Source organism: Chenopodium quinoa, unplaced genomic scaffold, assembly GCF_001683475.1.
Source record: "Chenopodium quinoa cultivar QQ74 unplaced genomic scaffold, ASM168347v1, whole genome shotgun sequence".
Lineage (NCBI taxonomy): Eukaryota > Viridiplantae > Streptophyta > Magnoliopsida > Caryophyllales > Amaranthaceae > Chenopodium > Chenopodium quinoa.
In genome coordinates, this window is record NW_018744633.1 from 3,205,092 (window position 1) to 3,271,204 (window position 66,113).

The following is a 66,113-nucleotide window of genomic DNA, read 5'->3' on the forward strand; positions in this document are numbered from 1 at the left end:
ACTTGATTTTCACTTTGCATTTGACTTTGTACTAATTCATTTGAACTTAGTATCTCTTAAATGAACTATTCTGAACTTATTGTACTTGCTAATCAAATCGTATAACCCTTATTTTTATAAAATTCAATTTATTAAACTTTCTTTTTCTAAAGCTAAAAAAAATATATAAGTCTAGTAAAAATTAATTTCTATTCGATGATATTAGTTTAGTTAAGTTAAGTAAAAATAATTTAAGCTATGTGAATTAAGTTTTAATAACTAAAATTCAAATTTTAAATAACAAAGTATAACATATAATCGGTAATAATAAGTTTAGCTTTAAATGATGTTTTAAACCTAATTATTTTTATAATTAATCTAGTTTGAAGTATAGGTCTCGTTCACTTCACCTTATTTTTATTGAACTGAAATTAATTTTATTGAACTTAAATTATTTTTACTGAACTTAAATTTTATTTACCGAACTTATTTTTTTTACTAAACTGAAATTATTTTTAATTTGTTGAACTGAAATTATTTTTACTGATTCTCTATTATATTTTTTCTTTAACGTTACTGGATTTTATTGAACTAAACTTATTTTTTATTGAATTGAAATTAATTTTACTGAACTGAACTTACTTTTATCGAACTGAACTTACTTTGATTGAACTGAATTTACTTTTACTTATGACTTTACGTGTAACTGAAATTATTTTTACTTAATACCAATATACTAAACACGGTCTTTAGTATGTGACAAAAAAATATTCCGTAGTAATAACAAGTTTTAAGTTAAGCAAATTAAAGGTTATATTCAATTAGTTCAATTAAATTTAAAGAAGTTTCCGCCACAAGTGAAAATAAGGTGAAGATAGCAAATTAAAACCAACTTTTAAAATAAACATCCAAATGAACTTAATAATAATCTGTTACAACGGCAGCCGGCCTTTTCGGTTTCTTGCAATTTGAACCTCCTTTAGTCCTTACTCCGATCCAAGCTTTTCCTGTTCTTTGAAAACGTTAATCAGCAATTTACACAATGCAATTATTTGTTGGAAATTTGGAATACTTACCTTTTTTATTTTTAGGTGCCACTTGCAAGATTTTACACCTGTATTATTTTATTTTCCTTATTTTAGGGTTCAAATAAGATTATGGTTTTAATTTCGTATCAAAGATAAGATTTTGATTGGAGAATTTTATTTAATTCCTAATATTTTAGATACTAGTAATAATTTTTTGATTTATTTCCTAAAATACAAATTTCTTGTGACTTTGCATTAAATTGAGAGTAATTAGCAAAATTAATGGAAAAGGAAACATCTTCTTGTGTTTGAATTACTCATCAATTACTATTGACTTACTCCGTATGTCTTTATCCAGCACTCCTTATCTCATATTCTCATGTCTCATGGGATGTATAGTTACTTGAAAGTTGAATTGAAATTATGCCCTTTAGGCTTTAGACCCCTCTAAATTTTATTTGTTACTCAATTTAGTTCATAATAATATCCATACTCAAAATTTATTAGGATAAAGTACTTTTTTTTTTGAGAAAAATTAGGATAAAGTACTTAGTATAACAAGTTAATAGTTATAATTTTTTTTTATCACGCCGTCGTAGACTTGTGGTTATGCAAATAATATACGAAGTATTAGTTGTATCTTATTACTAACTTTCTCTGTTATTTATTAATTGCAACGATCAAGAGAGTTTCACATTTGTTATAATTGCTAATGCACATTTTATATCATTAATATCTCTAATAAAATTAAACATTATTTCAATTACTTAACGTATAAATCACAAAATACGATAAAAGAAATATGCATAAATTCTACTCATAAATAGTGTAACATTTTAAAAATTGCAATAAAAAAGAAAAGGGAATAAACATATGTTTTGCACTTTTGCATTGCGTCCTACTCCCTCCCTTCCCTTAATTTAGATTCCCACTTCTCTCTATTATATGAGGAATAAATGCTACAAGTAAGAATCTAATTAAGGGCCAAAGGGAGTAATATATTTGATCGATTGGTTGTTCAATCGACTAATATAATACTACGCATAAACTATGTACAACAATATTAAATTTAAATAGGCCCTACTCTGTCACTTAAATTATTTCATGAAAAAAAAGTTCAATTTGAAATTTAGAATACACCACTAATTAATCAGTTCTCCCATTTCTTTTTGTTTTAGCTAACTTAGGATAATTATATGTACAGTGATAGGATAAAATTCATCAATAACTAAACCATATTTATCTCCCACTCTAACCCTTTTTATACGGTAGAGTCCAATTTTATTAACCAATTAAATCTTTTAAATTTACGAAGAAAGAATTATCAAAAAATAAGTAGAAAATCACTTGCATTTTTTTTTTCTTCCCATTTTTTAAAAATGAGCTCTTTGTTAATTGACTTATATTATTGTAACAAACAGTCCAATTTTAAGAATAAGGGGTTAAAATGCAACTTATACAACGTTGCGAGTCTTGGATTTACGTGGTCCACTAGCAAGACATTAGCTACTTCAACTAATAGTTTAACATGGAAATATGTCATCCGATGATAATGACAGATTGACAATCACTCAAAGCATGATCCAAATATATATGATCACATAAAGTATATTGAAAATTTGAACTAGGGCAGTAGAAAAAATTCAAGGCAATATTGATAACATGATTTTGGAAGCGCAATCAATCGTACTTGGAGAAAGGGTAATAGACATCAAAAGGAAGATCACCTGCTAATTTCTTATACTTAGTACACTTTGTACAACTACTAGGAAGTCTAGGATCGATCATCATCCAGGTTTGTGCGTTGGCCTGGTCGATATCAACTGCTCGTACTTGGTATGTTGCACACGAAACAACCATCATTCTTTCATTGATTGGCGTGAAGTTAAGTAACTTTACATTTATAGCTCAAATCACCGACCTTTTGATACATAAAATTAATTGTTACCTTAATGTAAAGGACACATTTATAGGTCTTTTCCTTATGTTATAAACATTTTTTTTCCTATACATAGGCCATGAGAATACTCTAGTAGTCAAAGTTACCAATAGCATACCAGTGCAACAAACAATGAAACGACAAGCCAGTGAAGCTACTTGCAGAAGGGATATCTCACACGGTCACGCCCATGATCATTGTGCACAACAATGAATTTAGTGTGCACCGTGTACGTATGAAATTTGTCGTCGTTTGATCTACTCCGTAATGTTTTGACTTTTAGTGTGCACCGTGTACACATGAAATTTTCCTTTTTACCTATTATTTTGACGTATAGTGTGCACCGTGTACTCATGAAATTTGCCTTTTTATCTATGTTTTGACTTAATCCTTCCCTATTATAGCAAGGTCATAACCTTAGTTTTTTTGTTTGCGCTGGGAGGTGGGTATTTTTAGCAGCAGCATCATATTCTCCAATTTTTGTTCTTCTCTGTTAATAGTAATAGAACTTGTTTTGACCTAAATGCCTGATTACTAAATTCACTATAATAAGCATAATACCAAAAGAAGATTATCGAGCACAGAAAGATAAATTTTTTACACAACAATTACTAGCAAACTAGCACAGAAAGATATAGTTTACATAAAATTTACAGAAGATTGAATGCCATTTGACATAAATTTCAAGACCTCATGATAATGCTTGCATGCAACCCTTAATGATTCTCACACTCTAACAGTTTTATCAAGAGATGATCGGAGACGACGAAAACAGTTATCGAAACCAAAAAAAACAAGCGGTACTCGTCATCTACAACGGTACCACTAGTTTTTAAATTTTCTTCTTTTCACAACAAAAACTGGTCTTCCAAAAACCAAGATTCTTACATCAACAACATACAAAGCATGAGCTAAGTATCATCACAGTGAACTTGTTTTTCCAACGAAATACAGCCAATCAAATCCAAATATTAACACAAGAAATTCAAGGTCTGAAATGAATGCGTCAAAGCACGCACAATCAATTGTTCTTTGAGAACGGGTAGACTCCACAGATGGTATCCCATGTAGAAGTACCCAGCCCAGAACTTTGATTTGATTCATCACAAGGCAGAGCACTGCCTTGTTTGTGTTCATAATTGAAATCATCACCCAGAAGTGCCCCAAAATCTCCTGTGATTGATTCGTCTTTGCTGCGCCCAATGCGATGGCTAAACCAATATGAGTCCAGCAACGCATCAGGCCTTAAATACTCTAGCGGACATGAAATGTCCTTCTTCCCATCTAATTCTGCTGATATCCAGTCAAATTTGCCTGCATGAACAGTAAGAATTAGATTAATTTTTTAGATGTAAGACATCAAAGATATAGACTACCCTATATATCCAGTCAAATTTGCCTGCATGAACAGTAAGAATTAGATTAATTTTTTAGATGTAAGAAATCAAAGATATAGACTACCCTATATTAAGGATAGACTACTAGAATTACATAGCACTAGAAAGAACAGAATTAAATGGCTAAAAGTACAACAAAGAACAGTAGAGATTAGATTAAGTTGTCTTGAGGGTTAATCTACTCTAATTCAAGCAGTTTTTTTTTATATCTAAAAAAAATAAAAATTGATGATCTTGGTTGGGATCAAAATGAAAGAACTAGCTTCCCTACACCCCTCTTCGGAATTAATTAGTCCTGTGTCCAATTATTAAGCAGAAAACTATCCATCTTTATTTCTCAACTAATAACAATTTCCCTATGTCCCTCGAGTCAAGCTTTGTCCTGTGACTCTGTGAGACCACAAAGACAAATTTACTCAATGGCTATAACAGGTATTTGGAAGATTGAATACCATTGATTAAAATTGCACATGTAACATGATAAAATTTTAACAACTGAGGTTAATGCAAGAAACAAATTACTAACCTGGTATAGTCTCAGGCTCAGCTGACTGGGGTTCATCTGATGAGCTTCCACCACTAACAGGAGTGAACTCGACAAAAACAGAAGCAGCAGAATGACTAAGTGGTGATATTGGATCACCACAAGCATCCCATTTTGGTTCACATACATTTCGTGATGAAGATTCAACGACATCACCAGCCATGACAGAAGTGTCTAAACCCTGCTGGTGAGAATTATAATTTGAGCACTTCAAAGACTGTGATTCATACACAATTGCCTCCAACAGGCCACTGCTGCGTGGCGAAGGGCAATTTGATTGAGTGTGCTCACTCAAGGGGGATTGGATTAAAGTATCAACAGACTCAAGGGAAGGCAGCGGGGAAGATGGAGTAGCCCAGCTACCTACTTGAGATGCTGAGTATTGGAGTGAAGGGAGCTCCAGCTTCATGGCCTCGGAAACAGGCTCAGAAGAAGAGGAATTGCCATTAATAGGGGCATGGCTGCCAAGAACATCAATCGCGGAGGTTCCATTGATATTCAAATCCGGATCATATATAGGAGGTGACCAAAGAGGCTGTACAGGGACAAGCCTTCCAAAAGGATCATCTTCATGCTGTTCAAATTTAGGAAAAGTAATGCTGGTACTTGGGACAGTAACATGGAACTGGCTATCCACCTCTCGAAGGCGTTTCTGAGGATTCAATGATGAAAACATGAAACCATAACTATTAGATGAGCTCACACCTTTTGGGAGGAGACTTGCAGGAGCAAGATCAAGTAAAGCAGGATCAAGCCCAAAATTCTTGAACTCTACTTCAGGAATCTGAAAACTATTTGTATCTGAGGATTCGGAATGGTGCATGTCTCCACTCTGGCATGTCATCATCTCCTCACTTTGTTGACTATCATTCCTTGCTTGCCTACTAACACTAGGAGGATATATGGGTAAGCCAGCTCGTAGCAGCCTCTTAATTCTTGTATTCCAGTAGTTCTTTATCTCATTATCTGTACGCCCAGGCAACTGGAAGGAAGAAGGAAGTAAATAAGCATTAACATATTGGAAGCTAGGACAAATATAGGGCGACTGGGATATGGGGAAAGAGAGGAACCAGAGAATAAGGTAAAAAGAAACGGAAATAAAAAAAGAAGAATTGCTGGATATATGTGATGAAAGTCTAGCAGAAGACATCACATGATATGCATGAACAGCTAGAAATGAGCTACAGACAGGACACAGGATGCAATTAAAGTATTATTCAAAACTAAATAAAAATTGAAAGCAAGATAAACAGGAAGTTGAAAGTGCACAGAAAAATAAACCGAACCACATTTCACTCTGCGAAAAGTGAGATATTATTCCCACTAGAGAACTGAGTCCAACAGATGACATAGCAACATCAGAGCAATTTAGCCAGACATTAAATTTTACCTATAGCACACAAAAGGCCTTACAAGCAACCGTCATATTTTTCCTTTGATGCAATCAGAAACTTACATACCAGGATAATAATAAACAAGTTAAGACTCTAAGTTCTGTTTTCAAATGTAATAGCCTAATGCAACCCCTTCCCCCCCCCCCCCCCCTCTTCCCCCAAGAGACCAGGGTTGAATGATCGACCAGTGTCATGACATGAGAAGCAACCTAAACAAATAATAAATGCCTTTAGCTTAGTCTGGGAAAAAAAAAAACAAAAGGCACACATCGGGTACAGAAAATTTCTACCAAGTGTCTATTACAGACTGATAAAATGATTCATTTCCAAAAGGGAGTAAAAACAAACATTGATTTTTGACTTTCAGATGCAGGAAAATATCCAGCGCAATGTGAGAACTGTTGAAAATGACACAATTTCAATGTTTACATGTGATTAAAATATGTAGTCAACGAATTGATATTAAGAACAGCTAATAAAAAAGCTTAAGGGAACCCATAAGTTCAAAGCAACAAGCATGACAAATTTTTAAAGAGAGATGCTAAAAATGTACCTCTGCAGCCATACGAGCCCACTTATTACCCATCTTAGCATGGAGTTCTATGATACGATTTTCTTCTTCAGGGGTAAATGATCCTTTTTTCAAATCAGGTCTCAAGTGATTTGCCCATCTCAAACGACAGCTTTTTCCACATCGTGAAAGTCCTGAATGTTTTTGGACTGCATTCCAATTTCCCTCTCCATGCTTTGTGACATATTCCACCAATATTGCGTCCTCAGCTGAGGTCCACGGACCTTTCTTTAGACAGCTTCCCCCAGAAGAGTTCCCACCACTCGAAACCTCTTCAGCACCAGGGGAATTTTTACGACATCTTGCAGCCTTCCTTTTGTCACTGTCGCTTGTCATTTCAATCATTTCAACAGATTGCCTAAAGTTGTCAGCAATCCATCAGAATGTTGAAACAATGATGTAGCTTAGCAACTAGATCATCCTAAAGACAAAAAACAAGCAATACAAAAAACTATGCAAATAGATTTAGCAACATTGTTGTCATGGCAAAGCAACAATAAGGTGCATTTGCATTTCAAAAGCAGGAAAAAAAATGAGTGCATATGCCAAAAAAAAATCAATGCTTAAACAAGTTTCACAAAGGGGGCCAAAAACAGAACAAGCTCCACTTGAAAGATGCCGAATAAGGCTTAATTTTTTGCAATTAATAGTACACTCTAGCATTCATTCTATGAACCTCATGATAAACCTCTTCGAGTCCTCGTTTAACAAGACAGACAAGGCACAACAATCAAACATCTCTATAGAGTAACCAAATGTCATTCTACAATGCAAACTCAACCAAAACAGAAAACCATGGATAAAAGAGCCATAAAATCTCACATTTGCGCGCTCTTAAGGATCATTGGAGCGGCTCGAAAAGGTCAATTGGAAACTTAAAACAGCATCAACAGACACCAATAACAATGAAAACAGATGAAATACCGATACGACGATACCTCATCATAACAATGTCATGAAACAGATTGGATTTCATCATTCTCAATTTCATAAATCATACTTAAGTGGACATAGAATATATGCTACTTTCTGCTCAAAATTCCATAGTTTCAAATGGTGATCCAATCACAACTAACATCAATTGAAACAAATCACAGTAAAATCTGAATCATTTCTGCATTTTCATGAATAAACTAGTTTTCAACAACAATATAATTGAACTAATTTAATAAACAGAGGAAAAAATAAACACTTTACCTGTTGAACTGCAATGGTGATCAATCTTCAACAACCACCCAGATAACTACCACAATCTGATGCCCTAATTCAGACCAATTGGAGCCTAATTAAGCTTATCAACTGAATTTTTTTATGAAAAAAAAAATATGAAAAATTGGTACCAAAAAATTTTAGGAATTACAATGCTTTTGATCGGATAGAAGAAAAAATCAGCCTTGACTGAAACTTAATTCACAGAATTCAGATCAAAAACAAAATCCCAAAATTCCCAAAAAAATATTAGGGAAAAATACACTTAAAAATTCACGATTTTTCAGATCAAATCAGAGTACAAATTTTTAAAAAAAAATCTAAAAAAAATACCCAAAAAAATTCAACTCATAATTCGAAAAATCAGCGCAAACCCATAACGACCCTCATCAATTTCAGAAAACCCACAACACCAGAAACCCAATCAGATCCAGAAAAAATTCAAAAAATAAAATAAAATTGAAAAACAGAAGAAATGAGGAGAAAACCACAATTAAAAAAAGAGAAAATCTGGAATTCAAACTAGCCGTAATCGAAGAAAGAAGACGACATAAAGAGAGATCAAAAGGAATTGAGTTGATTGAGTACAGAAGAAGAGAAAATAAGGAGAGAAAGTAGAGTGAGAAACGCAAGTGTACTTTTTTTTTTAGAGAGGGAAAGGTAAAGTTTTAGAGAGAGAGTAAAAATGGCGAAATTGGAGTAAAAGTCGGGGAGAAAGCTTAGGGCGAGAGTACACACAGCTTTGCTACTTCTCCCAAGTGTTGTTGCTTTTCTTCTTCTTCCTCATTCCCCCTCTTTCTCTCTCTTCAAATTATTTTTTCTGCGTTTTTTATAGAAAAAAAAATAAAATTAGACCTATATTTTATTATTGGGTCAAAATATTAAAATATGTTTGACATTATAATAGGCCCAATATTATAAGTACAGTGTTACTTTAATTAATTGAATAATAATCACATGAAATTAAGAGAATAATTAAAGCATAATTAATGAGTATGATATTATTGTATAATGTAATGTTTTGACTTAATTATTTCCTTTTTGACATAATGATTTTCCTATTATAGAAGGAGAAGTTTGCCTTTATTAGAAGGGATCTTTTTATTGTTTAATAATGGTAGTGAGTAGTACTAGTTATCTAATGTATGATAAAGTTTTTGTACTTTGTTAGACTCGTGTGTTTTTTTTTATTTAAAAAATAAATTTAAAAATTGATGTAGATATTTATGGGATTGAATTTAGAATGAGTCAAATAGATTTAGATCTCAATTTTGTAATTTAAATTTTGAAATTTATCCTATTTTGTTTTTTAAAAAACTCATTTGAAATTGTGTGTATTTATCTATGTTTAATATGTTGTCTAAATATAATGGTATATTTTGATACTAAAATTTAGCCATAATGATGTCAAACAAGCCCTAAAATTAACGGTTTTTGGAAAATACAAATGGGGTGAACATTTTAGTACTAAAATTTAACCATAAGGGACTATTAATAAGAGACGAAGGGAGTAAAACTTATTACTTTGTTTATTCCCAAATTAAAGGCCCGGTTTGGTGAAACCAATAGTAGCGGATAGCTTTTAGTGGTCGAGAATTGGATATCTGTTAGAATAAAATACAATAAAAGTCATACACTCCACTTTACATTTCAACTGCTAAAAATTTTAACATTTGAGAAAAGCACCTCAACTACCAATCATTATATGAAACGCTATCTTACCAAACACTCGTATCAAAACGATAACTGATACATAAAAATAAGATAATGAATTTTTGGTGGTTCAAAATAAATTAAATAGAAAACATTTGATTATTGATTAATGAAATTTTATTTAGTTAGATGAAAAGAGAGACAAAAATAGTGTGTTGTGATTTAATTTTTAAATGATTACTATATACTCCATCCGTCCTTCAAAATTATTACACTTTAACCGCCAGTGTTAAGTAATTAAATTGACTATGATTCAAAATTATACTAAACTGGAATTACGGCAATTTAAACCAATTTCAAAGATAAATCATGCTGATACATCTCATAGCTGCAAGTCCATGCATATAATTGCACTTTTTAGGGTTGGTGAATGTACATCGGAAGTGAAGATGTGTTTGACTGAAATGTATAAATTGAAATGATCATTAGCAAGATAACACTTTTATTCCACTATTTGAAAATAGCAGAGTAAAAGTATCTGGGTTTAAATTACAATATAACTCTCTCTATATTGTACAGGTTTATATTACAATATAACTCTCTCTATATTGTACAAGGTGTAGTATATAGGAAAACTTGTGTATGGTATGACTTCTTTGTTGTGTTGTATTATTGAATGCCCATGACCGTGTAGATGGAGCTTGATTGGAAGATATGGCAAGAATATTCTAGAAATTCTTTCATCATTCTTGTATCCATAATGTTCTAGAAAATTCACGAACCATTGAGCAAGTACTGATCTTCCTTGATAATTCCGAAAGCATTTAGAATATGCACAATACTCCACCAAAATTATGGGCTTATAAAAATTGGGTCATACCCAACACAAAGGAAGCCAAATTTCAGGCTTTGGGCTCATTGATCCATATTTTACGTTGTCCACATTACAGCACAATTAAGTTACATTTTGACATGAAGAGTAAACGTTGGAACAACCCAGCATCAGGCACACAACAGAAAGGTGAACAATAAATAACAAATGGCCAATTAATTTACGAGACAGGTTAGATGATAAAGAAGTTACCAGGAATTTCATCAAGCAAAAAATTAACGTGCTAGATTTTCATCGTATGCTCAACCAAACAATCACTTACATAATAATATCAACTCGGGCAAATAAAATATATTCTCCTATGAGCAGAACATTCTTGCAAACAGGTAGCTATGGCAGCCCTGCACAACATCGATCAAGGGTGCAGTTTGGCATGCATTCTCAACATCACAATTTTTCCATTTCATCAAAATCTTCTCGGCAGTACAAGCCACCCTGTGCTGCAGAACGGCACCACCCTGAGGCCCAATCAAATTCAGCCTTGTTGCAGCGGAGATTACGTCTCTTAGAGTGACAAACAAGTAAGCCCGTTGAGAAATATCAGGAGAAATTCCAAGAAGCCCACAAACAAGTCCAAATATGGGAGCATGGTGGAAGGAAATAGCCTTAGCACCCAATGATTGTTCTCTCATGATTTTCAAAGAAGGTACTTCTGTAAACATGGCTGCAGCAATCCTCAGAAGAGCTGAACCTTGAGTAGTTGATGCTTTACGAGCTACCTCATTGGTTAGCATTGCATCCAACATCTTGTCAAGTTTATGCCAAGTTTCTATGTCATGTGATATAGAAGTAGCATGTACAAAAGGGAGTAGTAAGCTCCCGGTATTTTGCAAAATTTGGATCACAAAAGTCTGGAGATCCTCAGGATTATTGACTAAACGAGATTGTATGGCAGCCTCGAGGCCAAATGAATGTGCAAAACCACCTGTTGGTAAAATGGAATCAAGAAGCTGCCATAGGCTCCATTCCAAGGAGTTGCTAGATGGATAAACGTCACATTCTTTATTTTCTTCCATCACGCCCTCCATTTAAAAGGGCATAGCCACACAAATGTAGACAATCTAGCATAACAATGAAAATTTGCATAAGGACTTGAGCAGGCAATGTCAGACATTTCAAGGGTAATATCTCAGCGACTTAGAGAGTCAAGAGTCTCAGGTCAATACAGGATCAGTATAAGTTGTTCAGTTCAAAGGTAAAATGCTATTGGCAAGACCTCAAATAAATAGCAGAATTCAATATCACATTACAAAATCAAGCAGAGAGACGCTGCTGAACTAAAATCTCTGCTATACGACCAACAGAAGAAACATTACAGATTTACAGCTACCAATCCTAACATCCATATCGTGAATTCAATCAGTGGCTCTAATGGGGCTCTTTACGCCTTAGAAGAACCAAAAATGAAAGAAAAACTATGGCAGATTTCCAAGGTTTAATGCTTATGCTAAGGTTCAAAGTTAATACACAAAACACAAACACGTTAATGCAATGTCATGTATACTCCATGGTAGACCTCAATATGTTCGGTTTCTTATGAGAAGTTTCACTTACCTAAGGGGAATCGAACTAAGTAAGCAACATCCTCGATTAAACATTTTTGTCAACCTCAATCAAATACCCTCATTGTTTTCAGATGTTTACACTATTTTACTTCAATTTACAACCAGAATAGCGCGCATTACTTTAGCCATTAGAGTAACATGATCACACCAAATGTTTATTGAACATTTTAATCTCTAAATGATTATCAAAATGTAAAATTCCTTGCAAACATCAATGTAAAATTATAGCTATGATTCAGATTGGAAACAAAATGGCATAAATAACATATCTAAATCATAAATCAACAAAACTAAATCATCAACAATATATTTCAAATATATTCAACAACTCAAACAACAAGTGAAAAGAATCAATAAAATTAACCACATTAATCCCGGTAATTAACCACAAAATTTCCACATTCTAACTAACTCTACAAAATTATTACACAAATCGAAATAATTATCTGTAAATTGCAATATTACAAAATTTAAAAAAATGAGATAGAGCAGAAATTACCAAGAAATTGTTGCTGAATTGATTTGCAGAAAAATGTGGATAATCGAAGTTTGAAGTTCTTAAGTTCCTACCAAATCAAATGAATTGGAATTTGTAAGTACAGCAAAATGGGATAGAGTATCAGACTAGTAAAATTGAAATTCTTCTTTTCTCTGAAAATAGGAAGAATAAATAAATTGGGTGGATGTAATAAGAGGCCGGAGGAGTAAGTTCTGTTCAACATATTTGGAACTACTTGACTTTATTACTCGATACGATCTAAAGAGCTTCCGAGCTGGACTCAAATCCGAGAATAGTCCAATTGTCACTTGATTTTTAGGAAGTAATTTTTTAACCCGTTTAAACAATGACTCTGACATGTTATTTATTTATTTATTTTTGAGAAAACTCTCCATTTTTTTTTAGTTTATAGAGATAGAAAAAAAAACTCATGTGATATGAGAGAGAGAGAAAAAAATAATAATGTATTGATTATAAATAGTGACCCGATGGTCTCGAGTAAGATGTATAAGTTGTGTTCTTTTCACTTGATTTTTCACTTATCTAAATTTATCTTATCTAGTTATCTAAACTTATCATAACTTGCCTGCTTTTTTTTTTAGAACTTAATATACCTTATTCCGAAATATAACTTATTTTAGTTGTAATTTATACTTGAATGACCCTTATTCGAACTTTTTCTTCTTCTTAAATTTAACTTGTTTGAACTTAAATAAAATCATTATTGCATCTGTGAAAACAATTTAAACAAAACAAGCCTTAAGAAGCCTTCAAACTCTCAATGTTCTTTTCTCGACGTATCATCAATCATTTGAATGAATTAATGCAATGTGGAACGAAGGTAATAATTCAAATGGTGAATTTGTGTTGTGCACATGAAACAGCTTAAATGCTCTTAAGTCTTTACTTTAGTTAAATACTCTTCTCTTAATTGATATATTACTCCGTATATTTTAAATTTAAAGCATGCATCGCGTGTATATAAATATAGTGGATCCACATTGCAACTATAGTATAACACTCTTCTTCAAAACAACCTTACATATCTATAGAGCAAATCATCAATGATCCAATGTTCTTAGGAGCAGAAGCCATCAAGGTTTTAACATTAGAAGGAGAACTTTAATTATTCCTCATTCACTTAAATACGTAATTTCTATGATATTGTATGAATCACATACAGGTCCATTATAATTTTATTTCTTTTGATAAGAAAAAAGTACAATAGATCCGAATCCTGCCATGAATCAAACTTGAATGTACATTCTATAAGACCAATAATAATAATAATAAAGGATTATTTTGGGAGTTGCCCAATATATTTCTTTCAAATACGTCAAATTTTCATTTCATTGTCAACAAAATACCCATTTGAATAACATTGCACAAGAGGCTATATGGTACTCCCTGTTGAATGATTTATACTTAAAGACATTAAGCGTTGAAATATGGTTTTTCTTCTTTTAAATGTAGTCATGTTTATAGAGTGGGTAATACCTTAACACACATCTTGTACCTATATATAATTACAGTGAGTTGATGTTTGTATGATTTGACAATTTTCCCCAGCCCAAAGCTTCTCAACTTTGGCGGAACTCAATTGATTTAATAATATTTATATTACTTGCCTAATGTTCCTTAAAAAAAAAAATTTTTAAGAAAAAAAAATTCCAGTTATTCCACCGCCAATGTAACTTTTCCTTTTTTTTTTTTTTTTTTTTTTTTTTTGGTGCAATAAAATGTCACACCATTGCGCATATTCTAAGACAAATTCACCACTGAAAAAGCACCGAAAAGACAAGCAAAATCCAGTGTAATAAAAAATGGAAAAATTGAGTGAGGAAGATGTTCTTCCCAAACTCAATGAAATCCCAGAAAATATTTTAGGGTTTATCAATAATCTAGGATTTAACCCTTCAAACTTTGAAGATCTAACAATTGAACTCAATACAAATTCTACCCATCTTCAAACTCATCTCCAAAAGCTGCACAATACTCTCGGTAAATTGTTAATTTCATGGGGTTCTCGTTCAATTCGCGCCAAATCTTCTCTACAAGATTTCACCATTAATTTGGAAAATCTCAGCATTAAATCTTCCTACTGTAAGTTATACTTTCAAATTCACAAATTCCCTTTTAATTAATTTTTTGTTGTAATAATTTGAACTTATCAATTTTCAGATTTAACCCAGATTTTAATTTTGTTTGATAGGTGGAAATAGGGCTGAAAGTAGGAGGATTGAGAAGATTGTAGGCAAGGATTTGCAATACATTGCGAGAGAGTTGCGGCGGATTGATAGCATACGTGATTACGCAGGTGGGTTTTGGTAATTTCTTTGTCTTTTTGTTTTTTAATAGATATTTTTGATTTTGAAAGGTGAGATTTTTTTTAGAATTGTGAACATGATTTCTTAATTTCTCTGATTTCCTGTTTTTCTACATTTGATGATATGGTTTCTTTAGATGATGTGAGTGCCTGTTTATTTGTGGTTAAGTTCTATCTTATAACATTGGAAATTGCTCAGAGATCATATTTTTTTTCTATTTTGGTGTGTTTCAATTTGTCCCTTTTCGCAATATTGACATATTACTGGCTTAATCCTGCTTGTTATCGTCTGTGAAACGTTATATACGACTGTAAACGTGTAATGTATCGGATTTGGCAATAGCTTGTGAAGTTTTATTAGTTATTGGAATCCTGTGTTTTGGGCTTTGCTACTTGCTAGTACGTATTTTCTGCTCATTTTGTGATAGTAATTTGTCTCGTTGGACATTTCATGTGTATTTTCGATGTGTAGTGTTATTTGGCTTGTCTTTGGATGATAGTATGTTTGGTCATTGGGGGTTATGTATCGGGTAAAGTAACCTGGACTTAGATTAACCCTCTTTTGTGGTGTTTCTTTTTCTTATAATGAAATTAGGAGCCTTGGCTGTTGAACAGTTTTGGAGAGTTTGCAGTCACATTTGACATCTCAATTTTTGAAATCAAGTGATCCATTGTGTCAGTGGTAGAATCATTAGTGTACGATTCATGTATATTTGATGTTAGACAAGAACTCCTCATGTGGTCTGTCTAATGTTTGTTTATATTGTATTTGACACGATGAACTTATCTTTTTTTTATTTATTGTCAAAATGTAATATATTGGTGCAAGTGTGCAATGTCATACTTAGTTTTGCAATATATGCCCCACATGCTTTATCAAGGACATTTCAGAAATATCTAAGGTCAAAGTAATGCTTGTATTCTCTCTCTATTTTTGCTTTGTTATCTTTTCTGCATGTTTAACTATATGACTTGCTCTGATAAGATGCACCCCAGCAATTGAGATTTTGTTACTTTCTCACTAAGGGATAATTAGACAATTTGTTAGTTGCATGCCTGCTGAAGTTGTTGCTAATTACGACTAAATGTAGGGGTTGCACTAAAGTTAGAAACACTGGTTGGTGATCTTGAGGATGCTGTATCTGCTTTGAATCGTCGCACTGGATATACTTTCTCAAAACTTGATCCAAGTCCATCAATCCCAGGAGTAATGATCGACTTTGCTCTGTACTCTCTACCTTTCATGTATGTGCATGTAGACTTGGAATGATAAGCATTATATTTTACAATATAAGATGGAAAAATGAAGAAAAGAGGCACTGGGGCAGCTGCAAATTAATGTCCTTCTGTTTATGAAATTGCAGTATTTTCACACAAAGTTAGACAATGTTCAGAGGGCTGTGAAGGCCATCAGCAATATTGAGGAACTTCTGTTGGGTTTACTGAAAGATCATCCTCAGTGGTGCAACCTCTTGAAGGCTGTTGATACCAGAGTGGATAAGACTTTGGGCGTGCTGAGGCCTCAGGTAATTGCTGATCATCGGAATCTTCTCGCTTCTCTAGGATGGCCTCCCAAATTTTTGGCATCAAACACACAATATGGGGAGGCTACAGGCATCCCAAATCCTTTAGTACTCATGGAAGGAGAAAAGAAACAGAGTTATTCTCAAAGTTTTCTAGCACTTTGTGCATTGCAGCATGTGCAGTTGCAGAGGGAGGATCGACACCTAATTTTGTTGGGACAAAAGAAAGAAGAAACTCTAGGGCTTTGGGCCATCGATGAATTGGTGTCTTCGATAGCATCAAGGATTGAGCATCATCTGCTCAAATGGATTAATCAGCCTGAGCTAATGTTTGCTCTTGTTTATAAAATTACACGTGATTTTATTGAAGGAGTGGATGATGTTTTGCAGCCTTTAATTGATGAGGCAAGGCTAGTCAGTTGTAGTGCTAAGGAAGCTTGGGTGTCGGCAATGGTGCAAGTTCTCTCTGGATTCTTGGGAAAAAATGTGTTCCCTCTTCTTGCTGAGAGATACAGAGAGAAAAACAATAAGTCAGATGCTATTTCTTCTTGGCTTCACCTGATTGATGAAATTGTAAGATTTGATAAACGAATGCAATCATTCATCAGTTCAGAAACATATCTTTTTCCGGGTTCTTTAAGAAATATGTCTGCTTTGTTTGCATTTTGTGATAGACCTGATTGGCTCCGTATATGGGCTAAGATAGAGCTAAAGGATGCATGGAAAAAACTAAAACCGGAACTGAAGGATGAGCGAGCTTGGTGTACTGATCATAAAGCAAAGACAGAAATTGATCAGTATTTTCTATCTACAAGAGAAGATCATAAAGCTCCTTTAGCTGCAGAATATGCTCTTAAGACAGCCTGGGAAATGATCCAGCGTAGTCAGACTCTGCCAGGTACTGCACGTCGAATACAGTTCATTCGATCAGCACCTGGCAAAATCCTTTGGCGCTTCTTTAAACTTTTGCTTTCGAGGCGTAAGAGTGCTGACTTTTCTGCTTATGATGGTGAAGATAGTATAGTTAAAGTCTGTTGTTTGATCAATGCAGCCAGGTTTTCTGAATTCAAATTGCTAGAATGGAGTGATGATGTTGATCTTTTGGAATTGAGACTTGCTGAAAAGGGACTAAATGTCGATCCTAAGTTTGATGCAGCGAATGGTGGTTGCTTCTTTGAAGAAGAGATCGATAACTTAATTGAGATGGAGACCACTTGGCTCATGGAGTTAATCACTCATGTTCTTCACCAGTTTGAAAATCATTCGTACTATTACTTCCATGATGTGGAACAATTTGAGAAAGTTACTGAAGGGGAGACAACTATATCTGATGATCTTGTTGGAGCACTGGATTACTTGAGAAGCCGGCTTCTTCTGCTAAAAGAAAATCTTAATGTTAATGATTTCTTGGATACATGGAGAAGTATAGCTGATGGACTTGACCATTTCACATTTCACAGTCTTCTCTCTCTTAATGTTCGATTCTCAGATAGGGGAGCTAAACAGTTGATCGTTGATATGCAAGGTTTGTTCTTTGCTTTCAAGACTTTATGTGCTCGACCAGAAGCATTTTTCCCATGCATCAGGGATTTGCTAAAGCTCTTGAAATTGGGTACGAAGGAGGTGGAGGATTTGAAGTCTAATCTCATCAACCATGCAAAAAGTTCTGATAGTTTGTTAACTTATAGTATAACCAGCTTATCTGTAGATCAGACATTACAGATATTGAATAGCAGAAAATTTTTAGTCTGAGAAATCGGAGTCAGAAATACAGTTTACTCTTCCACTCTTTCTTTTCATCCGAATTCGGTCTGAGTATATGAGCAGTAAGCATCACTATAGTTTATCGGCTGCTCAGCAGCAGGCATGCAAAGATCTTGCGTTGAAATGCTGTTATATTTTCACGTGTTTATGTACCATAACTTACATAACTATGCTAACTTTCATCTTAATTTTATCACACCTTATTAGATTTCCAGAAGTAAATAGGTGATCATAATGTACTTGTATGACATTCCTCTTTGCTAAATTGCTAGAAAAAAACGTGGGAGTATGATCATCAAACGATTTGTATAAGATTCCTCTACAATACGATTTCACCAGTGAGACTCAAAATTCTTGTGATAAAAGAGTGTGGACATCTAGTTCTAGTCCTTTTCAAGACATTATATTGAATATGTACCTTCATTGAATGGTTAAGTTGAAGATCTTGAAATCGATATTGATACAGTCTAAACTTGGCGAAATGGGATGAATTCGATTGTATATCATGGTGTTTTGATGATCCTCTCTAGCAAATGGAACAATAATCGTGACTTGATATGCTAATCCGCTTATTCTTACATAACAATTTTTTTTTAGAAGAACATGACAAATTTTTTGATTGTAAATTAAAACTCCATTTAAAAATTTCACAATAATCAACAACATTAATCCATCCATTATCCCTAAATCCATAATATATTCACTTAACTTCGACTATACTTGGCAATACATTTCAGACATCTTAAATGATTATAACTTTTGACAAACACCTTAAATAACATTTTAGAAGATCTAAAATGAGATGTTACTTTTGATAATGTCTAATACTCTAATGTACTAATCAATTAAGGGCTTGTACTTTTCAACTTATTTTCAGTTCTGTTCAGTTCCTAATTTCCTTATCTCATAAAATGTTCAGTTTAGTTCAGAACAAACCCTAACTTATCAATTTCGGCTATAAACTTAATAATTTTAATTAACTTATCAGTTTCACATTTCATCTCGTATTCGGATATTGTATAGGATATCGTTGCCAAACATAGCCTTCGATACTCTTTCAAATGGGCTTTACCAACAATGGTCCATATGGATATTTGGCCAACATCAAACATAAGGGAAAAGGTATTTATAGCAAGGTCCTTTTTTTTTGTTTTTGTTTTTATTTATTTATTTTCCTTTTTATTTAGCATCTTCTTCACCACTTCTGCTAGACTACTTGTTTCAGCATGCCATAGCAATTCCCCCAATTCCACTCTCTCTCCTCTCTTCTTCTTCCCACAAACCCTAATTTAATGGCGGTTGCTGCTATTGGTCAAATCAATTTGCAGGAGTTACCTTCCTATGGCTCCCGAACCGTCGATTGTTTCCAGAAATTGGAACAAATTGGAGAAGGCACTTACGCGTAATCATCTTTCTTCTCCCTTTTTTTCTTTTTTCCAATTTTTGATTTTGGTTTTGAGTTTTGATCATGTTGTTGATTTCTGGGTTGATTTGTTTATAGTTGCTTTGATTGCCTAATTTTTGATCTGGTATACAGAAGTAGGGTTTCACAAGAATTAAATTTTAGTTTATTATGAAATTAAAATGTGTGATTTTGAATTATTAGAGTAAAATTAGATAAAATTTGGGTTTAATTGGCGAATGGAGGTAGTAAAATTGTAGGACTGCAATAGTTTGATGCTGAAACCCTTTTTGTGGTGTTTTCATTTTGGACAGGAATCAAAGATTATAAAGATGGAAATTTTAGGGTTTGATATTGAATCGTTTTTAACATTTCTGGGTATTTATTAGATTATTTGTTTGTTGATGTTTATCAAATTAACTTAAAATTATAAAGGTGTGGAATTGTGGATTGCAGAAGAGGCATGAGTTTGCCTTGGCCAGAACTGGGGTTTGGGATGTGGTGTATGTTCAAAGAGAAACAGTGGTGGTGGTGTGTTGGGTTGCGAATTAGCTAGAAAGAGGCAGGTGATCAGGAGAGGGAATAGGTGGATGGGATCGGGTTGAGACGGGTGAATTAAAAGGTGAAGGAACGGGGATTGGCGGCTTAGATGGCTAGAGAAAGGGGAAGCTTTTAAATGTTCATCTTATTCGATGATAATTGAATGTAGTGTGTTTAGGTATGTTCTACAATACAAGAAGCAATTGTAATTAGGTTTAGATTCCAGGTATAACTGAGATTATATTCTTAAACACATATCTAACACTGGAAGTGAAACAGTTGCTGCTTTACTTTTCTCAACTTAATTTGATTGAGATTTGTAACATTTCTATGTTGGCTAATTAAATTTGCACTAGATAATTTTCCTTAACAAATTTAAAGGAAACTAGTAAGATCTTATCTTAGTAACTTCTGACTTGGCTGGTCAACTGATTTGCTGTGACTGGGGTAGTTGTAGAATAGAGTACATCTCTTTTAGCCTGACATATTACATTTGTCAGGCCTATTTGTGGGCTTTGTTCATAATTTAGAGAGCTTATACATATCTATCACAATCATTTTGTTGAAATATCCATTTATGATGTGGTACAAACAAGTCGACAACCATTAAGACCTCTACATGTTATGTACTCTAGGATCAGCTTTTTTAGCAGTTTTTCTGTCTTGACAGGATGGAGATTATGATTATTGCAGGCTTTTAATTACTTTTTGGTCACACAATTATAGTCAAATGTATTGGTAGATATTGTGGTTGAAGAATTCCTTTATAATTGTAAATGTAAGACCAGACAAAAGAAGTTGCAATTGTATGTTGATATGGATGGCATCCTGGTTGATCTACTTGGTGGGACAGGCTTTTCAATTTTTGTTTGATACTTTTCAAATGTGTATGTATGGTAACTGCCTGATATTAGCCTACCTTTTCTCTAGCTTCTCCAGGAACCATAGATGAGTTTTTTTGTCTTACATCATATTTTCTCCATTACTCTTACTCAATATCATGGTTCTAATTTGCATTGAAGCCAGTGTTAATTTCTTTGCTTTCTCCTTCCTGTATCAGTGTATAAACAATGTATGAATGAACTTCCTAAGTTTTTTCTTTTTTTTTTCTACTTGCAGGCAAGTATACAAGGCTACAGAAATTCAAACTGGGGAAACTGTTGCTTTAAAGAAAATTAGAATGGAGAATGAAAAGGAAGGGGTATGCATTCTGGCTACAAACAATCTATGTTGACTATTTGAAATATCATTATGCATTAAGTAGCAATTCTCAGTGCTTAATCTACAAGATGTGTAATTCATTTTATTGACTTTCCAGTTTCCAATCACTGCCATACGTGAAATCAAAATTCTGCAGAAGCTGCAACATGAAAATGTAGTCAAATTAAAAGAGATTGTGGCTTCTCCAGGTGAGATATATTGGCTGTCAACAGTATTCCTGTCACCTAAATATATGTTGGATAATTATTATTCATACGTGGATCGATCATTTTCTCATGGTATGTTTTTTCTCAGGTCAAGAGAAAGATGAGCAAGGGAGGCCAGGCAAGTATATGTGGCAGTGCCTTGTATTTTTCATATTTTGGCGCCCACATTATAACATTATTCATTATTTTTGTCTAAATGGAATTTGTGTGCTTCCTCTGTTAACTATCTATATGAAGGTGGCATTTACATGGTCTTTGAGTACATGGATCATGATTTAGCTGGCCTTGCGCGTTGTGCTTCGATATTTTCTGTTCCACAGATCAAGGTTAGGTATCCTTCTCAAAATATTAATTAAAAGAGTATGTGATTTTTTAAACAACTATCTAGTGATGTTTTTTTTTTTTTTTTTGAACTACAGTGCTATATGAGGCAGCTTTTGATGGGACTTCACTATTGTCATGTGAACAAAGTACTGCATCGTGATATAAAAGGTTTCAATGAAGCAGATATTCTCTGTTTTCCTGATTGGTACTGCACGTATACGTGGATTAATATTGATAATTATGCTGTTTTGTTTGTAATGCCAGGTGCAAATCTTCTTATAGACAACAAGGGAACTTTGAAGCTTGCAGATTTTGGCCTTGCTCGGTTTTTTGCAAATGAGCATAATGGAAATCTTACCAATCGTGTCATTACCCTGTGGTATAGGTATCTATTTGATTCGTTGAATAATGATTGTATCTCTTAGTAAATTTTGTTTATATACAAAGTCAAAATTCATGTGGTTTCTTTCAGAATTCTATTCTAGATCAATTGCTGATGTATGTTAACTGTTGCAGACCTCCTGAGCTGCTACTTGGCAGCACTAAGTATGGTCCTGCTGTTGATATGTGGTCAGTAGGCTGTATCTTTGCAGAGCTTCTGGATGGGAAACCTTTATTTTCTGGGAAAGATGAGGTAAAGAAGCCCTTTTCTCACTTACAAATGAATATATAAGTAAAATCTATCACTTACCAGAAATAGAGGGAGCTTGAGGATTGAAATAGAGTGTTTCTATTCCTAGATATTTAGATTAGTCTCTTGCTTTGTTAAGGAGCTATTCTTGACTGCAAGGACAAACTTTAACTTGAGTGCACTGCAGCATTATGATGCATGCACCATGCTGTTTCCACCATTCAATATGGTACTTTTAGTCCTGAGATGCAAACCTATGAGATATTTGGGGGCCTGCTTCCTTGTAATATTTGCTAATCATTGAATTCTATGTTTTTGTTATTTTGTGCTTTGGGATATTTTAGCCAGAGCAAATAAGTAAGATCTTTGAGCTGTGTGGAGCGCCAGATGACTCTAATTGGCCTGGGGTCACAAAACTACCTTGGTATAGCAATTTCAAACCAAATAGGCCTTTGAAGAAGCGCCTTCGGGATCATTTTAGACTGTAAGTTTGGGTGTTGCAAAAATTGTGAATAAACTTGTTAACATAAATATAACACTAGTTTTCTTTGTGGTAGCCTTGATCGCCATGCTTTGGAGTTGCTGGAGAAGATGCTGATTCTTGATCCTGCACAGGTATGAAAATGCGGGTTACTTTCATTTACAATTGGTTGGTTATTGCTTTTTATGATTTTTCCCTGTAGAAGGAATTAAAACGTGATAAGAGCTGGTTACAATGACCTTGTATTATTTATTATTATTTGTTTATAACCTGTTAGTTGCTTCATTTCATCGTTTCGAGTTTGTTTAACAACGATTAACAAGACAATCATTCATTTTTATTCTTTATTCCACATTTTTAATTCTCTAGTTGGTGTTGATACAGAGGATCTCTACCAGAGATGCACTTGATGCTGAGTATTTTTGGACTGATCCTTTGCCTTGTGATCCTAAGAGGTTCCTTTCCTCCTTCGTGTGAAAATTTTCAGCATTTGCACATAAAAGTTATGCTAAAATGGGTTTTACTCCCTGCTATTTTAGTTCCTTACTAAGCACAACTCTTTTGTGAAACAGTTTACCAAAATATGAATCATCACATGAATACCAGACAAAGCAGAAACGTCAAAAGCAAAGACAGCACGAGGAAGCCGCAAAACGTCAGAAACTGCAGCATCCCCCTCTATATACTCGTGCGCCCATTCAGTCTGGTCAAGCCCATGGTCAGATGCAAGCTGGTCCTAATCAGCCCATGCATGGCTCTCAACATTCTGTTCCTTCTGGGCCTGGCCATCATGGGAAGCCACGAGGACCCTCTAGATATGCGCAGGGTGGAAATCCTAGTGGGGGACGTAATCGTCCTAACCGTGGAAATCAAGGTGGTGATAGAGGCTATGGCAGTGGCCCGTACATGCAACATGGACGAGGCCAAGGATATGGTCCAAGTAGCATGCCAGTTGCCGGCCCACGAGGTGGTGCTTCAGGTGGTTATGATGGTGGACGAAATTACCAGCAAGGTGGTCCTTATGATGGTTCCGGTGCTGGCCGAGGATCAAACATGATGGGCAGGAAACATAATCAGCCGCATGGTTGGCAGCAGTAATCTTACAGTCTCAACAGGAAACAGAATTGTAGGCTTTGCAATGAGCAGAGCTGCCGTGTTTTGCTAGCAAATACTCTGGTGACTGATTGTAATGACAACCCCTGCAACTTCAGTGAAGCTGAGATGTAGTCTGGTAAAAAAATTTGCAGGAGCTTTTTGTGACTGATGTACGGTGTAGGTTATGTTGCACAATCAGGGAGTTCTGGAGTATATGTTGTCATGTTGATGTATTAATAATTCTCTTTTTGGTTAATGAGCTTTATGTGAGAAGATCCATGCCGTTATGCATCCCTGCTGACTTTACTGAGTAGCCTCACCATAATCTTACTGTTTTAATAAATTTGTTTTTTTTTTTTTTTTTTTTTTTTTGGTGTTTAGAGAGCTACAAGGACGAGTGATGAGAAAGTAGTGGTCATAACTAAAATTCATACTAAGTATAACATAAAATATAGTGGCGGAAATGGTCTATGAAAGCAGCATAAAGTCTAGTTTGTACAAGGCATCTGACTGATTAAAGTGATATTTGCATTGCATAAGTTTGGTTCCATATGATCCTAGTTAGTTCTTACGCTAATCATTCTCGAATTTTTGCATTCTAGAGCTATATGATTAATTTTGAGTGTGAAATTTAAGATTCGGAGTAAAGTTTTAGTACATCTTTATTATATGTATTTAGGCTTCGAGTTAAGCTGTTAAAAGAGAAGGTTTAATAGTAGTTTGAGGGCACATTTATAGGGAATTTGAGCTTATAGTCGAACTCGAGTTGTGGCTTGAAGTAACAATATAGGACTAGTAGTCTTGATTGAGTGTCCTATTATTAATTCAAGCCATAGCAACTCGAGTTTTACTTGTTTGCGTTTATGTTTTTTTGAACAATAATCGAAAGTTCCAACACTAAACTTTGATCCTCTTATTAGAGTATTAAATCCAAACAAATAACACGTTTGATTGTAGACGACAAACTTGAATGAGGAGTCTCAAATAATCGAGCTAAAGATCGAAATTATTATACATCTCTTAGTTACAAAAGGATAGTTACAAAAGTAAGTTGCACAGTATTGATGATAATCAAGAGAAAGAATGAAAGATATGCAAAGTAAATATCTACTTTTAATTACGGAGTACATGCATTTTTTTGGGAAGGAATGATACAAATAAATGCATTATCAACACATGAAATACAAGATGATGATTATGCTGCCTCTACCCTCACCTATTCTTCATTATATCTTCTTCTTTAAACCCTTCTAACAACCTTTTCCGGACGTATTTGTACCATTGCACCTCCCATGTTAATCGATCTAACTATATTACTATCTTCGAATTAGAAAAAATTAAAATCGATACAAAAGATTTAGAAATTTTTTTATCCTCACAATAACGTTGTTCGATAATGATTTAGTGTCACTTAAACCTTCGCCTCCAAAATTAGACAGCGATGTGAAAGAGGGTATGTATAGTCAACATGTACGTTAGTTGGTGTTACTGTAACAGGAAAAACAATTTCTACTAAAGATTGACGAATGAGATTAAAACGAATTAAGTAGAGGTTTATGGCGTGTAGGGTTTAGGCTTAGGCATATTTTTGACAATGCCACAAAGAACAGCATTATCAGGGATGTTGTATTCATCCCTGAGTACACGTTCGGGTGTAGGAACACTAATGTAGAGTTGTTGCCCTAAGTATGCCCTCTCCATACACTCGTTCCTTACGTTCCACATCCCTACGTTGTCGAATGTCAACAATATTGCTGCCCATGATTTTGGGTATACTTGTATGTTGTACTTGCTTACTGCATCCAATAAGTTGTAGTTCTTTCTTTTCTCTGGAGTCCATGTTCCTACTTCAATCCTGTTATCATTTCAATAGTATCGCGTCATTGTCTATTATTTACTGATAGAAAATACTCGTAAGAATATAATGCAATACCACATGGCACGTGCAGAGATGCATGAAAAAACAAGTGAGTCGAACTTTTAAGAATATAATACATGTAATGAATACAAGTCATTTTAAGAGAAGATTTTTAAAATATGTTTGTGCATGCATGCACTTTTAATGCAGTGTATTATGAGACGGAGGAAGTATGTGATATGAAAACTTACGCGACAGGGAAAAAGGAATATCCAGCCAAGTGAAAGGTCTGAACACTCTTCTCATGATTCTCAAAGATGACCTCGATAAAGTCCCTATGTTTGAAGTTGAGCACAATTGGTGCAAGGGTAATCTTGTCAAGTTGGTCAACATTTGCTGGTGGATCGTCGCCAATATTATCATACTTAAACACCTTATCAGCGGCTTCGTAGTACTCCGCCAGCTTCAAGGGTGTCACGGTATCAATGTGGGAGACACCGTTGACAGCATATCGAAGTTTGCCATCGATAGTGTTGGCCGTGGTTGCGAGCTTAACCGTACGAGTGATGTTGATTTGACCATAATGGAATGATCCTTGAGGGTTGGGCCTAGCTGCACTCGCAGTTAGGTTCCACCTGAAGGACCGGAATTGGTTCAAGGACCAAGCCCAGCCGGTGGGTGCCTCTGGTAGGGCGTTGGAAACCGGACCTTTACCGTTGGTGTATCGGATTTTTCCCGTGGCTTGGAGGTGGTACTTAGTAAACCTAGGGACAAAGGAAGACACAAGTGTAGATATTAAGATTTTTATGCATGTGAAATCCTGTTATGTACCCCCACAATGTTACTTGTTACATATATGTATTAAATTTCGGACTCAAAATCTTCTGTTCCATAATTTATGGCACGTATAATATGAAGGACTACTTCGTATTATACACTATACACTTCTTATTTATCGTGTTACCAAAATTAGTTGTGTATATAGATAAATCAAGGGTTTATGCAAACAACCTTTGAACTATAACATATTGTATGTAAATGTAAGGTTGAATGAATGTGACTCTTATACCTAGCGCGGTCCAAAATTTATCTTAATAATGGTAATTATTAGTTTACCTGACGGATGCAACCATGTAGTAGTCCTTGGGGTCTTGGTTAGCAGTGACAAGAACACCGAAACATTGGCCTAGATGAACATCGAGAGAGTCATACTCGTTTTGAACCGTGTGTGATCCCTCTAATTCAACAAGCTTCATTTTGTGACCTTGAATTCTAAAGTTAAGGGAATTCTTCAACCCTACATTGCAAATCCTATATTTGTATGTTTTTCCTGGCTTCATTGTGAAGAGAGGCTCCTCTTTTTCGTCACCCACCTTGCCTTGCTTCCCATTTATAAGGACACCGTCTGGCCTGCCAATAGACTTACCTTGATCCAAGGTCTTTCTAAGAGCTTTGTGGCTTTGTTTGTACCAATCGCCAATTAGTACTGTGTAGTCATCCTCGGGATCAGCATAAGGAACTGGGATGAGAAGACGGCTGTTTACTCTTAGCCCACCATACCCACCGGCTGCCTTTAGGAAGCCGGTGGTTGGGTAGTAGTAGTAGGAACCAATTTGATCTTTCACTTGGAATCGATACGTGTAGTTTGTGCCCGGTTGGATAGGGCACATTGTACCTGGTGTACCGTCTTGCCATGAGTTCTTTCTTTGTTGGATCCCAGCCCTATAACAATTTCAAAGGAGAAACATATATGTTAGAATATTAATTATTTAATTCAGTGCTTAGGCCGGCCAAACTAAACTTAAATCAATACGAGTCTTATTTGATCAATTTTATATTTAATTAGGTTGAAGGGAATTAGCGACGTGCTAAGATGAAATTACACACAAAAGAAAAATGAACCAAATTAAAGAAGATACATCATACATACCATGTAAATAATAATGGCTCGTCGAGTTGATTAAAAACATTGACAACGATGTTGTTGTTGGTGGTGGTATTCAAGTTCGGTCCTGGAAATTGGCCATTAATAAGAATAACTTGTTGAGGAACGCCTAGGGGAGAAAGTGTACCATACGTAACCTTCCAATCGAAGTACAAGTATGGATCCTCAGCTTGTGCTACCATTAATATCGAACATAATAGAAATGGTAAAGATGAGAAAATTATCGCTATTTTACCCATCTTTAAAAATTTCGAGAGATATAGATGATCACTCTAGGATAATAATGTTGAATTTTAATTAATCTTGTTCGATTGTTGACTTATTTATAAATATGAAAAATGGTAATTTGATTAGTGATGACAACAAGATATTCGTTAACTTGATAATGTCTGTTTTTAACTCCATGCATTTCATTTAGTAATGTTCCTAATATTACGTTCTCCCTTCCAATTTTTCTTCTATTTTGGGGTTTTTCAAACTTTTAATCTGTCCATTAATAATCATAGAATTTCTATAGTTGTCTAAAACTGTATTAGTCTGTAAAATTACAACCGAGTTTACATGAAATTATCATGTAATCTATCATAGATAAAATTAAAATTTGACGAAAAACTCAAATTAAAATTAATTTGACCAAAAACTTATAAATAACCATTATGTTATTTATGTATCATAAGAAGTATTTGCAAATTGTGTGAAATCATTAACATATAAATAATACTAAGTAGTAATCACTCCGATTAGATATACAAGTATGTAATATAATCAATCAATCACTAACTTAATACTAAAAGCGAAACAAGTGATGACACATGTCATCCACTAGTTAAAAATTTTCCCTCCAACTTATCTTTCCTCTTTTATTTGGTCGACCTTTCATAAAAAGTATTTATAGCCTATAAAATATTCACCTTCCACGTTAGCGATTAATATTTTTTCCATACTAACTTAAAGGAAATATTTTAATATGTAAATATTTTACATTAAATAATTTTTGTTATAAAAATTAGCATAAATAAGTAGTACATATATTCGGAGACCATAATTTTTTTTGAATATAATTGTTAAATTTACGTTGTACGGAGTAACTATATAAGTAATTTAGTAAAATTCGTGCATTGTACGGGACTTTAACTAGTTTCCTATATTTCCTTAGTCTCTTGTTTGAGATTAGTAGTCTTCACCCAATAAACTTTTTTTTTTTCTTTTTTTTTGGTGTCGCAATTTACTTGCTTTATTTTGTACATTTTTATCCAGGGTCTCACATTCACCTATCTACAAGTATTTATTATCTCCCTAGTTTTTGACGTGCATAAAGTTTTAAGTAATTGGGTATAAAACAACTAATTTGAGACAAAGGAAATTAAAAAATAAGGGTTTGTTCTTTTAAGATTATTTTCAGTTTAGCTGAGCTTCAATAAGTTCAGTTCAGTTCAGTTCTTAATTTCCTTCTATCATAAAATATTTAGTTCAGTTTAGTTCAGTCATTTCAGTCAATCAGACCAGGTCCCAAGTTTTCAATATACTGAGAAGTTTACGAATATCAAATGATGCTTAACTGAGTTGACGGCTTAGATTTAGAAAACTTCTACATTAATATTTTGAGTCAATGAAAGTGTTTATTTCTTCGTTTGATTGAGGCTATTTGCAAATAGGATTGAATTTAGAGCTGTCAATTCGGGTAAACAAGTCGAGTTTGGGTCGGGTAAGAGTGGGTCAGGTCAACTTGGGTTGGGTCAATTCGGATTAATTCCATAACATATGCGGGTCGGGTTTGGGTTGGGTCATGCTTGAGTCGAGTCACGTCGGGTCATACTTCTTATCGGGTTTGAGTCGGGTTTAGGTCGGGTTAATAACAGCTTGGGTTACATTCGGGTCGGATGAACAATAGGTCGAGTTTAATTCGGGTTTTCACGGGTTAAAACGGGTTAGGATAATTCTCGGGTTCGAGTCAGGTTCTGTTCAATTCAATAATTTGCGGGTTAGAATCAGGTCGGGTCATTCTCGGATTTGAGTCGGGTTTGGTCTAAGTCAATAATTTACAGATTATAATCAAGTCGGGTCATTTTCAAGTCGGGTCATTCTCGGATTCAAGTCGAGTTCAGTTCAAGTCAATAATTTGCGGGTTATAATAATCAGGTTGGGTCATTTTCAAGTCGGGTCATTCTCGAATTCAAGTTGGATTATGTTCAAGTCAATAATTTGCAGGTTACAATCAGGTCGGGTCATTTCCAAGTCAGGTCATTTTCGGGTTCAACTAACTATAAATAGATAATTATCATTTTTATCAAGCTAATTATTTCCTTTGACTATAATATATATGACAATATACTAGGGAACTATAGTCTATAATTTAGGAAGATAATTAACTCCTTCGATCATACAACAAATATATACTATATTTAACTCTTAAATTTGAGGATGATGTTCCTTTCTTTTGCTGGCCTGGACCGACTTGGTCTCCCTAGAAAAAATTCTTTGATCAACAATAATAAGGTGGTCTAAATTGCATTTAAGGTGATTTGAAATCGGGTCAAAAACAATTTGGGTTGAATTTAGGTCGGCTCAATAACAAGTCGTGTTAATTTCGAGTCGGGTTAGTAACATATCGGGTTGAATTTTTTGTTCGGGTAAGTAATATGTCTGGAAAAATTCGGATCGAGTCAATAACAAGTCGGGTTGATTTTGGGTCGGGTTTGTAACAGGTTGGGTTAAATTCGGGTCAAGTTAGAACGGGTCGGGTTGAATTCAGGTCAGGTTAGTAACAAGTCGGGTTAAATTAAGGATTATACGGGTTGAAATGAGTTTGGGTCAATTTCGGTTCAAGTCGGGTTCGTTGCAAGTTAATTAAATGGACGTTGTAAACCGGTAAATCGGTGCAAGTTGTAAACCGGTAAATTAGCCGTTTAAAAGCAAATTGACTGGTTCCAAAAACCCAATTGGACTACCGGAGGGTATTAGGGACCATGGTAAAAAATTCGGCAATTTTTATTTCGGGCAAAAAAAAGTCAAAAAAATCCAAAATTGAAGGTTAATATCCACGTTTTTTGAGAAATTTTGGAGATTTCAGGGCCCGGTGTCGAAAAGTGTTGAAATTCTATGGGATACATCTCGGGGTCATATAATTCCGTTTGAAACCATATATGATCATATTTGTTGTCATAAATGTTAGTGGTAGGCTTGAATTAATGAAATCGGTGCAAGTTGTAAACCGGTAAATTGGTCGTTTAAAGGAAAATTGGATGGTTCCACCCACCCAATTGGACCCCCGGAAGGTATTAGGGACCATGGTAAACATTTATGCAATTTTTAATTCCGGGCGAAAGAAAGTCGAAAAAATCCAAAATTGAAGACTAATATCCACGCTTTTTGAGAAATTTTGGAGGTTTCAGAGCCCAGTGTCGAAAAGTCTTGAAATTTTAAGGGATAGATCTCGGGGTCATATAATTTCGTATGGAATCATATATAATCATTATTTGTTGTCATAAATGTTCGTGGTAAGCTTGACTCGATGAAATTGGTGCAAGTTGTAAACTGGTAAATTGGTCGTTTAAATGCAAATTGGATGGTTCCGTCCACCCAATGGAACTCCCAAATAGTATAAGGGATCATGGTAAACATTTCGGCAATTTTAAATTTTCGGGCGAAAAAAGTCAAAAAATTCCAAAATTGAAGGTTATATCCACGCTTTTTGAGAAGTTTTGGAGGTTTCGCGGCACGGTGTCAAAAAGTCTTGAGATTTTAAGGAATACATCTCGGGGTCATATTATGACGTTTGGAACCGTATATGATCATTATATGTCGTCATAAATGTTCGTGGTAGGCTTGAGTTATAGAAATCGGTGCAAGTTGAAAATTGGTAAATTGGCTGTTTAAAGGACAATTGGATGGTTCCACCCACCCAATTGGACTCCCGGAGGGTATTAATGACCATGGTAAACATTTCGGCAATTTTTATTTCCAGGCGAAAAAAAGTCGAAAATTCCAAAATTTTAGGCTAATATCCACGTTTTTTGAGAAATTTCGAAGGTTTCGACGGTGTCGAAACGGCTCGAAAAATTAAGGGATACATCTAAGGGTCATATAATGCCGTTTGGAATCATATACAATCATTATTTGTTGTCATAAATGTTTGTGGTAGGCTTGAGTTAATGAAATCGAAGTAAGTTGTAAATCGGTAAATTGGACGTTTAAAGGCAAATTGGATGGTTCCATCCACCCAATTGGACTCTCGGAGGGTATTAGGGACCATGATAAACGTTTCAGCAATTTTTATTTTCAAGCGAAAAAAAGTCAAAAAAATCCAATATTGAAGGCTAATATCCACGTTTTTTGAGAAATTTTGGAGGTTTAAGGGCCCGGTGTCGAAAAATCTTGAAACTCTATGAGATACATCTCAGGGTCATATAATGCCGTTTGGAACCATATATATATGATCATTATTTGTTGTCATAAATGTTTGTGGTTGGCTTGAATTAATGAAATCGATGCAAGTTATAAACCGGTAAATTGGTCGTTTAAAGGACAATTGGATGGTTCTATCCACCCAATTGGACCCCCGGAAGGTATTAGGGACCATGGTAAACATTTCGGCAATTTTTAATTCCGGGCGAAAGAAAGTAAAAAAATTCCAAAATTGAAGACTCCACGCTTTTTGTGAAATTTTCGAGGTTTCAGAGCCCAGTGTCGAAAGGTCTTGAAATTTTAAGGGATACATCTCGGGGTCATATAATGTCGTATGGAACTATATGTAATCATTATTTGTTGTCATAAATATTTGTGGTAAGCTTGAGTTAATGAAATCGGTGCAAGTTGTAAACCGGTAAATTGGTCGTTTAAAGGCAAATTGGATGGTTCCACCCACCAAATTGGACTCCTAGAGGGTATTAGGAATCATGGTAAACATTTTGGAAATTTTTATTTCCAGACGAAAATAAGTCAAAAAAAATTCGAAATTGAAGGCTAATATCCACGTTTTTTTTTTTTGGAATTTCGAAGGTTTTTGGGATCGGTGTAGAAAAGTCTTGATATTTTAGGGGATTCATCTCGGGGTCATATAATGCCATTTGGAACCATATATGATCATTATATGTTGTCATAAATGTTCGTATAGTAGGCTTGAGTTAATGAAATTGGTGCAAGTTGTAAACTGATAAATTGGCCGTTTAAAGGCAAATTGGATAGTTTAACCCAGCCAATTGGACGAACGGAGGGTATTAGGGACCATGGTAAACATTTCGAAAATTTTTATTTCTGGGTGAAATTAAGTCAAAAAATTCCAAAATTGAAGGCTAATTTTTATCCACGCTTTTTGAGTAATTTTGGAGGTTTCGGGACTCGCTGTCTTAAAGTCTTAATATTTTAAGGGATACATCTCAGGGTGATCATATAATGCTGTTTACAACCATATATGATTATTAAATGTTGTCATAAATGTTCGTGGTAGGCTTGATTTAATGAAATCAGTGCAACTTGTAAATTGGTAAATTATATTGGTCGTTTATAGGCAAATTTTAGGGAATACATATCGGGGTCATATAATGTCATTTGGAACCATATATGATCATTATTTGTTGTCATAAATGTTCGTGGTATGCTTGAGTTAATGAAATCGCTGCAAGTAAACCGGTAATAAATTGGTCGTTTAAAGGCAAATAGGATGGTTCCACAAATCTAATTGGACTCTCGAAGGGTATTAGGTAATATGGTAAACATTTCAGAAATTTTTATTTCCGGGTGAAGAAAAGTCAAAAATTTCCAAAATTGAATCCACGCATTTTGCGAAATTTTGAAGGTTCCAGTACTGGTGTCGAAAAGTCATGAAATTCTAGGGGATACACCTCGAGGTCATATAATTCCTTTTGGAACCATTTTTAATCATTATATGTTGTCATAAATGTTCGCGGTAGGCTTGAGTTAATGAAATTAGTGCAACTTGTAAACCGGTGATCGTTTAAAGGCAAATCGGATAGTTCAACCCACCCGATTGGACTCCCCAGGGTATTAGGGACCATGGTAAAAATTTCAGCAATTTTTATTTCTGGGCGAAAATAAGTCTAAAATATCCAAAATTTAACGCTAATATCCCCGCTTTTTGAGAAATTTTGGAGCTTTCGGGGTCCGATGTCGAAAAGCCTTGATATTTTAGGAGATACATCTCGGGGTCATTTAATGTCGTTTGGAACTATACGTGATCATTATTTGTTATCATAAATGCTCGTGGTAGGCTTGAGTTAATGAAATTGGTGCAAGTTGTAAACCGGTAAATTATATGTTTAAAGGAAAATTGGATGGTTCCACCCACCCAATTGGACTTCCGGAGGGTATTAGAGGCCATGGTAAACATTTCGGCAATTTTTATTTCCGGGCAAAATGAATTCAAAAAATTCCAAAATTAAAGGCTAATATCCACATTTTTTGAGAAATTTCGAAAGCTTTGGGGCTCGGTTTCGAAAAGACATGAGATTTTAGGGGATATATCTCGGGGTCATATAATGCCGTTTGAAACCATAAATGACCATTATATGTTGTCATAAATTTTCGTGGTAGGCTTGAGTTAATAAAATCAGTGCAATATGTAAACCGGTAAATTGGTGGTTAAAAGGCAAATTTGATGGTTCCACCCAACCAATTGGACTTCCGGAGGATATTAAGGACCATGGTAAACATTTCACCAATTTTAATTTTCAGGTGAAAAAAAAAATCAAAATTTTCCAAAATTGAAGGGTAATATCCACGTTTTTTAAGAAAATTTTGAGGTTTTGGGACCTGGTGTCGAAAAGACTTGAGATTTTAGGGAATACATCTCGGGTCATATAATGTCGTTTGGAACCATATATGATCATTATTTGTTGTCATAAATGTTCCTGGTAGCTAGGCTTGAGTTAATGAAATCGGTGTAAGTTGTAAACCGGTAATTTGGTCGTTTAAAGGCAAATTAGATGGTTCCACCCTCCCAATTGGACTCCCGAAGGATATTAGATACTATGGTAAACATTTTGGCAATTTTTATTTTCAGGCGAAAAAAAAGTCAAAAAAATTCCGAAACTAAAGGCTAATATCCACGCCTTTTTGAGAAATTTTGGAGGTTTCGGGGCCCGGTGTCGAAAAGGCTTGAGATTTTAGGGGATAATTTTCGGGGTCAAATAATGTCGTTTGGAACCATATATGATCATTATATGTTGTCATAAATGTTCGTGGTAGGGTTTTGTTAATGAAATCGGTGCAAGATGTAAACCGGTAAATTGGTCGTTTAAAGACAAATTGGATGGTTCCACCTACCCAATTGGACCCCCGGAGAGTATTAGGAACCATGGTAAACATTTCGGGAATTTTTTACTGGCGAAAAAAAAGACGAAAAATTCAAAAATTGAAGGCTAATATCCACGCTTTTTGAGAAATTTTGGAGGTTTTGGTTTGAATCCTACTTTTCAGTAATTACAATTTTTATTTCGAGTGATGTATATATTGTAAGCTATCAATTTTGTAACCTTTATTATATTACAATAGAAGATGAGAGAAAGAGAGAGATTTTATCTTTCAAAGACAAACAAATTGATTAGAGAAGTGAATAAATAAAGAGTGGTTTATTCCAAAAAAAAAAAATTATCAAAAAAAATTAAGGAAAACATTTGGAGTTTGTATTTTTATAGACTACATACATATTGATGAAAATAGTATAGTGCACCCGAAAAGAACATTAGACTTATTTTAAAGAACATGAGGAAAAAAAAAAAAAAAAAAAAAGAACATACGAGTGTTTGAAAAAGAACATGCTAGTATTTGAAAAAGAACATGCATAATAGTGTTCAACACAAGAACATATTTGTGTTTGGCAAAGAACATGGCCTTCGAAAAGAACATTAGGTATATTTTAAAGAACATGGAATAAAAAGAACATGTTAGTGTTTGAAAAAGAACAAGCCAGTGTTTGAAAAAGAACATGCTAGTATTTGAAAAAGAACATGCATAATAGTGTTCAACAAAAGAACATGACCTCCGAAAAGAACATTACGCATATTTTAAAGAACATGGAATAAAAAGAACTTGTTAGTGTTTGAAAAAGAACAAGCTAGTGTTTGAAAAATTAACCTTGCTTGGTTATCTTCCAGTTGGCTTCAATTCATTACTATTCTTCTTTCTCCTCTAATTGTTCTTTTTTGAACAACTTGTACTTTATAGCTTTAATTATTATTATTTTTTTAAAAAAAAACCCCAAATTCACAAAATTAAACACTTTGACTTTAAAATTATTGACGAAAAACAATTTGCATGTACAAAATTTATACTTACATTTTACTTGAATCCACCATTTGTTTAAGTTTGAAGGTTGAATTGTTGAAATAAGTTCAATTTTTTTCTTGGGTTTCACTTTGAAGATGAACAATTTTGCTATTTTGAATTTTTTTTGAAAAATAGAAAAGGATAGAGAGAAAAGTTATGGAGAGAGAAAATGAGTACTTTGGAAATGATTTTTACCCAAATTCATTGAAATTCTTAAATGAAAACGATGGTGTAAAGGAGAGTAAAAATTGGCAGCAATAAAGAGAGTGATAGGAAGGGAAAGAGGAGTGAGAAATTGCAGGAGAAGAGAGTGATGGATTTGCAGTTGCAAGAAAATAAAAACATGCTCATTTTTTACCCATGTTCTTTTAAATATACTAAATGTTCTTTTGGGCGCACCATGCGCATGGTGCACCCGGGTGCACCAACCACAAATTAACATACTGATATACAAAAAATTATGTGGAGATACTACATGTTTACATAACACTGTTCGTGACTCTATACACCTAAAAAAAAAAATAGTGTGTGTATTGTATACTTGTATACAACAAATTTTATCTCCTCAAATTTCATGCTTCCTAATAACTATAAATCAACTTCATACGTAAAAGAAAACAAATACATATATAAAAGAACATGTCATCGTGAATTTGTGATAAAAGATCGTGAGATGTGTCATTTTTGCTCTTTAATTAACTTAAGCATTCCAGGGATGATCCAGTTATTCCCCCATGGTTCAATTATGTGCAACTGGAAAGGGAGAAGGTGGGATTTGATAACTTCACTATAGAAGTAGATGGGTCATGGGACAAGAGGTCCACTAGGGCAAGAATTGGCTGGGCGGTCATAAGGAATGAACAGGATAATCCTATGAGTAAGGGAGGGAAGCGTGGGGCTGCCTCATCAGTTATTCAATGTGAGGCTTGGGCCTGTCTCGAAGCTATGAAATGGGCCCAAACACAAGGTAAGGATGGGATCCTGCTTCTTTTCGACTATGTCTCACTCATTAACGACCTACAGGATTGATTGGGTAAGATCGTTGCCATTGCTTGGATGGTAAAAGAGATTAAAGAAGTGGGTGCGACTTTCAACAGATGTGCAATCCTGAAAGTCCCACGAGAACAGGTTCAAAAGGCTAATGAAATATCAAGAAAGTGTCGTGTTACTATTTCTAATGTGTAGTTGTTTTTTTGTTGTTACAGTTGCTATTGTCAAAAAAAAAAAAAAAAAAATATTAAGCATTTGTAACTTTTGAACATAATAATCATATTCATGATTGTTTAACTTAGAATACTCGTTTTTAGAAGCCCTAAACCACTCTTTATATTATCACTTGTTTTTTTTTTTAATAAGAAGCCTTTTTTCTTTTAGAAATTCAACAAATTAAATAAACTAATGAGAGTATAAAGAGTGAAACGAAAGGGCCAATAAAAACTTCTTATTAAAAAAGTTATAATATACATGTGTTGATTTTTATGATAATTGATTCTTGTTTTTGTGATATGCTTTTTTTATTAAATAAAATAGCATTATATTGCTATGATGACTAATTGAGTACTTTATACATCCATGATCATTTCCAATCAATAGAAAATAAAAAATATATATTTATATATATATCACAAATTATTAAAAAAGTTTAGCATTTATTCATGGAAGATAAAAATATTGAACAAATTTTTTTTGTGTTTTTGGCATTGAAATAAAAAATTGCTTGGATACAATGTTATAATAACTCCAAGACTAATACAGATACAACAGAATGCCTCACTCAGTTGATGCCATTCAATAATGACACCTCCTTTTTCAATTTTCTCTACTAAAATCTTAATAATGACAAATTCTTCCATGAAAAAATTTTAAACCCCATAACAAATTCTTAAGGAAAAAAAAAATTGTAGGAAAAAAAATTGCTATTTTTGTGTACGATTCGAATTATTAAATTGTCAACTTAGATGCTGTAAGGTGGAGGCTTTGGCAAGTTCTTGACAACACCACATAATAAGGAGTTGTCCGGGAGGTTGTATTCGTCCCTTAGCGATCGTTCCGGGGACAAAACACTCACGTACATCTGCTGCCCCAAGTATGCCCTCTCCGGGGACTCGTTCCTTAGCTGCCACATACCGGCATTGTCGAATGTTAGCATGATTGCTGCCCATGACTTGGGGTACACTTGGACCGTGTACCTGCTCACCGCGTCTAGGAGGTTGTAGTTCTTTCTTTTCTCCGGGGTCCATTCGCCTACTTCAATCCTGTTTTTGTACATTTTGTTACAAAATAGTATGTTACGATTGTTGTTAGCATAATATAACATGTATGACAACAAATATATTACTAGGCTTTCCTAGAGTGTACTAATATTGTTATTAGGCTTTATTAAAATTGTTCGTTGTTAGAAGGTTAGTATGTAACATGTATGACTACAAATATATGTGTTAGGCTTTATTTCTTAGTGTACGAATTATTGTGCTCGATATATATGTGTGTATATGTATGTATGTGTACTTACGCGACAGGGAAAAAGGAGTAGCCGTCCAAGTGGAAGGCCTGGATGCTCTTTTCGTGGTTTTCGAATATGATCTCGACAAAGTTCCTAAAGGTGGCGTTTAGTACATTAGGCCCTGTGGTGAACTTCTCCAAGGAATCGATGTTGGATGGTGGCTCGTCCTTGATGACATCGTATTTGAACTCCTTGTTCGCGACTTGGTAGTACTCGAGGAGCTTCAATGGGGTGTCGGCGTCAGTGTGGGAGTGTCCGTTGATGGCATAGCGAAGCTTTCCATCAACGGTGCCAGCAGTGGTAGCCAACTTGATGGTTCTAGTGATGTTGATTTGGCCATAGTGGTAAGACCCTTGTGGGTTAGGTCTGGCTGCACTAGCGGTCAAGTTCCATCTCAAGGATCGGAACTGGTTCAAGGACCAGGCCCAGCCCACGGGTGCCTCGGGAAGGGCCGTTGAAGGTGCACCCTTTCCACCTTCGTAACGCACAATGCCTGTTGCTTGAAGGTGGTACTTGGTGAACCTACAAAAATTAAGGTCACGTAACAATGTTAGCATGTCACATTTTATAACAACTTCGAGTGCTTGACCCAAAATTGAAATGACCGAGACATTAAGAGTCAAGCTAGATATTGTAAGGTTGCAATGCCTTTACTTTTCTGTCGTCGCATCCCTTAAATTGTTTGAAACTTTAATTGTACACTGTGTTAAATGTCTAAGTTGTTAGTTGGTTATAAATTATAAAGTCGAACCTGGTGGATGCAATCATGTAGTAGTCCTTAGGATCTTTATCAGCAGTGACAAGCACAGAGTAACACTGTCCAAGGTGGATATCGAGGGAGTCGTAGTCATTTTGAGCAGTGTGAGACCCTTCAACCTCGACAAGCTTCATGTTGTGACCTTGGAACCTAAAGTTGATAGAATTCTTCATTCCAACATTGCAAATTCGGTACCTATACGTCTTCCCGGGCTTCATGGTAAAGAGAGGCTCCTCCTTAGCATCACCTACCTTGCCTTGCCTACCATTCATCAACACACCATCAGGCCTAGCAAGAGACTTGCCACTGTCAAGGCGTTTCCTCAGCGCGGTGTGGCTGTCCTGGTACCAGTCTCCTACAAGGACGGTGTAGTCATCCTCGGGATCAGCAAATGGGACAGGAATCAACAGACGGCTGTTCACTCTTAGCCCACCAAATCCTCCTGCTGCCCTTAAGAAGCCGGTTGTTGGGAAGTAGAAGTAGCTTCCAATTTGATCCTTAACCTGGAACCGGTACGTGTAGTTTGTCCCCGGTAGAATCGGGCACATTGTTCCGGGTGTACCGTCTTGCCATGAGTTCTTCCTCTGTTGAATACCACTCCTACCAAAAAAATTTAACAAGATGAAAAACAAGTCAAAAAATATATATATTTTTTGTAAAATTTTCAATTTGGATCTTATATATAGATGTAATGGTATCATTCATTCTTGTATCATTAATTCGCGGTATTTGCATAGGCAGAGGTGAATATGGCCTTAGGAAAAATAATGTGAATTGTGCAAACCAAATGAGCAACAAGACTATACAAACCAGTGGAATAGGAGAGGCTCATCGAGGTGGTTGAACACATTGACAACGATGTTGTTATTGGTGGTTGTGTTAAGGTTAGGACCGGGAAATTCTCCATTAATGAGAACAACCTGTTGAGGAACTCCGAGGGGAGAACGAGTACCATAGGTAACCTTCCAATCGAAGAACAGGTAAGGATCCTCAGCTCGAACGATCATCACAACCATGGAAAGTAGCCATGGTAACAAAGACAAGGCGGTTGTACTCTTTCCCATATTGTACAAATATATATTACAGAGCTAACAAGATAAATTAATCTTAAGGCCTCCCTTAAATTATATTCTTTGAAATGAAAATTTCTTCTTTATAATGCTTAGTATGTTGTTTAAGAGGATTAGCCTGCTCGAGGCTTGTTAGCTCAAGCTTCAATATCGCCATTAACCTTCTTTATACTAAAGGTATTGAAGATGGAGATATTCCTAATAATAAGGGTAGCCTTCCAAATTCTTCCTAATTTTGGATTTTCTCATCATCAAAGTTCTAAGTATGGTTAACAATCTAAGATTAGTACATTTGTTCTTTTTTTCTCTTTTTTTCCTTATTCTAATTTTGCGGTTGTATTGTCCTAAAGCCTCTCAATTTCTTTTGTCTTTAAATGGTAGATTGACAATTTTTTGTTGATCTATATTTAGTACTGTATTTTATGTGCAATTATGGTAATTTGGTTGTGGAATTTCAAACTACCTTGAATTGACATGGTCAACAACAATCTCCCACTGCACTTCTAAAATATAAATTACGGATTATTATAAAATAAATCATCTTAAATAAAGCATATATGTATACGAAATACGAATAACATAGTATACAATATACAAGAACATAGCAAAAAATGTACTGTGCAATATTATATATATATTGATGTATAAATTTAATAATGATTCGATTAAATTTAATGTTTTTATGTTTCGGATTATTGGTATCTAACTATCTACTATAAGGTTTCAAGTCATAGTGGAACTTTAAAAAAATACTTGCTAATGTTTGCATTTTCCCCTGCTTATAATTTCCCCTGTTATAAGTTGACTTTTAATGAATGTATAATAAAGTCAACTTGTTGCGTGTATTAAGAAACAAAGGAAGCACGAAATATTAATTTCACTGTTCGGCCAAAAATGAAGCTATAAGCTTAACAGAACAGTACTCTGTATGGTAGTATACAGGTAAGCGTAAGACAAATTACCTTGACAGCCTCAAATATTTGATTAAGCACCTTAGGATACAAGGCGCTTCACCAATATTTCTGCATGTTCCCTCACCATTAGCTCATTAGGAAAGGATGAATATCATTGGTACAATAATTTGAATTATCGCGTTCTTGAATTACGTAGAACTACAAAAACCTATAGGCCAAAACTGGGAAGAATATATCAGTTCTGAGATGTAGCAACATTTTCTTCCTCTTCACTCTCAACGAGATCACTAGATGCAGCAGAAGGGATCCTATGTCGCTTCAAAATGCGAGAAGTTGCAAGCTTAGCTTTATGGTAGTCCAATACAATAACTCTATCATCATCCAAATCAATCCTCAAGTTCTTTTCTTTGCACTCCTCTACAAGCTGGCATAAGTGTTTTAGATTATCAATCTCCACTCCGTTTACTTTTTTCACCTGCTCAACATACATCTTTGTCAGACACTGAAACGGAGAGGAATCAAAGGTATTGCATGTACACCGTAGCATGTACAAGAACAAAAGAGCAATCAACTAAGAAAAACATAGTTTGGGAAGGTGGCTATGTTCTTTTAGCCTGTAAAACTAATCTTTGTTTATGGTCATCAGAAGGAAAAAATAATGCCCAAGCATTCAACAAGTTTATTTCTCCCTGCCTTCTTCATTTCAATATCCCCACAAAAGTTGAAGCTGAACTAAAGTAGATCTAAGCATATGTGATATCACTCAAAAGACATCAGCTAAAAACCGGGGTGTTGTGACTTGTGAGGTCCATGGGAAATACCCTCGCTTGTTTCATTTCAAGATCCAAAAAAAGGTCTAAAAGTGTTCAAAACTAAAGACTAATTAACGCTTTTGGACCAATTTTGGAGGTTCAAGACCCAGTGTTGAAAAATCTCGGGATTGTAGCGAACGCATCCCATAGTCATATAATGTTGTTTGAAACCATATATGCCTAGTAATTGGCCACATAAAAGTCGTGGTAGCCTTTAGTTAATTAAAGGAGGCGCGTATGAAAAAGGCTAAAGTGACGGTTTAAAGGCAAAGTGGATAACTTCAACCACCCTAATGGCCTCCTAGAATGTCGGGGGATCTATGAAAAGAACCTCAACCATTTTTCTTTCCGAGTCCGGAAAAATCTAAAATTGTCCAAAATTGAAGGTTTTGGGACAAATTTAGAGGTTTTGGGACCCGATGTCGAAAAATGTCAAGATTGTATGGGATGGATATTGGGGTCATATTATATTGTTGGAAACCATATATGACCACTACTAAGTCATATAAAGTTCTGTCGTGGCCTTTAGCAAATAAAGGGAGCATAAGTACACTGGGGGGGGGGGGGGGTCTTGGGGTCTGTGAGAAGCACCCCAACCTACTTCCTCTCCGGGTCAAAAAAAAGGCCAAAAATCGTCCAAAATTAAAGACTATAATCCACGTCCACGCTTTCGGGCAGTTTTGGAATTTTTTCCATAATTGAAGTGAGTGTGTTGGGTGTCCTCTAATGTCATATAAGTTGGTTGGATACGAAGCCTATCAATAGGTCTATAAAGTTCCAAGAATGAATGCCCCTTAATGGCCAATCGAAACCTTGGGGGTCGCACAAGGCAATATCTGAAGTACATCTAGTAGGTCACTAATGTGAAGTGAAATGTATATACATGGTCTTCAGTCGTCTAATACTAGCCTTAACTCCTTTTAGCTGACTTCAATGATGTCAACTTTATAAGGACTACAGAATGCAACTCCCATGTCATGGAGTAGCTAATAGAGTGATAAATTTCTAGTCAGAATTCCCACTTAATCTGGAACGAAGACAGTATTAGAGTATTTGCAAGGAGAAATCACTAACATCATGTCAGAGAAAGTTCACAATCATTTTGGAAATTGCGGGCTAGAAGCATCAAATATAAGATAAATCTTTTCATAAAAAGTTTCTCAAAGTACCTGCAATTCTGCAAGACGCTCATATCCTGCATTAATATCATCCATCAGAACCTGAAATAGAAGGTATCAGCAGCAAACCATTAAATAATAGTTACTCAAAGTAGTAAATTTACAGCAGAACCCAATGTAGATACAAAAGAGGGGGGCACAAGGAAAAGAGTGGGTTGGGTAGCTCACAGTTTTGTGAAAGCTTGGCCAATTGTGTTTTAGTTTGGTTTCCTTTGATTTACTATGATATAACCAGAAAGATTTGAATGGTCAACTTGTCAGAAAGCTAGATTTTGCAATGACTGAAAGATGAGATACAGCAAGAACAAAGGGCATGCGATACCAGCAGTCTCTTCTAAATACCACTAAAAAAGCTAGATAATTTCTTCAGAAAAGCTATCACAAGTTTATCTTCAAGGTCAGATACACAGTTTCCTCACCGATTCTCAATCTCACTTACCTAGAATATTAAATTTTGCCTTCAAACAATACTAGGTAAATGGTGGATTTTGCAGTAGTGCAATCTGCCGATGTATATTCAGGTAATAGATATAATTAGGCCTAAACCCACCAAACTTCAAAAAGATCTTGCTGGAAGACAGAAGAAAGGGGGAGGAATGCAGAGATGAATAAGAAAAAACTGTAGTGTATCCAAGAAGGGCTCACTGACGCATTCAAAAACAGTTTAATGCTTACATATGAAATTTGTCTCTTGTAAAAAGATACCTGCGATAATATGACTAGCTGTTCACCAGCCTTCTTGGGTTGTTCTCTGAGTGCACGTTCACACAATCTACGTGGAGAGGCATTATACCATTCTTCTCCATACTCATGGAGGTATGGCTGGGACAGAGGGATGAAAAGAAGACCAGCAAATATGTAGTAACTAGGCAGCTTATCAAATTGATGGACAGGAACCAATGGTTGCAACTGCAAGAGAATTTTAAGCCAATGTAAATATCATCTGTAGAGAATTGTTGCCATGATAAATGCAAAAAAACGTATAAATTCAAACAAGTTCACAACAACACCAGAGGCACAATACCAAAACCACAACCCAATCACTAGTTCTCTAAATAAAGGTATATGGCATTCTTTGGGTTCATGAGGTTAAGGGCCTGCTCCATCATAATATTTTTTTTAGGTCATTAAAGCAACCCAACTAGATCATAAGTATCTAGTAGTGACTGATCTATCCCCTTTGAGTTCAAGTGTGCATGTATACAATTGCATGAATTTGTGTGAGGTTCTGCTCTTCATAGGTGTGGTCATTGCCGTCATTCATATATTAAGAGCATATCATAAAAAAAAAAAGTTAAAATACAAAAAAGGTTCTGACTTACAGGATGAACATTTATCAAAAAGTTGCACTCTTTGCCGTCCCTTAACACCTTCAGCTCAGCTTTCTCATTTGGTTTCTTCATGGAGACCAGATGATCAAAAGTTATTCGCTCTCGATTCCTGAAAGGAACTACCATTGTAGTAATCACTTCAGGATATCAGAAAAGGAAAAACAGCAAGCACTCTACATGCCACTATGCCAGCGCAAAAGAAAATAATAAAGTTTTCAAAAGACTTGTTAATAGGAAACAGGCAAGAAGAAGTTATATACACACCTTCCTTTTCACTCGTAATTACACAACATGCTGAAACAAATTGATATCTCATTCACCAATATAAGTGAAAAAAATAATATACAATACTTCGCTACTTTTATGGGAATCCCTTATACAAAAGTTCTTTGCTGGCTATCACACATAAATAGTCAAAGCACAAGCTTTCTTGATTTACAATATCACAAAGTTGCAGAGAACAAGTACCTGTCCCATCATTGGCAATAGCCACACCATCAAACGCAAGAATAACATCATCTCTCTTCAAAATCTTGTGAGCTTCCGATATTGGGTTAATTTTACTCACAAGCACCCCAGTCATTCCATTGTCCATCCCAAAGTGCTCTCGGAGCTGCTGATTTTCCATTGCTTGGCATGACAAACCTAAAGAACAGAATCCCACATACTTACCACATTCTTCGATACCAGCTATAAAATGCTTTATCACAGGCACGGGAATTATGTAACTGCAACAGATTATGCACATATAAGTAAAAGAACAACATAGGAGATGCTTACATTATCTATGTGCTTTCATTATATATGATTTGGTTGGGATACTACTCTACCCATTCAGTAATAGTCACATATACGAAATGCTCTGGAAGAGTTATAGCATTCTCAAAATATTAGAAGATTGTATTTTAAGCTACCCAAGATACCATCAGAACCCCACTTGTTTATGACACGTATGAAGGCTATGACTGTAAAATCATGCAATAATAATAGTGTGGATATTTGTGTACGGATGAAGCCGAAAGAAAGTTTTCACTTTGTAACCCATCTACTTACATGTGTGTGTCATGAACAAGAACTAATTATTTAAGCCCAATCAGCTACATTACCTCTATCTATATAATAAGTAAAACAAAACTTAGTAACTACGTATATTTAACCATTGAAAATTATAGTAGAATAATTCAACTTGTCAATAAATTGATTTGCTGAAGCAGTACTTAAGTAAGAACAGAGTTACTAACAAGTGCTAGGCAAGGGGCAAAAGAAAGAACAATTTCCCACATCAGCACTCTCACCTAGCTGAAGTGATTTTCTTTGTCCAAGAGCTAGATACGTATTGAAATCACACAGCATACTCACCCGATATTTTCTGCACCTGAAAGGTTCTGGAAAGCTACTCCAGCAACTTTATCTCCCATGATTGCCGGGCCTCCACTATTACCCGGATTAATTGCTGCATCAATTTGTATTGCCAAGAGTTGAGTAGCTCCATGAACATATTGTGTTGGCTCAACTCTGGAAACAACACCTTTTGTTACAGATATATTATCACCTCCTGTAGATGAGTATAAAATGCTATCAGCTGCCTAGGTCAAGCCAATATAATAAATCATTTAAAAATTCAACATGTATGCAGGCTATAGCTCAGTTCTCCTCATTGCTTGTAAGCCTTAACGGTTGTAAATAAACAAGAAAAGTCCAAGTCTTCATCCCAGACCATAGATTGCACGTGCACTAATATTTTGTGACTTGTGTGTGGAAGACACAATTTATATGTATTCGATGAGATTGAAGTATGCAACAGACATCTATCTACTACAATACTTCATAATATGAAAATCCAAACAGATTTACCATGTAGCATTACCTTGGGGATATCCAACAACAGCAACAGCTTCTTGCAAAAACGGAATCTCTCCAAGTTCTAAATGGTTTACACCCTGCCAAAACTCTTCATTTTCAACAACTAGGACAGCCAAATCACATTCATGTCCAACTGCCAATACTTCTGCTCTATACTTAGTAGGACATCCATGCTTCCTAACGAGCACAAACGTGTGATCCGCCACCACGTGAGCATTAGTCAGGATCTTTTTTCCAGAAATCACAAACCCTTCAAAAAAGCAATACCATCAACAAAGTTTATTTCTTCATATATGACTGAATTTAAAATATATAGCAGTTAAGCAATCAAATTAAGTTTAATGTAATACTTCCCCAAAACCTCGATAACATTCCATCAGTGGAACAATAAGTTTGAAACGTGCATTGAACGCGATTGATCATCTATTTTACTTCCACAACTCTCTAATTTTTCCCATTTTACTTCTCACTAGTCACTACCAACAGACTCAACACTCTCTCCCACCCTTTCCTCTCCATAACCCAGCAAAACTATGAGTTAATATGTCGTCTTTCGATCAGGTTAAATATTTCATAAATGCATAGTGATCACATTACTGTTCCAAGACTTTCAATTACAAAATTTCTTCCCTATTAAGCTCCAACAGATTTATCAAAATACTACAGCCCAAACTGCTGTTAACAATCATAAGTTCATAACAGTTACCAAATTCAAACATGAAAATAATTGAAACCCACAATTATTTAACAAAAATGAATTAATAAACATAAAATGGAATAACAATTCAATGAAAAAGGGGGTGAATTTACCAGAACCCATAGTTTCGCGCTGCAATTTATTTTGCCAAGGAAGAAAATAATTAGGACTACTAGCAACAGTAAAAATCTTAATCACGGAATCAAGAGCTAATTCAACTGCAGCATAAACATCCGTCTCCGTCAATTTATGCCCAGAAACTTCTTCTTCTTCAAACCCCACTTCATGATCATCCAATTGATCATTATTCACATCATTTTTGCACAAATTGGGAACATGGGTATTATTAATTGCCCCAGTAACAACATATTTGGGGAAATTTAAGCAATTATCTTTGATAAATGAAGTGGGGTTAGAAGAAGAGGAAAATGAGTAAGGTTTGTGAATGGAGAAAGAGGAGAGAGAAAGAAGGGGTCGACGGCGAAGAGAGTGGAGGAGAGAGAGTGAAGACGTTAGAGTGTGGACTGCTCGGCGGAGGTTATGGCCTTGCATCGCTCTCCTCCGACTATGGTGTTTTGCGGTTGATTTGGGGTTTTTAACAGGGTTTAAGGGGTTAGCCTGTTGCTGTGTGAACAGATGGTCAAGTGCGCTAGGCTAGCCACCCATATGGTAGAAGGGTTTTGGAGTTTGAGCTATATTGTGGACTTGATGATTGGCTTAATGACTCGAGCCAGTTTTCTCATGATGTGTCATGACTTGTGAATCTCGAATAAACTTGTAGCTAGGTCGTAATAATCAGTGTACAAAAATCAAGTGTAATAAAATTAAGTTAAGATTAGCAAACTAGACTTGAATGAAAGCCGTCATCTAATATCCTAATGGTGATATAGTCATTTAGCCTAGAAAAAGGATCATTCGGAAAAGAAAAGAAAAAAAAATATATGAATGAATAGCTCATCTTAGACCTAGATTAGATCAAAGTAAATAGCTAGCTGATCAACCCACCATTTTGGAAGGAAAGAAGAATTAAAAGGATGTTATTGGACTAATATATATGACTCTTACATAGCAAAAGAGACCTTGTCGGAGATAATTGTTCATTCTTACTCTAGTTACACGACTTTTACGACCTAATATCTTTTCATATGTGTTGACTCTCCCTAATGTAGATCAAAACCTAGCGTGGCGCACACAAGTGATACCTAGGCCACCTCGAATCTTGCAAATTAAACCCAAAAATCAAAGTGGAGGTCATGTCTTGAAAAGTTGAAAACCCTGAACAAATTGCAATCTAGCATATATATGTCCGCCTAATAGGTGAAATCAACCTTATAATGCAACAATATAGTTAGATGGAGATTTCCTCCACCTTTCTTTGGTTATGATGTTAAAATGACTAGACGAATTATCTGGATAATTGTAATTGCTAAATTACTTTCAAAGGCGTTAACTATTTGGCTAGTTTATGTTATCTATTTGGCTAGTTTTTGCACGCCCAATGAGTTGATTTCTATATGATAGTTGAATGTAACGTAATTGAATTCTCTATTGGATTGTGTACAGATACGTCAATGAGTTTGATGATGTGTATACTTAATAGTGGTGTTTGATGTTTGTAATCTGAAACGGACCACTTGACAGATTTTAATGAATTTTAATATGGCTATAATTAAATTAACCACGATACAAGTAAGGAAATAATATGTAGTACCACTTTTTTTCTTTTTTTTTTGACGGGATATGTAGTACCACTTTATTGATAGATAATACTCGTTTTAGAATAATAGAGTATGTTTTTATTAATTAATTAATGCGTATCTATAATATTGTCCTATGATTATTACTAAAAGAAAATTAGTGTTAATATATCATACTTATAGCAAAATACACGTGGAATGTAGCTTAAGGTTTTAAATTAACTTAGCCTCGAATCCATCACATTGATTTCCCTAAATGAGTCAAGAACATAAAAAATTAAAATACTAATAATAAATAGCCCTATTTAGCATAGATTTGGCCACGCACCGTGCATGAGATACAATATAGCATAAATTTGGCTACCCTGCACGAGAAATAATTCGGACTCAATTCCATTCAAATTAACCAATATAAAGTTGTATGCCTTAAAGATATGTCTAAGGTCACACTTTTAACCTATTTACCTAACTAAATCATCACAGCGGACTAACTTAATTCACCGTGCATGAGATACAATATAGCATAAATTTCCAAATTTTAAAGGATAACTTGACAATTAATTGACCTATATGTTGGCAGATAATTAAGAAACATAAAGAAAAAAAATAAATGGTTATTAAATAACCATGCATTACCATTGAAAATTAAAGGTGTTTCCAAATATAGGGAAAAATAACTAATGGTAATAAATATTGCAGGCTAAATTTTAAATGACTTAGGTTGTTTTAGGAAAACTATAAATTGAGCATTTCCTTCATTTGTATGTAATAATTTTCAAGAGAAAATCTGAGAGAAGAAAAATAACTCAGAGAAAAGAGGGGTTGTGTTTTTTGCACTTTGGTATAAATAGACATTTTGTTTATGTAATTTATTTCTCCCTCAAATTTGATTAAATAGAAAATTTGCATTATTTTCTTAACAATTGGTATCAAGAGCTTGGTTGACAATTAGTCCACATTACGATAAAAATAAAAACGATCCTAAAAGAAAAAGTCAAATTTGAGTGGGAGAAATGGCTGCAGACAAAGGAGAAGTTAAACTTGAAAAATTCGATGGTAAAGATTTCGGATTTTGGAAAATGCAGATTGAAGATTATTTATACCAGAAAAAACTCTATCAACCTCTGGAAGAGAAAAAGCCAGATGGCATGCAAGAAGCAGAATGGAAGCTTTTAGATAGACAAGCACTCGGAGTTATTCGATTGACGTTATCACGCAATGTGGCGTTTAACATTGCAAAGGAAACCACAACGGCAGGTCTCATGAAAGCTCTCTCTAATATGTATGAGAAGCCATCAGCCTCCAATAAAGTTCATTTGATGAGGCGGTTGTTTAGTTTGAGGATGTCGAAGGTGGATCGGTAGCTCAACACCTTAATGAACTCATTTCTGTCACAACCCAATTGAGTTCTGTTGAAATCAAATTTGATGATGAAGTATTAGCGTTAATACTTTTATCTTCCCTGCCACATAGTTGGAATGCTACAGTCACAGCTATGAGTAGCTCATCGGGAAATAACAAGTTGAAGTTTGATGACGTTCGTGATCTGGTTCTTAGTGAGGAGATTCGACGAAGAGAATCAGGTGAATCTTCATCCTCTTCAGTATTGCATACAGAGTCAAGAGGAAGAAATTTAATCAGAAGGAATGAACGCGGAAGATCAAACTATCGAGGACAATCCAGAGATAGGAGGTCAAAATCCAGGAATCCAAATAATTTCCAAAACTCAAAGACTGTGGAGTGTTGGAATTGTGGAAAGATTGGGCACTATAAAAATCAGTGCAAGGGAACACCAAAAGGCAAAGAAGTGAAGGCAGAGGCAAATGTCACTTCTACCGGAGAAGGTGATGATGCGTTGATATGCTCATTGGAGAGCAAAGAAGAGTCTTGGGTATTAGACTCTGGAGCATCGTTCCATACTACTTCTAATAAAAACTTTTTTGAGAAGTATGTCCATAGAAACCTTGGACAGGTATACCTTGGTGATGACCAACCTTGTGATATTGTTGGTCAAGGTAATGTCAAAATTAAGTTAAATGGGTCAGCTTGGGAGCTGAAGGATGTCAAACATGTTCCCGACCTAAGAAAGAACTTGATCTCAGTTGGGCAGTTGGCTCGTGAAGGTTACACTATAATCTTTCAAGGTGATAATTGGAAGATTTCAAAGGGAGCAATGATAGTTGCTCATGGTAAAAAGAATGGTACTCTCTATTTGACAGCTGGAGCGTGTTATTCGATTGCAGTTGCAACAGAGAATGAAAATTCCAAGTTATGGCACCAAAGACTTGGTCACATGAGTGAGAATGGAATGAAGATCATGCATTCAATTAGAAAACTCCCTATTCTAAAATCTGTGAATTTAGACATGTGTGAAGAATGCATACTTGGAAAGCAGAAGAGGGTAAGCTTTCAGACATATGGAAGAACTCCAATGAAAGAAAAATTGGAGCTTGTTCATTCTGATGTGTGGGGACCAACAACCACCCAGTCTATAGGTGGAAAACAGTACTTTGTGACTTTTATTGATGATCACTCTAGGAAAGTATGAGTTTACTTTCTAAAATACAAGTCCAAAGTGTTTGAAGTTTTCAGGATATGGAAAGCTAGGGTTGAAAATGAAACAGGTCTGAAGATCAAAAGATTCAGGTCCGACAATGGCGGAGAATATGAGGACACCAAATTCAAGAAGTTTTGCTACGAGCATGATATTAAGATGGAAAGAACTGTGCCAGCTACGCCTCAGCATAATGGCATAGCTGAGCGGATGAACCGAACATTGACAGAAAGAGCCAGAAGCATTCGTATACAGTCAGGTCTACCAAAACAATTATGGGCAGAAGCAGTCAATACAGCAGCTTACTTGATCAATCAAGGACCATCAACCCCATTGGAGTACAAATTACCAGAGGAGGTATGGAGCGGCAAAGAGATCAAATTGTCGCACTTAAAGGTATTTGGTTGTGTAGCTTATGTGCACATTAGTGATCAAGGCAGAAATAAGCTTGATCCTAAATCAAAAGTTTGCACTTTTATCGGTTATGGCGAAGATGAGTTCGGATACCGCATTTGGGATGATGAAAGCAAAAAGATTATTCGTTCAAGAGATGTAATTTTCAATGAGAGAGTCATGTACAAAGATAGGCATAAAATTGAGAGTTATGAAACAAATCAAAAAGAATCTACATTCATTGATGAAGATTATGTCCCAGACAGTACGATGCAAGAGTACACTATCATAAGTACTCCGCAACAAGAAGAACAGACTGTAAAGGGCAGTACATCGCAATCAAATGACATACAACAACCTTCTTGTCCAACTCCTACACTAAGAAGGAGTACTCGACCACGTGTGCCTAATAGAAAATATATGAATTATTTGTTATTAACTGATGATGGGGAACCAGAAGATTATTATGAAGCATCCCAGACCAGAGATGCTAGAAAGTGGGGGCTTGCAATGAAAGATGAAATGCAATCCCTGATTTCAAACCAGACATGGGAACTAACTGAGTTACCCATAGGTAAGAAGGCCCTTCATAACAAATGGATATATAGAGCAAAAAAGGAGCACGATGATTCCAAGAGGTATAAGGCTCGACTAGTTGTCAAAGGTTTTCAACAGAAAGAGGGAGTTGATTATAATGAGATATTCGCTCCTGTTGTGAAACTCAATACCATTAGAACAGTGTTGAGTATTGTTGCAATTGAAGATCTTTATCTCGAGCAGTTAGATGTGAAGACTGCATTTCTTCATGAAGATCTTGATGAAGAAATATACATGCACCAGCCAGAAGGTTTTATAAAAAGTGGGAAAGAGCAGATGGTATGCAAACTTAAGAAAAGTTTATACGGGCTAAAACAAGCCCCAAGACAATGGTACAAAAAGTTGATAACTTCATGCACAAGGAAGATTTCCAGAAGTGCAACGCTGACCACTGTTGCTACTTCAAGAGATATCAACCCAGTTATATCATCCTATTACTTTATGTTGATGATATGTTAATAGCAGGTTCTGATATGAATGATATTATAAAGTTGAAGCATCAATTGTCAAAGGAATTTGACATGAAGGACTTGGGTCCAGCAAAGAAGATTTTAGGAATGCAAATCACAAGAGATAAGCAGAGAGGCACTTTGCAGTTATCACAATCAGAGTACATCAAACGTGTTCTTCAGAGATTTAATATGGGTGATGCTAAGCCTGTTAGTACACCGTTGGCGAGTCATTTTCGTCTATCAAAGGATCAGTCCCCTCAGACAGATGAAGATAAAGAATATATGGCCAAGGTTCCTTATGCCTCGGCTATTGGAAGTTTGATGTATGCAATGGTTTGTACAAGACCAGATATTGGACATGCAGTGGGAGTTGTAAGCAAGTTTATGTCCAATCCAGGAAAAGTCCATTGGGAAGCTGTTAAATGGATTTTGAGGTATTTACGAGGTACAATTAATAAGTGTTTGTACTTTGGTAAAGGTGAATTGAAAATACAAGGTTACGTTGATGCAGACTTTGGCGGTGAAGTCGATAATAGAAAGAGCACAACGGATTATGTATTTACAGTTGGAAATACAGCCGTAAGTTGGATGTCCCAACTACAAAAGATTGTTGCTTTATCCACTACAGAAGCTGAGTATGTGGCAGTGACCGAAGCTAGTAAAGAGATGATATGGCTTTAAGGTTTGTTAGATGAGCTGGGGTTCAAACAAGTGAATAATATTTTGTATAGCGATAGTCAGAGTGCTATTCATTTAGCAAAGAATTCGGCGTTTCACTCAAGAACAAAGCACATCGGTATTCGTTATCACTTTATCAGGTCTCTTCTAGAAGATGAAGTGTTAACTCTTAAAAAGATTCTTGGCAGTAAGAATCCAGCAGACATGTTAACGAAAACAGTGACGATTGACAAGTTGAAATTGTGCTCAACATCAATTGGTCTTAAAATGACAGAAGACTAGTTGAGGTTCTACTCCTTGGTGTGAAGACAGATTGAAATCAGTCTTCAAGTGGGAGATTGTTGGCAGATAATTAAGAAACATAAAGAAAAAAAAATAAATGGTTATTAAATAACCATGCATTACCATTGAAAATTAAAGGTGTTTCCAAATATAGGGAAAAATAACTAATGGTAATAAATATTGCAGGCTAAATTTTAAATGGCTTAGGTTGTTTTAGGAAAAACTATAAATTGAGCATTTCCTTCATTTGTATGTAATAATTTTCAAGAGAAAATCTGAGAGAAGAAAAATAACTCAGAGAAAAGAGGGGTTGTGTTTTTTGCACTTTGGTATAAATAGACATTTTGTTTATGTAATTTATTTCTCCCTCAAATTTGATTAAATAGAAAATTTGCATTATTTTCTTAACACTATCTTCATCCAGCTAAAGATGCTATGTGTTAATTGTGTCAAATATTAGTTATTGCAGATGCATAACATTCCTTATGCAACCCTAATCAAATCATTTAAGCCGGAGATCAAAAACACCAGGCCAATTTGGAAGTGCACATCACCACAAGTTACTGTGTAGCATGTTAAATAATTTTTTCCTTTGTTGTTTATGTTGGAAAGGCACAACAGACACATCAACTGAAATCAATAAAAACAAACTCACTATATACATGACAATTGGCCAATAAACCATATATAGGCACGAGGAATCCATTTGAACATGCGACAATAAACAACCCACAATCAGCATGCCGAGTAGCCGGGGCACTACCAACCCAACTACATGCAAATTTGACATGAGTCAATGCTATTTTTTAAATATATATTTTTTAAACAAGTTGCAGACAAAATCCAATACCGTAAACACTACTCACTTTATCACTTTACTGCGTGTCTGCATTCTTTATTTGGTGACCCAAAAGGGCCATAACATTGTGCTTATTTCAAATCTTGTTTCATGCAAAATTTCCTTATATTCAAACTAAAATTCCATAATCATCCTTTAAAGTCGATATCAACATGTAATAACTGCACAAATCAACAAGGCCAATTAAGTGCATTTTTACTTACTCGCATTGTTGAGTCAAACAGAAAACAAAATACAGTATATTTTGTAATGATCCTGAATGTACTTCACACATAATTTTTAACCTTATCAACTTTTCTTAATTTTCGTAAAAAAAACGAAAAACGAACACGTAGTAATAAACAAGACTATTGAAGTAATTAATTAAAAACACAAAAAAAAACAAAAACCAAAAAAGTTGAATAAAATCCAAAAAGACAAAGAAGAGTAAAAAACAACCCATAATAGCATGAATAACCAGTTTTCATAAAATGAATGGCCCCACATTGCACATGATCATCTCATATTCTCATCTCATTTCTTTCATTTTTTCAATTTCAAAAACTCCCCCCCTTTAACAACCACCTGGACAACTTTTTCTTTACCCTCCAATGCCATGTCATCAATCTGTGTCAACCCATTTTCCCCCTCTTCTCCACCGTCCGATCTCCCTCCCTTTCATCTCCCCTAACCGTCCGATCTCCCATCCTAATCCATCTAATCTTCTTACAAACAAAATACCCTTATTATAAATATAAATATTATTCACCCCCTTTATTTCCTCACTCACTCACTCTCTCACTCCACTTTCTCTCTCCTCCATACTTTCTCTCTCCTCCTAAATCATGGCTTTCCAAGATCATCACCCTTCTTTCCCAGATTACCCCCAGGTAAAAACGATTCAATTTCATGTATTTTTTATTTTTTTTTTTAATTTATAATTTTGGTATTTTTTGTTGATTAATTTGGTGTTGATTATTTTTGTTGTTGTAGATGATAATGGGGGCAATAGAAAGGTTAAACGAGAAGGAAGGTGCGAGTAAAGAGGCGATAACGAACTACATAGAGTCAAACTATGCAGATCTGCCACCGATTCACGCGACGCATGTGGGGCACACGCTGGAAAAGCTGAGACAAACAGGTCAACTCATGATGTTGAAAGATGACACTTATATTCTCAATGATGAGCAACAAGAGGAAGAGGAATTAGCTGATGATGAGCCAACTAATGGGCTTAGTGAGTCCATAAAGAGAGGACGTGGGCGCCCACCAAAGCCCAAGGGAAACACTCCTACTGGGCCGGGCCCAAACCAGCCTGTTAGGCCCAGGGGTAGGCCAGCTAAGGAGAGGGACCCACTTGCTCCTGTGACTCAGCCCATTAAGCCGCCTTCTTCTGGTAGGCCACGTGGCAGGCCAAGGAAGAATCCTTCGGAAGTTAGTGTGACTAGTGTTGGTGGGGCCGGGATTGGTGGTGTGAAGAGGGGTAGAGGTCGTCCGAGGAAGTCTTGAGGGGTATAATGGTAATTTCGTAGGGTTTGGGTGGGGGTAGAATTGTAAATTTGTTGTGGGAGGAAAAATGGTGATGATGATAATGATGGTGTAGTTGTGTTTGTTTTTACATGCCTTTTGAATCTTTAGATTAAAAAAAAAAAAGTTAAAGAAAAAGTAAAAAAAAAAAGGGGGTAAATTCTTGTGATGACAACTAATTTTATTTTGGGTATTTTTATTTTTTTAATTAAAGTTAACTTGAAAAAAAAAAAAAACTTTAGTTTCTGATTGGTAGGAATTTTTTTTTTTTTTTTAAAAAAAGCTGAGGATCTTAAGGCATGCTTAAGAGTATTTTAATTTTATTAGGAGGAGTTTAGAGTAGGTGGGCCCCTTTTTGACTCTTTATTTTTATTTAATTTTAATTTTAGTTGTAGTAAAATTGTGTTAATGTAATGGGTTTATGAATTGATGTGATATATAAAAAAGGAACATTGGATTTCATGTGGTAGGATTATGATTGGATGAAAATGGTTATTATAATTATTGATATGATTTTATGAGGAAATAATTGTAATAATGTTGGTTTAATGTAATTGGAAATTTGATAATGAGTTGGTTTTGAGAGGATGTAATCGACATAAAAGGATAAATTACAGTATAATTCTTTTAATCTGGACCGCAATTTGTGACATTTAATGTGGGTTAAAATCAAAGTATCATAATCAACGTAATCATTGTAATAAAGGCTATATTTGGTTCATCATTGACAGTAATTTCTGTTGCTGGCTGTAAATTAATGGAAACAAATTATTTGCATTGACTTTTTTGTGGGTTAAGAAAATGTATCACAATATTTATTTTGTTCCTTTTAAATGATGTAAATATCTTTATTTTGTTCCTTTTAAATGATGTTAAATATCTTTAAATTTTTATGACAATCTTTTCAATTTACTCCGTATAATTGTATAATATTCCGTAGATTGCGCATTTTGTATGTTTAATACTACGGAGTACTTTCTTCAAAAAAAAAAAAAAAAAATACTACGGAGTACATATACTCCGTACATTGTATGTGTATTGTGTTTCCTCAAAAAAATATTTGTGATGACAATAATATTATGACATTATGTGTGTAAAGGAAAATCATTGCAAATCAACAAATACTTCCTCCGCCACGCATTATCTGCAACAATCACCAAAAACGGATGTTTCACATTATGTGCAACAATTGATAAATTTCCTTTTTGAGTAAGTTTTTTTAGTGAAATTACATTTCTGCCCTCACTTTACTCTCACTAAATACAATCAGTTTTCATAATTAGATTTACTTAAATTATAACATAACTTATCATACTTAATCATTCCCACCAAAATTAATTCATCCCCACCTAACAAAATCGAATTCAACCGTCAAAACCCATTTGCATCCCACATTCAACAAACCCTAAGTTTTTCCCCAAAATTCCAGAAACCCTTCTTTCTCCCTCTTCTCACCGATTTGCTTCAACTGTTCGTCTTCTCCACCCATTTCGTTTCTCACTCTTCAATTTTCTTTCAAACTCTTTCATTTTCCTTTCTCACTCTTTAAATACATAACTCGTTCTTCCCTGTTCTTACTCAGATCTGAAATTGAGTCCCTAAAAATGGCAGATCTTACCCCTATGTACGATGCCTTTTTCGAAAGTGAGGACGACCATGAAACGAAGGTCCTAGCGAAACTTTTGAAGTCATTGGAGGGTAAATCTTCTTCACCCAAGCGTTTTTACAAATCTGAGGAAGCTAAGAAGGTGTTATCCGATAAATCTTTCGAGGCTCTTGGTACGGTCCTTAAATCAATTGATTACGACGAAAATGGTGTGGATGATATGACCGATGCTGAGTACCGTGCTTGGATGAAGACTTTGCCTAGGCCAAAACCTAAGGCTAAAAAATTGAAAAGGGTTTCTTCTGATGTGATGAGGAGATTAAGGGGAAAAGGGGCGAAACTAGTTGAAGAAGATGAAACTTCAACGGTGGCTGAAAAACCAGATGAAACCCCGGAGGAAGAAGAGTTGTACGGCTTCAAATTGTCCGACCCTCCCCCCAATATGATTTTCCCTTCTGAAGAGGCCAAACTCAGGTCCAAGAGGGTCCGATCTGGGATTGCCGTTGATGAGGAGAAATTTGATCCTTGTCTCCTTGAATTTGTAAAAGATCTGGACCGCAAATTTCATCCCTCCAACTGATTGCGTGCAGCGTAACGTTTCTTAACCTTAATCTTCTTTTTATTTTAATGTGCAGCGCATATAATTGCTGAAATTGGTTTGTGTTGGTGTTAATTGGTTGAAATATCCATTGTTGGAATTTATTAAGGAGTGTATGTTTTATATGATGTGGGGTGTGAAGTGCTCTTTGTCAGATTGTCTTTGAAGTCACCTAGAATTTTCTTACTTGCCTTTGGCATGATTGTTTTGCAAGTAGTAGCAGGGTGTCTTTTGAGAACAGCCTATTTGTGGATGGATAAGTGATTATTTTCAAGGATGCTTATGTTGCTCTAAGTGATTATTTTCAGATTATTCTAAGTTTAATCAAGGTCTCATATTAATCAAGGATGGATAAGTGATTTTGTTGGTACCTTGTTTATTTTTTTGGTATCCTGTTGCTAATGTTGTTGGTATCCTGTTGATGGTGTTGTGAGTACCCTGTTGCCTGTGGTTGCGTTTTGAGTCCCTAGTTGTTTGAAGGGTTTGCTGATGGGTGAATGATGACTTTATGTTTTTTTTGGGTTGTGATCTCAATGATCACTATTGAGAGATCACTATGTGTGCATCATGTTCCACTGAATTGGAGTCTTTTTGGATCCTATGTATAGAGTCCCCCTCATTTCATTTAGGTGTGCATTGTGTGGTCCATATGATGAAGGGACTCACATGATTGATTACTTGTTATTTTGTATGATTTTAAAGTGATTTTGAGCCTTAGAATTGTGGGAAATCAATTCTTAGTTCACTAATTACTCTATTTTTATGCATTTTTTGTGTATCATATGCTTCACGGGTTTGCTAGTGTTTTGGTGCATATTTAGGTATAAATATGGCACTTTGAAGCTTTTGGACAAAGAAGAAAAGAAGTTGGAGACAAGAAGAGGAAATAAGGGAGCTATGGAAGAATGAAAGAAGCAAGGAAAAGTGTACAAGAGTGAAATAAGAGCATTTGGAAGGGTTTTGGAAGGATTTTTTCACTAAGGTCAACTTCAAATGACTATAACTTTTTTTCTACTCAAGTTTTTGAAGTGATTTAAATTGGAGATTAAAGTTCATCTCAAGAGCTATCCAACGACTGCTTACATGCCTTATTCCAATGAGTAATGAAGAAGTTATGACCTTTCGAAATGAAGCTGTTTCGCCAGAAAAAGCTGCACGTCCGTGCCAATTGATGCACGTCCGTGCAAGGTCAGGCAGTAGCTATTGTTCTCATTTTAACAGGTCTGCACGTCCGTGCAACCTTTGGCACGTCCGTGTCGACCTGTAGACGGGCCGATTCTTGGTTTCTCCGTCCTTTTACTTGGGGGTTATATAATATCCCTTTAGCTTCATTTGTAAGGGGGGGATCTTCTTAGTTTTTTTTTAGCTTAGGTTAGGGTTTTTAGAGAGAGAAAATCTCATTTTCTAGAGAGAGAAAGTGAGAAAATCTTGTTGAAAGCTTGGAATATGAAGAATTGAAGGAAGGAGACTTGAAGATTTGGATACTCCTTGCAATATCAATGAGAATTTCTTACTCTCTCTCCTATTTTGTTATTCTATTTACTTATTTTTGTATCTTTTCATCCTTAATTACTTGTTTATGTTAGATTAGTGTTTGTTTCATGTTCTTAGTTGTTAATTCCTTTAGTTTTGCAATTTATTATGATTTGTGAGTAGTTCTTTTACTTGGGATTGTTGAAATCATTGATGAATTCAGAAATACTTGTTTGTATGTGTTGATTTAGCTAATGTGGGATGTTAATTAGTTGAGCTTAAGTGGTTTCATTGTTAGTTCTTGTAAGTGGCCATTGCTAGAACTATTTATCTAAGCTTTCTCAACGAAGGATCGAGAGATGAACTTGAGTTAGCTCCCTTATGCTTGATTGACCCGAAATGCCATGAGAATAGGAATTTCCGATCAAGGGAATGTTTATGTCATCGTGATTATGCTTTAACACTTGTTTAATGCTTTGTAACCACGAGAGTAGGTTGTATTTATGATTCAAGTAATCCCTCTAGCTTGAGAGAGTAGTTGGGTGCCTTAGATGACTTCCCCTAATTTATCCCCAAATTGCTATGTCTTGTATGTTAAATTGTAGTTTGTGAACGACTTAATTGGTGGATACCTTCCCGAGATCCTCTTTATTATTGTTTGTAGTTTTTCTTCATAACTCATAACCCAAAAAGAGTTGACTTAGCTTATCACAAATCGATATTTGTTAGTGCTCCCCTTAGTCCTTGTGGGATCGACCCTTACTTACCTTTTCTACCCATTAGAGAGACCAAGTTAGGTTTTTATCTTTGGTAGGCTCGACAACAGCTTATGGATTTGCTCCACCTATGTTGTATGACATTGGTGTTGAGGTAAACATATTTGGTTTGTATGTGGTGATTAAAGTGTAAACCATCTGATGGAATTTTTGAAACCATAGTTTTTGAACCCTTATTTGAAACACACAATGCAATAACATTAGCAACTCAAAAGTTTTTCATTGAATGATTCATTCTTTTCAAGTGATACACCATAGTTGCCTTACAAAAGGGACCTATTCTAACTGCCTGACATGAAATACATTGACACATAAAAGAAAAAAAGGACAAAAAAAAAAAAACTACTCAAAAGTTACACATAACCACAAGTGTGTTTGAGTCCCTTACATATGGTTATGTGTGGCAGTCTGATTGTAGGCCCTAAATCCAAAAACTTACTTTGCACTTTACACACACTGAAATTTCCTAATCTGCATCAACTTCCATTTCATGATCATTAACTGGTGGTTGTTGATGTGAAGGCCTGAACCTATCATTCAGGTACTTCACAGCAGATTGAACCAATTCATATGGTACTTCCAACCTCTCTGGAAGAATGCCTTGTCTGTCCAATACTCTTTTATACATATGCTGCAATATGTAATTGTTCCCACCATCTTTCTTCAAAATTTTAGTCATACAGCTTTGCAATGACAGCCAAATGTATTTGTTTGCATTAGCATCAAATGTAGCAAATGCCTCTTCAACTTTCTCAATTAACTTATCCACATTGGTTGGAAAATGTTCATATTGAATTGATTGGATTGTGTTGAAAAGACCCAAATCTAAAACATTAAGATCAGGGGATTGAGGGGGTTGGTACTGCGTTGTGATGTTGAACCCTTGTTGTGTTGTTGCTGCCATAAACTCCTCATCTTGGGGGATTTTGTGTGGCCTTGCATTGTCCCATTGTATGCATATATTTTTATCCATGCATGAGGGCCACTTTGAAATGATGGATGGTATGACTTTGTTGAGGAGCATTTCTCTGATTGCATCTTTATTCACATTTTTATTGCTTTTGTGAAAAGAGTCCCTGCTTGCCTATTCTTGCTTGATTTCTTGGCTGGTTCCTTCACCACAAATGGGAAAATCCCATATTTTCCATCATGAATGACAACACCATTTCTGTCACAAATTGGGTGTCCAATGACTGCCATAAACATGACCTTAATCTTAAACCTTTCGGATTGTTGAAATCTGTGTGGGTCTTCTTCTTTTGGTAACAAGTAGAACCTCCTTGTTTCCGGGCTCAAATAAAACCACTTTTCATCTATGTGGATGACATGATGCATGTCCTCAAATGTTGCATTTTCAGTTGGTGTAGCGGGGGTGAGATGGCTTAATACCCATTGCAGCCTTGCCACCTTATGGTTATCACTTAAAGCTGGATGGTTGGTGCTAGTGTGCACTCTGAGTTTCCCTCTTTTTTCAGCCTATGAATGGTGACATGGGATACTTTTAAGGCTGCTGCATATTTTCTTTCTGTTGTTCTTAGCCTCAGTGGAACTGATTGCAGCCATTCATCAGAGAAATCCCTTGGTTTAGGACCTGTTTTGCCCAATTTTTTGGTTCTGACATCTATCAGCTCACCCTTCTCTTTTTGTTTCTTTACATCTGCATAAACTCTGCTGATTGTGCTTCTATGAACACCATGTTTTCTTGCTAATTTGGTTTGTGCACCTCTTGGTAAATTATCATCTTGTAGTGTTGATAAAATGTCATCAACAATACTTCTTTTTCCATTTAATGTTAGCTGTTTTCTGCTACTTACTTGTGCCACATTTTGTGCATCTGTGTTGTTATCTTGATGTTGTAATCCCACTTCTTCCATCAATAATTGATCCAACCCATTAAACTGATCAAAATCTTCTTCTTCCATTTTTTTAGTCTTTTTTTTGGCAGTTGATGAACTAAAGAAGCTAAGTACGTGCTGAAGATTGACCCTTCAAATGATGCTGCTTTGACCACCCACTAAACCATGATTATAATGCTGATTTTGTATTTTTGTAAACTGATTGTATTTAATGCTAACTTGGTAGTGTATTTATGGTGGTTGTAATTTATGAAGAGAGAGGGAAACTCCTTGACTGTAGTAGTGTATTTATAGTGCTCTTTTGGTACTTAATATGGCTGGTGGAGCCAAACTTTAAATTTGGCTGAAATTTTAAAAATTCTGAAAATTTAAAGTTCCCTCCCTTTTTTTATAAAGTTGTTCAGGTTTTTGCTCCAAAAGTAACGGTCCCACATGCATTTCATGTCCTTAATCACATGGGCTTGTTTTCTCTCTCATAAACTAATCTACACTTTAACAAATTTCTTCTTGGAGTTTGTGCAAGCAACTTTGTTGCACATAATGCGTAGGGGTGAGCAAAGACCCAGGGTACCCGGAACCGGTTAGGATCCGCCGGGTCCGGACCCGGAACTGGTCCCACCGGTTCCGGGACCGGGTCCAAAATGTCGGACCCGGTTGTAACCGGTTCCGGGACCGGGTCCTAAAATTTCGGACCCGGTACCCACTGGGTACCCGGTTTAAACCAATTCCAGTTCCGGGTACCCGGTCCCGGATCCAGACAATCCGGGTACCCGGAACCGGTACTGATTTAGTTATAAAAAATTATTTTTTTTTTAAAAAACCCAACAATCCACAGTCCAATACAACATTAGGCCCATTTCATCCAATTCATTTCTGCTAGGGTTTCTGTCAGCCACTAAGCCTCCTCATTTCATTGAATTCATTTTTGCTAGGGTTTTGTTCTTCTCTGTTCATTCTCAATCTTCTCTGTTCTCCTCTGAAAATCTCATCTTGTCTTCTTTCGTTCTCATCAATTCACTGATTCTCGGTCTTCTTTCGTAAGTATTTTTCTCTTGGTACTCAAAATCTCATCCTCTCTTTCGTTCTCATCAAGCCACCGAACGACTGTCTCTTTCGTAAGTATTTTTCTCACTTTGTTTGCTTTTTGTTTCATCTTGCATATGTAGATCTCTGGTACTGTTTATTGCTGCTTGCATTTTCTTTGGAGATAGTTAGAGTGTTTATGTTAATTTTAATTTTTATTTTCTTCAATTTCTGAGGGTGTTACGAGTGTTTAATATGCTGAAATCAATGAATTGGTACAAATTGACTGCACTTATAGTCTTTTTCTGCAATTTCTGGGTGTTTGAATAGATTCTTATTGAGTATTAATTGGTGGGTACCATTTTTAGTTGTTGTACATGTTTAGTTCAGTCATTGCTTTTATAGAAGTTGTTGTTTGGCTGTTAACATTGTGGTGTTGATCTCAGTACATGAGGTGGGTACACTGGGGTTTCGTTTTAATGATGTTATGTTTGCTGCTTGCATTCTCCCTGATAGAGTTAAAAACATTGGAAGAAACAGAGTCAATAACTCAATGTTCTATCCTTTGGCTTTTACCACTTGCGATGGATTAGTGGAAAAATTGCTTTAGAGGAGATATTTCCCAAAGTTCAAAAATTTTTTGTTGAATTTTTTTCCTGACTGAATGATTAAATAAAAAAATCATACTACACTACACTACAATCCCATCTTTTGATCACATTCACCTTGCATCTTTGCAATAGTGTTTTTTTTTTTTTTTTTTTTTTTTTTTTTTTTTTTTTTTTTTTTTTTTTTTAAATCTAGTTATCATGATATTGGTTTACCTTGTTTTTTCAGATTTTCAGATCTATTTCTTGTTTTATTGAGCTGGTCTTTTCTGAAATTTGTAGTTGTGGAGAAAGATGTAGATGGTGATGCATGTGCAGGAACTACAGTTGGATTTCTATGTAGAATTCTGCTTGTTTAAAAGGTTTTTATAGAGGAGAAAGTGTTTCAACAACTAAAGGAACCTTCTTTTCATAAGATTAATTACCATTTTTTCTTTATTAAGTTCCAATTCCTTTTTGTATTCTTCATGAAGATGATGTACTAGGATCTGTGCATATTGTCTCTCCTTTCTTTCTTTGTGTTTATGTGAGTGAGACAATATCAGTTCTGACTGTTGTATGTATTTGTGTAATGCATATAATCACTCTCACTTTGTGTAATGTTTATGTCTTATTAAAGTTTAATTTGTTCCTATTTCAGAACTATGAGCAATACCGACAATTCGTCAGTCCCTATGGATGATGAAAGTGAGGTTGGAAACGAGAATGCAACAACCAAATCAACCAAGGTTGGTGACAAGAGGAAGTCTGAATACTGGAACCATTTTTGGGATTTTAGAGATCCAGTAACCAAAAAAATTGTTCAAGTCAAATGCAAATATTGTGAGAAAATGCTAACAGGTAATACTAATAATGGAACTTCTTCATTAAAGAAACACCTTGGTGCATGTTCAAAATACCCTCCAAATGTAGACAAAAAGCAAAAACTCATTTCTGTTTACAAGTTTCCTGAATCTGATGCTACTATAGTCTCTAATTGGAAATTTGATGAAACTGCTTGTAGACTTGGTTTGGCAAGAATGGTTATTGTTGATGAACAACCATTTTCTATTGTTGAGCGTGAAGGTTTTAGGTATTTTTGTAGTGTTGCTGTACCTCAATTTCATATACCTTCACGTTTTACAGTTGCAAGAGATGTGAAGAATATATTTGTTTGTGAAAGTGGAAAATTAAAGAAATTAATTGGGTGTTTGAAATCGAGAGTGTCACTAACAACTGATTGTTGGACCTCCATTCAAAATTTTAATTATCTTTGTTTGACTGCTCATTTTATTGATGATAATTGGAAGTTGCATAAAAGAATTTTAAATTTTCAATTAATGGATAGTCATAAAGGTAAGGAAATTGGAAAAGTTGTGGAGGCATGTATTCTTAAATGGGAGATTGAGGATCGATTGTTTTCTTTAACTGTTGATAATGCTAGTTCAAATGATGTGGCGGTTGGATATTTGAAAACACATTTTCATGATAAACTTGTTTTGGAGGGTTCATTTTTTCATATGAGATGTGCTTGTCATGTTCTAAATTTGATTGTGAAAGATGGTTTATCTAGTGTGAAGTCTTCGATTGCTCGAATTCGTGCTGCTGTTAGATATGTGAGGAGTTCACCTTCTAGAGCTAAATTGTTTGCACACTCTTCTATGTTGGTTAAAGTTTCTTGTAAAGGTTCAGTTTGTCTTGATGTGGCAACTAGATGGAATTCTACCTTTCTCATGCTTGAAACCGCATTGAAATTTGAAAAAGCTTTTAATAGGTTTGCGG

General features: G+C 35.2%; 8 protein-coding genes across 11 annotated transcripts; 3 read left to right on the plus strand and 5 right to left on the minus strand.

The window, feature by feature from the left end:
* Positions 1–3,423: 3,423 nt before the first annotated feature.
* LOC110701023 (transcription factor GAMYB-like) lies at positions 3,424–8,889 on the minus strand. 3 transcript variants are annotated; one of them, XM_021878604.1, is made up of 4 exons: positions 8,050–8,889; positions 6,835–7,210; positions 4,870–5,869; positions 3,424–4,260 (listed from the first exon to the last, which is right to left on the minus strand). In XM_021878604.1, exons 2-4 carry the CDS (start codon positions 7,195–7,197, stop codon positions 3,968–3,970), a joined length of 1,656 nt encoding a protein of 551 aa, XP_021734296.1. In that variant the 5' UTR covers positions 7,198–7,210; positions 8,050–8,889; the 3' UTR covers positions 3,424–3,967. The 3 variants fall into 3 exon arrangements, with proteins under 3 accessions (XP_021734296.1, XP_021734295.1, XP_021734294.1); XM_021878603.1 differs by having other exon boundaries at positions 3,425–4,260; positions 6,835–7,273; XM_021878602.1 differs by having other exon boundaries at positions 3,425–4,260; positions 6,835–7,303.
* A 1,847-nt stretch (positions 8,890–10,736) lies between these two features.
* On the minus strand, positions 10,737–13,065 carry LOC110701506 (urease accessory protein F-like). The gene is made up of 2 exons (XM_021879147.1): positions 12,671–13,065; positions 10,737–11,667 (listed from the first exon to the last, which is right to left on the minus strand). Exon 2 carries the CDS (start codon positions 11,632–11,634, stop codon positions 10,906–10,908), a length of 729 nt encoding a protein of 242 aa, XP_021734839.1. The 5' UTR covers positions 11,635–11,667; positions 12,671–13,065; the 3' UTR covers positions 10,737–10,905.
* Positions 13,066–14,140: 1,075 nt separating this feature from the next.
* Positions 14,141–18,591, plus strand: LOC110701024 (RINT1-like protein MAG2L). 2 transcript variants are annotated; one of them, XM_021878606.1, is made up of 5 exons: positions 14,141–14,773; positions 14,883–14,987; positions 16,088–16,203; positions 16,361–17,417; positions 17,571–18,591. In XM_021878606.1, exons 1-5 carry the CDS (start codon positions 14,494–14,496, stop codon positions 18,269–18,271), a joined length of 2,259 nt encoding a protein of 752 aa, XP_021734298.1. In that variant the 5' UTR covers positions 14,141–14,493; the 3' UTR covers positions 18,272–18,591. The 2 variants fall into 2 exon arrangements, with proteins under 2 accessions (XP_021734298.1, XP_021734297.1); XM_021878605.1 differs by having other exon boundaries at positions 16,361–18,591.
* Positions 18,592–19,437: 846 nt separating this feature from the next.
* Positions 19,438–24,489, plus strand: LOC110701025 (cyclin-dependent kinase C-2-like). Its single transcript, XM_021878607.1, has 12 exons — positions 19,438–19,685; positions 21,345–21,426; positions 21,544–21,634; positions 21,741–21,770; positions 21,890–21,978; positions 22,072–22,144; positions 22,241–22,361; positions 22,493–22,610; positions 22,952–23,091; positions 23,165–23,222; positions 23,473–23,543; positions 23,661–24,489. Exons 1-12 carry the CDS (start codon positions 19,576–19,578, stop codon positions 24,184–24,186), a joined length of 1,509 nt encoding a protein of 502 aa, XP_021734299.1. The 5' UTR covers positions 19,438–19,575; the 3' UTR covers positions 24,187–24,489.
* Positions 24,490–25,147: 658 nt separating this feature from the next.
* LOC110701026 (L-ascorbate oxidase homolog) lies at positions 25,148–28,315 on the minus strand. The gene is made up of 4 exons (XM_021878608.1): positions 27,972–28,315; positions 27,158–27,763; positions 26,293–26,805; positions 25,148–26,038 (listed from the first exon to the last, which is right to left on the minus strand). Exons 1-4 carry the CDS (start codon positions 28,223–28,225, stop codon positions 25,738–25,740), a joined length of 1,674 nt encoding a protein of 557 aa, XP_021734300.1. The 5' UTR covers positions 28,226–28,315; the 3' UTR covers positions 25,148–25,737.
* Positions 28,316–37,917: 9,602 nt separating this feature from the next.
* LOC110701028 (L-ascorbate oxidase homolog) lies at positions 37,918–40,732 on the minus strand. The gene is made up of 4 exons (XM_021878609.1): positions 40,340–40,732; positions 39,524–40,129; positions 38,782–39,294; positions 37,918–38,524 (listed from the first exon to the last, which is right to left on the minus strand). Exons 1-4 carry the CDS (start codon positions 40,591–40,593, stop codon positions 38,224–38,226), a joined length of 1,674 nt encoding a protein of 557 aa, XP_021734301.1. The 5' UTR covers positions 40,594–40,732; the 3' UTR covers positions 37,918–38,223.
* Positions 40,733–41,422: 690 nt separating this feature from the next.
* LOC110701029 (protease Do-like 10, mitochondrial) lies at positions 41,423–48,102 on the minus strand. The gene is made up of 8 exons (XM_021878610.1): positions 47,508–48,102; positions 46,702–46,947; positions 46,194–46,389; positions 45,303–45,562; positions 44,826–44,953; positions 44,209–44,412; positions 43,495–43,545; positions 41,423–41,988 (listed from the first exon to the last, which is right to left on the minus strand). Exons 1-8 carry the CDS (start codon positions 47,944–47,946, stop codon positions 41,749–41,751), a joined length of 1,764 nt encoding a protein of 587 aa, XP_021734302.1. The 5' UTR covers positions 47,947–48,102; the 3' UTR covers positions 41,423–41,748.
* A 7,536-nt stretch (positions 48,103–55,638) lies between these two features.
* On the plus strand, positions 55,639–56,997 carry LOC110701030 (HMG-Y-related protein A-like). Its single transcript, XM_021878611.1, has 2 exons — positions 55,639–55,775; positions 55,879–56,997. Exons 1-2 carry the CDS (start codon positions 55,731–55,733, stop codon positions 56,392–56,394), a joined length of 561 nt encoding a protein of 186 aa, XP_021734303.1. The 5' UTR covers positions 55,639–55,730; the 3' UTR covers positions 56,395–56,997.
* The last annotated feature ends 9,116 nt before the right edge of the window (positions 56,998–66,113 follow it).

What these genes read in the sequence shown, in the direction of transcription:
- LOC110701506 (XM_021879147.1), bottom strand. Translation starts at nt 11,634, where the DNA reads ATGGAGGGCGTGATGGAAGAAAATAAAGAATGTGACGTTTATCCATCT.
- LOC110701029 (XM_021878610.1), bottom strand. Translation starts at nt 47,946, where the DNA reads ATGCAAGGCCATAACCTCCGCCGAGCAGTCCACACTCTAACGTCTTCA. An exon ending in GCGCGAAACTATGGGTTCTG is followed by an intron (nt 46,948 to 47,507) that starts GTAAATTCACCC and finishes GCTTTTTTGAAG; the next exon opens with GGTTTGTGATTTCTGGAAAA. An exon ending in TATTGCCAATGATGGGACAG is followed by an intron (nt 44,954 to 45,302) that starts GTACTTGTTCTC and finishes CTACAATGGTAG; the next exon opens with TTCCTTTCAGGAATCGAGAG.
- LOC110701028 (XM_021878609.1), bottom strand. Translation starts at nt 40,593, where the DNA reads ATGGGAAAGAGTACAACCGCCTTGTCTTTGTTACCATGGCTACTTTCC. An exon ending in GAGCCTCTCCTATTCCACTG is followed by an intron (nt 40,130 to 40,339) that starts GTTTGTATAGTC and finishes TTTTTTTGGTAG; the next exon opens with GAGTGGTATTCAACAGAGGA. An exon ending in TACATGATTGCATCCACCAG is followed by an intron (nt 39,295 to 39,523) that starts GTTCGACTTTAT and finishes TAATTTTTGTAG; the next exon opens with GTTCACCAAGTACCACCTTC.
- LOC110701026 (XM_021878608.1), bottom strand. Translation starts at nt 28,225, where the DNA reads ATGGGTAAAATAGCGATAATTTTCTCATCTTTACCATTTCTATTATGT. An exon ending in GAGCCATTATTATTTACATG is followed by an intron (nt 27,764 to 27,971) that starts GTATGTATGATG and finishes AAATTGTTATAG; the next exon opens with GGCTGGGATCCAACAAAGAA. An exon ending in TACATGGTTGCATCCGTCAG is followed by an intron (nt 26,806 to 27,157) that starts GTAAACTAATAA and finishes CTTTGTCCCTAG; the next exon opens with GTTTACTAAGTACCACCTCC.
- LOC110701024 (XM_021878605.1), top strand. Translation starts at nt 14,494, where the DNA reads ATGGAAAAATTGAGTGAGGAAGATGTTCTTCCCAAACTCAATGAAATC. An exon ending in CAGCATTAAATCTTCCTACT is followed by an intron (nt 14,774 to 14,882) that starts GTAAGTTATACT and finishes TTTGTTTGATAG; the next exon opens with GTGGAAATAGGGCTGAAAGT. An exon ending in TAGCATACGTGATTACGCAG is followed by an intron (nt 14,988 to 16,087) that starts GTGGGTTTTGGT and finishes GACTAAATGTAG; the next exon opens with GGGTTGCACTAAAGTTAGAA.
- LOC110701030 (XM_021878611.1), top strand. Translation starts at nt 55,731, where the DNA reads ATGGCTTTCCAAGATCATCACCCTTCTTTCCCAGATTACCCCCAG. An exon ending in CTTTCCCAGATTACCCCCAG is followed by an intron (nt 55,776 to 55,878) that starts GTAAAAACGATT and finishes TTGTTGTTGTAG; the next exon opens with ATGATAATGGGGGCAATAGA.
- LOC110701023 (XM_021878604.1), bottom strand. Translation starts at nt 7,197, where the DNA reads ATGATTGAAATGACAAGCGACAGTGACAAAAGGAAGGCTGCAAGATGT. An exon ending in GGGCTCGTATGGCTGCAGAG is followed by an intron (nt 5,870 to 6,834) that starts GTACATTTTTAG and finishes TCTTCCTTCCAG; the next exon opens with TTGCCTGGGCGTACAGATAA. An exon ending in TGAGCCTGAGACTATACCAG is followed by an intron (nt 4,261 to 4,869) that starts GTTAGTAATTTG and finishes CTGTTCATGCAG; the next exon opens with GCAAATTTGACTGGATATCA.
- LOC110701025 (XM_021878607.1), top strand. Translation starts at nt 19,576, where the DNA reads ATGGCGGTTGCTGCTATTGGTCAAATCAATTTGCAGGAGTTACCTTCC. An exon ending in ATTGGAGAAGGCACTTACGC is followed by an intron (nt 19,686 to 21,344) that starts GTAATCATCTTT and finishes TTCTACTTGCAG; the next exon opens with GCAAGTATACAAGGCTACAG. An exon ending in AGATGAGCAAGGGAGGCCAG is followed by an intron (nt 21,771 to 21,889) that starts GCAAGTATATGT and finishes ATCTATATGAAG; the next exon opens with GTGGCATTTACATGGTCTTT.